Here is a 60,948-nt window from a genome sequence, read left to right on the forward strand (position 1 = left end):
GTCTATTGTAAATTGAATTGGGAAGGTTTTTGCACCTAGCTGAAAAATATACAGTTACATCAAGCAAATGGAAAAAAAAATGATTTAAAAAAAATTTTTTAATTAAACAGCGTGGTGCATTGCTTTTATCTGCATTCTCATTTGTTTGCCATGTAAACTGCTTAAACGTTAATGCATCCTATTTTTTTTTTTTCTTACATTTCTGACAATCTTACATTTATTATTTTATTGGAACTTCATGTGATAGACCAGAACAAGGTACACAAGCCGTACACAAAAATACGGCACTTTGATAAAAAAATATATAATAAAAAATTATCCTGAGCACATTATCCTCAATGTGATGTTGTGGGGTTAGAGATGCTGATCAACCATGCATGATTTGGAAATTCTCGTAACTCCTTTGGCAGCCATTTTGGGTTGCCTAACTGCTTACTCCCATGAAGTGCTGCCTTTTCTGCGTAGCCTCCTCTTTCAAAGCCTCGCTTCTGCCTCATAGAGCAACCCTGCTCTGTTACTCCCCCATTGAGCTCCACTAGAAGCATCAGCAATTAACAAGCCCTTGCTTTAACTGTGACTCTTATCACACAAACTACGTTTGCAAAAGGTGTTAAATTACAAATTCAATTTTCTTTTAGGTCATGTTTGACATACAGAGCAATTTTTTTAAAGGTGAAAGTAACATAGTTACTTGATTGTTATATAAAATGGCACTATGGATTGGTTCTTTATCATGTGAAAACCACCTTTTCTTTTTACTCTGGTTTTACTCTTTGACTTTAATATTTGTTTGATGACCTGAAACATCTGCAAAAGACAGGCGGCAATCTGCTTTTCTGACCCCTGATCATTGGAGAGCCCCCTGTTAGCCTACAGCAATAGTCAAAGATAGCACAAAATGTAAAAACCAAAGAAATTTGGAAGAGGGACAATTACTTTCTGATATCACTGTATATGAAGTGACTATGAGTCAGGATGAGAGCTGCCAAGGTTTTCAGGATGTTGATGACTGTTGACTGGCTGGATAGATCCTCACTGTGTTTTCAGAACAAAGTTTTCACATTTCTTCATCTTGCTCACAATAATGCATATTTTATGGACTGGACTTCACACACCAATCAATGGACTTCATAAACATGAATAAAATCCAAGTTGAAAGAAGTTAAATTTTAACTGCTACCTATAAAGGGGAGAAAAAAAATCAAAACCCTTGTGGAAAAAGAAAATAAATAAATAATTTTAAGAATATCTTTATCTCCCTGTTGCCAGAAGCATGCTTATGGCAAAGCGTGGCACATGTTTACTGTCTGATAAATTGTTCACTTAAACCAGCAGAGTAGAATACACAAAAAAAATATCCATAACGGTTACGTAGACCGTAAAAGCGATATGTACAAAATTTGGAATATGAAGAGGATTTTGTAAAAAAAACATGAAAAGATGAAGAACTGTGTTTCACTTTAGGTTTTACACTGTGCAACATTGAGTGTGTGTATGCATGTGAAGAAACACTAGCAGGCTGTGTTATGTTCCCAGCTCTATGGAGAGGCATGCTCAAATGCTCTCTGATTAACATAATACACTAAAGCAGAGATGAGGAGCAGGTACGCTTCTAGTTCTCTTTGTTTGTCTGTGTGCCAGCAAGATTATGCAAAAACTCTCAGCCTGGGTTTCATCAAGCCTTGCAAAGGCAGCACAGGAAGAGGAAGAACGTTTTTACTTTTTTTAGTGCATCTGGTTAACTGCCTTTCAAATTTTAAGTCATGGGAAAGTATTCATGAGTAGGTGGTGCATTTTAAAAATCCAAGTTTGATACGGATTTATTGTCAGAAAATGGCTTAGAAAACGCTCAGGTAAGATTTGCCTGATTCCAATATTTCTATTGGAAAAAATAGAAACATTTTTTCCAAGAGAATACGAATCTGATCAATAATATGTTCAAACCAGCTAATGACTGAAGAACATTTCTGAGATTTGTATCTTTCCATTGTTAAATCCAATTCAAAATCAATATCAATGAAAGTCATTATACAGTCTTAAAGATTTGTTTGTAATTAGACACTATTTTAGAGTGTCTAATTACAAACAAATCTTTAAGAAAATTCAAACTCTATTGCAAGAGTTGGAAAACGATTTTCACTAAAACCCTCTATTGATTCTGACTTAACCACAGCTATTTTGAAAGGAAAAAATAGGAAATCATCTGAAACTTTTAATGGGCGTAGGTGTAAAAGACAAACATCAAGACACTTGCAGGGAAATGTTCACAGCATTGATTTAATGGGGTCATGGTAGCACAGTCTCATTAAAATAGATGATAGGTTGTGTGACAACATGTGGTAAAAGTTCAGGTTGTATCAATACTTTTACAAGACACTGTATTTTACAAAGGCATACAGTGTGTAAGTACATGCCAATTTTGTATCCCATACCTTGCAGACATTAGTAGCTGAAGGTAAAGGACACAGGGGAAGGATACCACTAATGACATTTGTGGACTTGATTTGCAGCTCATTTGATCAAAAGTGACAAAGACAAATTACATTTTTTCACTTCTCGTTTTCAGCTTTCCATCTATGTCTCTATCTCACCTTTGATTAAAAAGCTGTTTGTGTGGCCAAAAGATGCATATCTTTAGCAGGTTATATCAACTTCCATAGTGAAATAAATGCAGTTATGTGACATTTGAATCTCAAACGAGCAGAACTTTAAGCTAGTCACCTAACCAAAACTCAATTTCTCCAAGCTGTGATTGTTGCATGCCATAATATCTTGAGTCAATTTGTTCTTGATAAATCTGTGCCCTGCTTTCAGCTCCCCATATAAAATGAGTTTATCTTTGCTAAATAGCAGGTAGAAAACCCATGACGTTCCACTTCAGCAGTAACACTGAAGGTCTTTTTCACTTGTGAGCTCTGGCAGAAATAGTAGGTTTAGCAATAAGCAAATGGCAAGTTTGAAAATTAGTTGTGCCTGTTCTTGTAATTGGCTCTCCTATGAGGAAGGACTTGAAGTTTGGGGCTTAACGGTTGATTAAATAACTCAGAAAGGAGAAAAGTAACCCATTTATCTATTCCTTGGCTGGACAACAAAGCCATCTGATTGGCTAATTGATTAAAGGCAGGCAGTGGAACTGGATTTTCACACAGTGCCTGAAAGGTGCGCTAAATCTTAAATAAACACAATTTAACCAGCAACAAGCAGAGGAACAATCAATTTGATATCAATCTGATGATAACTTCTAAGCAGTTCTGTGACCAAAGGAGTGACAGAAAAAAACATTGAAATCCAGTGCAACATATCCTCAGTAATATTTTTGACTCCAGAAAGTCATTACACAGCCTTATGTTTTGTTTAAAGAAAAACACCCTCCACATAACTTGCCAAGTCTTTAGGGACTGTTACCACACTGTCTTCAGGGAGCTTTGTTATCCCAAAAACCGAATGTGTTTTATTGTTTGTGGTTCTGCTGAACAAACACAACTGTTCATATTTCATTCTACAAAAAGCTTATTGTATCTTCTTATACACAATAGTGACAGCTCATCAATTTTACTTTGTACTCCTGCTGTGATAAACTGTTAATGGATGCTTTAGCAAAACTCCACCAAACTCTTACTTTATGTTTATCACTTTGGTACCATGTTGTATTTTTTCAGAAAATGTCTTAGAGTAGAAGAAGCAGTTTTAACAAATCTCTGGCTGTATGAAATATGTATAATTTGTCAGAGGTAACTGCAGAAAATATCAATTCATACTAAGATGTTAATTTTTGCATAAATCCTTTAAAGAAAAACTAGTTGTTTAAAGCAATACAGGAATGCTGAGGGTTTCAAAACAACAACAACAAAATAGAAAAGAAAGAGGCTCCAGGTTTAGGCTCTTAACTCACACAAGACATCTTATTTGTAGTTTGACACAAGTTATGTCAAGGACACAGAAACATGTAGAAGATGGTGCTCTAGTCAGATAAAACCAGAGTTGATGTTCTGAGCTACATGAAAAACTATGTCTGGGAGAAAAGCAGTAGCTTGTGTAGCATTCTGCTATACAAAAAGACTATACAAATAACACTGTGAAGCAAAGTTTCATTTTTTTTTTGTGCAAATAGATAAATATATGTTTAGATTAAAGCAGGAAGTGACTAGGGCTACACAGTAATACAGCTGATAGTACTGTTGCCTGGCTGTAAGAAGGTCCTGGCCTTGAATCCCAGCCTGGGTCTTTCTGCATGGAGCTCTCTGAGTAGACCAGCTTCCTCCTACAGTCCAAAAACCTGACTGTTAGGTTAATTGGTCTCTCTAAATTGTGCTTAGTGTGTGTGCGCAGGGTTGATTGTCCAGTGTGTCTCTCAGTTGCCCTGTGATGCACAGGCTACCTGTCCTGGGGATCTGACCTGGGGATCCTCTGCTGAGGCTAGGAAGAGGAAGTTTACATGGATGTGGAGAAGTACAATCAAGAATCACATGCAGTCATAGTACTCAAATGTAGAGAAGTGTATAGAAAAGTAGAATAGCACTAATTTACAGCAAATGCAAATTGCACAATTTTTGTTATACAGTGCAAAAAATAATCTCAATGTCCATTCATGTCATCTTTCTTGTAACAATGGGTTTCATCTAGTCTTTCTCCCATAAACACTATTATCCACAATTGTACACCCCTTTTTTCAGATTTTTATTTGTAATAGCATCAAATTCCTAAGAAAATGCTATGAAGACTCGTAAAGCTCATTAAGACATAAATTAATAGAAAATACAGAATGTCTTACATATATACTTGAAAGTGGCAAAGGATGAGGGTTATGATGTGCTGCATAACTGAAGCCAAATTAACCTACAATATTTTGATTATGCTGTTTTTGATTTCTCATTGTGTTCAGACTATCTGACTACTACCTCAGTTTTCAGCAAATGGCCCCTTCTGTTCAACTTGGATAACCCCTATCCAAATTTCCATTTTATCAGAGGAGCTGTAATGAACAGATCGCAGATTACTGTTCAATGTTGTCTTTAATCCTTCCAGTCAGGACACTGCGATACCTCCTGGACTGCTTCTGCTGAGCAGATTTAGAGCAGCAGAGCTGAGACTTCCTGTCAATCAGCACCAGTGACTTTTCAGCAAATGAACACTTACTCATTCAGGTTATATTCAAGAAATGCTTTAGAAATCAAAGTAAATGTATCAATTAAAGCATACAAATTGCAGATTCATTAATCAAAACCTGTACACCAGTTGTAGACCATTTTGATTTTGTGCAATTCTTTGGATTAAATTTTAAATCAAAATATGTCTGAAAAAAATCTCAACATTTTGGATGTTCAATGCAAATTGAATGAGGGGAAAAACTTAACTATTCACTCTAATAGCACACACGTGCTGACTGTACTGATGCCAGTTTTGCAAGAAATATATGAAATATGTACCGTAGTACATGAAGTATCAACAATAAAACGGATTACATAATTTCCAGAAATTTCTTGTTAGTGTAAATACATTTGCTACCAACTGAGTAACCTTTCAGGAAATATATATTTTAATTTTGGGATGTGAATCTATAAGTGTTTTTAAATTTTATATAATTTTGGCATAAATAATTTAAAGCCTTAACATCAGTGAAAGTTCACTGCCCATTGTTTCAATGCCACGGATTAGCTAACTATCTAACACTATAATAAGAAAATACACTGGATTACGTTTTTCCTCACGTCTGATATTATTCCAGTAGTACACTATGCATTTTATAAATCCTATCCCAAAACACATAATATGGAAAACCTTATAAGTGACACATATGCTTCATTGGGTGTTTAGCAAATGGACCAAGTAGACATGCCAATGTATAACAGCTCTAATGACAGCTTCAGCTTTAATTTAGTCATATTTAAACATTTTCCTATGTGTAACCAACAAGAAAGTTGCCATTTATTAGTCAAAAGCCTGACTAAGGAGTTGGGATAAAGACCACAATATCGCCACAAAAGTAGAGGTTGCATTATCTTTTCATTCTTGATTAGATCTTTGCTGAAGTTAAAACCAATTACTGCTCTATTAAAACTGTTTTTATGCCACGGGTTAAGTGATGTGTACTTTTCATACTTTTCATACTAATTTTTTTTTCTTCATCATCTTTACTGCAACTTTCAGAGTAAAGTAGTCGAACTGTTCTGGAAACAACTCTAAAATAAACTTTACACACTACATGCTGTGAAAGCCAGTTTGAAGAATAGCTTCCCTAGTTTTACTTATTGAACACAAATTTAACTGCAGCTTGTTGATAACGTAGAATAGTAAATCAGAGCTAGAGTTAACAACACTGTGGTTAATATAGATGTTTCTAATTTCCTAGATACAGTTGGCATTATTAGTTTTGCTCTTTAAAATTAAGTATTCTTGCTTTTTCAGTGTGAACCACAGTGCATAATGTGTCACCATTTAATTTATCAACCATTAAAGTATCTGCAACACCAGCATAATTGGTTTCACTTCCAGCTAAATTGCACCAGTTTGCTGGGTCTAAATGTTCTTTTGTAAAATTTACTGCTAGAGAAATTAATCTGTGAAAAAAGATAAAAAATATAATTTGGGTTTGTATTGATATTTAAATATGAATATAAGCTTAAAACCACACAATATTGATGTAATATAAAGCACACCTGAAATACTCCTTCCTCATGTAACATCAGGTGCAAATTGAAAGAAATCAGCCAGCACATCAGGAAGAGGATTGTGGACTTACACAAGTCTGGTTCATCCTTGGGTGGAATTTCCATATACCTGAAGGCCTTTGTTCATCTGTACAAAGAATTGTGCACAGTTACAAGCAAAATGGGAATGTCCACCTCTCGTACCACTCTAGAAGAAAACGGGTTCTTTATCCCAAAGATGAATGTGAAATGTGCATATCAACCCAATAACAAAATTCAATTTTCTCATTTTCTCTATGTAAACAAAACAATTTAAAAGGATTCCTTCACTTGTCTTTGTCCCATGAACAGATGGGTCTTTGTGGAGCTGTTTTTTCACTGATATTTTTAAACAGATTTCTGAGGAATTCACAATACACACAGATGTTGTTCCATATTTAGGCATGAAATTAATAATAGCAACAAGTTAATGCAAATTGATTTAGCAATGAAACAGTAAAGAACAGAAACAAATAATACAGTCCTAGGGACAAAAAGCTGCGCTGGCTTGTCAGCGGAGGGATTGTTGTGGTTGGCCTAATGAAGACAAGGTGCTGCACAGCCAAGACAGCTTGGCTCTGCAGCAGGTGATATTACTGGCCGAGAACATCATTTGGTACATGTCCCGGGAACACTGGTGATATCTTTTATAAATGAATTGTTTGCTAAGAGCTCTCATAGTAGTTCAAAATAATATCTACCTTGCTTCCGTAACTCCTGAATTCAGAGCACTTTGTTCCCCTCAGACCATGAGACTCTTAAATTCATCTTCAACGAGAAACAGTTTTATTAATTTATGTACACTTTTGTGAATAGCATAAGGGAACCACACTAGTCATATTTAAAATGTTGTTTGATTATAAGAATTTATTTCTTGGCTCGTGATTCGAACACAACATTAAATTTAAAGTGTAATGACATAAAGGGGATTTCAAAAACACATAGCATTAAAAAGACAGTCTTAAAATACGAAATGAGGGGAAATACCTAATCACTGCTGCTAAACACTAGCCAGTCTCAGAGGAGCATGACAAGCTGGCTGCTGTACAGCCAAGTTTCCGTTTGTTTTGGGCAGCTGATGCTGACAGAGCAGGGCCCGGTGTCTGTTCTCATGACAACCACAGGGCCGTAGTAGAGGTCTCAGCAGCTATCAGCTGTCTTCAGGCTCCCATGGTCCTCTGTGAAGAGCAGGCAACTGCTGCCGCATTTTTTTATTTTTATTTTTTTGCAGTTACAAAGAATAGTAATGAAAAGACTGTAAAGTCTGTAAAGTCTTTCCATTACTATGGAAATTTAAAGTGTAATGTGTCTTCCATTACTATGGAAAGACTTTACAGTGATGTCACCGTAGATGATAGAGGCTGACTGGCAGATGGACACAGGCTGTAATCTGGACAGAGCAGCTCAAAGTCAACAGATTTAGATGGATTTTTATGTTGAACAAAACTTGCTCCAAGAAAATATTCTAACTCTGGTTGGAAGGATTACAAAGTCAGTAGTCAAGGATTACTGTATAGAGACATTTGAAAGAAAAAGAAAATGCTTTCCATAATTAAAGTAATTTATAGTTGTGGAAAAAAGGCCATACTTCTGTTTATGGATTTGTTTGTGACAAGAGACTTTCCTTTATGACTGTTTCTTTGTGTGAACCAGATTAAATTTCCACAAAGTGAACCCAGCTTTAGAGTCCAGAGCACACTTTCTGCAATTTCCTGATTTGTTTGCTGGTTTTCTCTACAGCCAACACTGGCAAGTGTATACAATTGCTATGACCTTCCAATCCTAAATGAACCATCTCCAAAATCCAGGTTATTGGTTGTATCATCACTTTGACTAGATTAATTAGTCTATAGAGTTGTTTTTGTTGCCAAGGAAGTATGAAAAATATCTGTGTGCACCAATCAAGTCTTCATGGTTCAAGATTATAATTTTTCACGATTCAAAAGTGCCATTTCCCTGACCGTAGGCAACCATCACATGCAGCACATTTCTTTTTCCTTTTTGTCTCAGGTTGACTCACATTGTCAGTTTCCAATTCAAAACACCCAGGAATGTGTCTGTTTAGTTAGACACACATCTTAGGCCTTGAATTGATATAGGAGCTGCTAGTCTTTGGTAGACAAACAGATAAAACTATTTCTCCTGTTTTCTATTAGAACTGTGAAAAATCTACATCCTTGATAAGTTGGTTGAGGGTTTTATAGAGATTAGGATGTACTTTCATTGTTTTTGTATTACTTCATGCATTTCATAGTTTTATGTTCCAATGGTTCAGTCTGTTTTTGATTTGACTTATTTTAAAAAATACATTTAGAATTTTTGTGTTTTTGTAATCCCAGGATACAACTGAAAAAAACAAAGGATGATTGTAAATTTTCAGTAGTCCTTTCGTGAGGTTTAGAAAGGATTACAATTTCATATCATATCTACACCAATTCTCAACAACTTATAAATCCTTGCCAAAGACTCAGTTTTAAGATCTGCAATAAAAACCATCTTAGATATTTAAATCATAATTTGAATCGTTTTATTTTATTGTCAGATTCTTCTACCTCCCTTGTTCAATTTTTAAGTCGGTGTCCAAAACTCTGAAAACTGTTTTAAAGTAAAACTGAAACACACATCCAGCCACATTCATGGATTTTATCACCTAATTCAAAATAAATATTAGATAGCGTACACAAAAATCAGATACAGAAGCATAAACCATGAATGTACAGTCAGACATACATTCTAACTGTACATGTACAGAAGAGACAGGTACAGGTACATTGATGGCCCCATATCCCTTACTTCATAAGTAAGGGATATGGGGAGATGAGTATTTACAATCCAAGATTAACAATTTCAGTTATCGCTATTTCTACATTAGCTGTTTTACAAGCTGATGCCAAATGTGTCTAGGCTACACAAAGACAGGTAGAAACACAATTTAAGCCGCTATTGTTAGGGTTGAATTGTATAAAAGACCCATGCAGAGCTCCTTTCTCATGCAGCTTACATATAAATTGTAATATTACTGAAAATAAATCCAAAAGTCCTTTGATCCCTTTCCTTTCCAGAGGCCCACTGAGACCTGCACAACAGGCACACTGCTTCTGTCGTAAATGTGAAGGGGTCCATGAGCACAAAAGGGCACACGAGTTGAGAGCACGTGTTTACTCACTGAACTTGAGGGTATTTCCTCCTCAAACTACAGAATGTATCATGGCTGTTTGAGCCTAAAGTGACATATTATCAAGTGACATCTTATCTCAATATTACCAGTGATGATACAGTAACGACTTTAATCAGCTGCCAGTATTTCACTAACCAAAATTTTTTAATATATTATTGTTTAGTTGGATTGACAAAGTACTATAAACTAGAGCGTGTCTGTTAATCCATCCATTAGCCTCCATTAAAAGTCTTTATTGGCACATTGATGACTCATCACAGATCTTCAAAGCAGATCTGGGAAGGAAACTCTTTTCTAATCTATTAAACTTCCTAATAGACAGTGTCGAAAGGGCAAAGTTTTTTTTTGTTGAAGAGCGAATAAGTGGAACCCAATTACGAAACTTTCCCATTAATCACTTGAACATCAGATGACTCTTTAATCCGTGGTAAGCCAACGGTTTCAGGGGCTGCCTTTTAATGAAAAGGGCACATCCTGGAAGCATGCAGCCCATATGCAAACTTCCCAAAAATTACTACGTCATGTGCAGAAAGTCATAAAGAGAGAGAGAGCTGAATGTTAAAACACTGTGTGACTATCTCATACCTTTGAAGAGGCTGATGGGAATGGTGATCTGTGCAGTGAATTTGATGATGTGGATGAGACCCTGCAATTATTCATTATGATCAAGGGGCAACTTCTTTTAACTACTCCCACCATTCTTAATCATAGTCATTGGCTCCCTGGTGCTGAATCACCTTCAGCCACTTGTCACTGTCCTTCCCTCTGCATAAAATCTAATCTGACATTACTTCCACATGTTCTTACAGCTCTGTTGCTTCTCACTCCCAACACTAAAAAAAAGAACAGTCTGATGATTTCTGTCTAGTGCTACATTATTTTTACAACATAGTGCTTATTATGAGACAGATGTTTATTAAAAAAAACTATATAATTCAGAGGTGAATATTTTATCCTGTCTGAAGTGCATTGCACATTCTTTTACATCTCACTTCCCAATTAAATTTTCCAGACAAACATGCATCCCTAATCTCTGTTCACATATTTCATCCCATATGTATGAAAAGCCAGATGTGTGCTTCCTAAAGCAAAGCAGCTGCGCCTGATGGCACTTAATATATGTAACTGCTGGCTGAAGCTTTCCAGCTCATTCAGTGATTTAACTATCATCAGTCAGTGTTTGGAATGTGGGGTTGTAGGTCACACAGTGAAATGTTTTACTTTTCAATAAAAGCAGTAATGCATGTACAGTACTTAGCAAAAGTATTCAAACCTTTGCTTAAAAAAAAAAATCATATTACAATTGCAAAACTTCAGTTTGTTTATGTATTTAAAAACAATTTTGTTTGATAACCTAGCATTAATTAGCTCATAATTGCAAGGTAAAAGAAGCATGTTAAAGACTTTTTACTTCCTGTCTACAAGTTGAAGTCTAAAAAGTGTGGTGCACATTTGTGTTTGGTCCTTTTACACAAAAACTTTAAAATTAAATCTAGTGTAACCAACTTATTTCAAAATTTTGTGCACATTTTAACTTTTGATTAATGTCACTTTCTGATCTCTGTTCATTAAGCTAACAACAGCATCCTATTGATAAATAGAGTCCATCTGTGTGAATTGTTTTACACCTGTGAAGTATTACTGGTTTGCTAGATAATAGTAGAGAACAAATTACCTGATATAAAAAGTTGAACACCAATTTATATCAGCGCTAGGCTATAATAGACAAGATCTTAAGCCTGAAATAAACAGGGGACATTGTTACTAGAGAAAGTCTGTTACATGCTGCAAAAGATTTAAGACTGATGCAGAGGCTTGCTGTCCAGCAGGCCTTAAACAATCAGTCAACGTGAAATAGTTTAGAAAAAACATATTCATGTGTATGAATGGACCTGTCAAAGTTCAGACCAAGACTTGAAAGTGGATCTCTACAGAGACTGGGTTTCAGCTACTTTGCAAATCAGAACAGGCGAAAACTTCATTCTCAGGAATGCAATATTTGCAGCTCTGCAATTCAAAAAATTTGCAGCTAAAAATACTAATCCATGTTGGTCTATCCCTCCCTCTGACTTTCTGGTGTCATTCTGCCAAAGCTATTCTACATTACCTCAGTATTTCATCTCTTTGTCTTTCATTGTTTCTCAATTCTCCAAATCTTATTCTCTTTAATGTTGGGTTTGAAAGTTTTGAAGGTCTTTATAAATTCCTTTTTCCACTATTGTGATATCATTAGGTCCTCACCAACTACATTATATGACACAAATTGTGTGAATGCTTATAATGCATTGTGAAAACTAAAATATATCTATGAAGATGTGCTAAACGCTTGACCAATAAAACCGAACAAAGTAGGATGTACCAATTTTATTTTTTCATGACACTGTTTCTCAGGAAAACTGTACATACAATGTATATCTTTACACTCTCTCACACACAAATAGTTCATTTTATGAGAGTCATTCTGACCACTGACTCTCAAGTGTTGAAATTTTAAATTCCATTACATTCCAGTGTTTTCCCTTTGGTTACTCAGACCCTCCTCTGGGCATCATCCTGGCCTTGTTAGAGAATTCTTGTCGACGGCCAACGGCCGCAAATAACACCAAACGAGCATGTGCATTCACACAGCCTCTGAAATAAAAGAAATGCATCATGACACAGAAAGTCAGGTGACTAAATGCTGAAAATGCAAATTCAGTCAATAGTTTCCAACATTTCAACTTTCTTCTTTATTTTGGTTGTAAAAAGACCTTTTGTAAAATCATTACTCATAAAAGCCATTTATGACATAAAAGTCAGGTTGCCACATTTAATTACTTACATACTGGGCTTAAAGATACCACATCTTTTGGATGGATGTTCGATAACAGCATCAAGTCGATATGAACAAGACATCTTGGCATACATTTCAAGCAGTGCATGCCTAGAAGTTTTCAGGAAAAAATGCTACCTGTGTGCAATGTGCTGCAGACAATTAGGGGGGCAGTGAATGTTAATATTCATCGGCAGAGAAGAGCTTGTGCTTTGCCAATGTTTGAGTCTAGCTTTCATTAATATGGTTGCAGGCCTGAAAAGTGTGCCATGTATTAGTGTCTTGTTTGGAAACACTACAGGAGGTATGGAGCGTTTCAATACTTCACTATTCATGTCACTCCTCTGACGGCAGAGAATTCAATTATGCTTCCAAGGCTTATCATTTTATTTTCATCTTTGCAAAGGTACGTTGCAAATAATTTGATCAGTGTTGCACCCTCCGCTGTTTTCCCTAGTCAGCTGGTGTTGTCATGCTGTTAAATAATCCTTTAATGACACCCCCACACAAACACGCTCTGTCTCTCTCAAGCACACACGCAACAAGGTCCTTTCATTATTAAGATAAAGGACACGAAAAGCAATGGTTCACAACTGACATGTTAATCATTTGCCAGGTATGTGACATATTCAGTTTTGTCATGCCATGCAGTCAATAAAGCACAGAGGTTCCAGTGCTGAAATGTCTCCTCTTTGAAATGGAGTACCTGGCTTGGTGCCTAGTACATAAACTGACTTGCAAAAGTAATACATTTTAAACTTCATTGTATTTTATGATAATTTTATGATAGACCAACACAAACTCATACATAATTCTGAGGTAAAAGTAAAAGGATATGTTGTTTTCTCACCTAATTAGAAAAGATTTGAGTTAACCTCATGTTTAATCTCATGCCCTAAATAGAATCCAGCCCAGCAAGCTGCCTGAATGTATGTAATTTAATCTGAGTATTGGGAATAGATTATATTTATGATAATCTTTGGCCAATCTGGAAAATGGCTGTTCAGACTCTCTCCTTCAAACTGGATTAGTTTGAGCCATTTTGAAAAAGATAAATGGGCAAAAACTTTAGCCTCAAATGCATCAAGCTGGTAGAGACAAATCCTAAAAGACTTGCAGATCTAACTGCAGTGAAATGGTGGCTCTACTAAATACAAAATGTATACAAATGCAAGCCTGTAGCTTAGTCTTGTTTTATTTATGAAAATGAAAATAATATATAATTTTCTTTACACTTCAACAATGATAAAAGCCAGAGTAAGATACACTGGAATTTGTAGTTTTAACTTGAGAAAATGAGAGAAAGATTGAGAGTTTTAATACTTTGCAAAGCACTCTAGCTTTATGGGATTGTGCTATGTCCTGGTTGTCTGAAATTCTGATTACTTCTGTTAGAATATCTGTTGATTCTGTTAAGGGGTATAGGTAAAAAAGTCCAATCTTTTTAGGAGATCAAAACAATGTATTTGTACTGCATGCAGCATCTAGTAAAAGCTTGCCTCAACTGTAATTAAATACAGAATTTAGTAGGCATTCAAGGCATGTATAGCCTCGCAAAGTACGACATTAAAATGAAGTAGCTGTAAACTGAAGAATTACCGTTAATCTTCTTCTTGGAGGCAGAGAAGCATTTACAACCTTCCTAAGTAAATTAAAAATAGCTTTTTCAGTTAACTTAATACAAAAACTAAACTGAGTTTGACACTTTAATCAGCAAGTCAAATGCTTAAATTTTGTGACAGTTACAGTGCAAACATATCAGTTGTTACCAAAAGCAACATTTTCCTGCAGCATTTCACTGGCTTTAAACAAAATGTAGATCTCTAATTAAAGACAAGGAAGTAATTCTTTTTTTATGAAACTGGGACCAAGTATTGTACTTATAGTCCAGCCAGCTCAATTCCAAGACTTGTCGTGCAGTACCTTGCGAAAGTATACGTAGCCTTATGCTATTGTACATTTTGTCACATTAAAACCACAAATTTCCATATATTTCATTGAGATTATAAGTAGCAGATCAACTCAAAGTATCACCTACGGTAATTGTGACGTGGAAGAAAAATACATCTGAGAAACAAAAATCTCAAAATTGTGGCTTGCAAATTTTATTCCCCTCAATACATTGGAAAATAGCCGTTTACTGTAATTATGCATTCTTGCATTTGAGTATTTGATTCAAACCATTTAATTGAAACTATTTTTAGAGTTATTGTCCTATTGAAAGGTGAAACTCTGCACCAATCTCAAGTCCTTCTCAGTTTCTAACAATTTCAGCACTGCCATATACTTAGCTCCCTCCATCCTCCAATAAACTCTGTTCAGCGTGAATTAAAGAATAATAGCATGATGCTGCCAACCATGCTTTCTAATGGGCATAGTGTTGTTCAGGGAGAAATGCAGTGTTAATTTTACACCACACATTGCATTTTGCATGTAGGTTTAGAACAGTGGACTCATATTGTATTTCTCAAGGGTTGTTATTCTGCAACTTTTAGATGTCTCTCTGCTTCAGCACACCTGACTCCAATATAAGTCTATTAGCAGAGCTCTGTAGAGCTTGACTGCATACTAACAATGCAGTTTCACCATTTAATTCAACTCTGCAGGCCAACGGACACATCTAAAAGTTGCAGGATTCTGGTCCTCGAGGAATGCAGTTTAAGACCACTGGTCTAGAGGCTCAACTTTGGTTTCTTCTGACCAGTGTCCCTTTATGGCTTATGCCAAACTGCAAATGGGACTTCTATTGTTTCTATTTGAACAATGCAAGTTTTCCCACAAAAATACGTTGAAGTTTAAGGTTGTAATGTGACACAATGTGGAAAAAATAAAATGGTACGGATACACTTACAAGGCACTGTATCAACAAAAGATGCATTGTTTAACTTTTTGGAATGTAATCATCTATTTCAACTTGCAGCAGAGAAAATGCATTTTAAACAAAAGCTGAGAAAAGCTTGTGCTTTTCTACATGTGGTGAGATACAGCATCTCAGTGTCAACTAGCCAAACAGAACATTGGAGCTGGCAAACCATTTGTTGAGATGACATAGATTCATAGATACATTAATCCAGTAAAGTAAGTGTGCTGACATAGAACGTACTTTAAAGGAACATAAATACAAATACATCATTCTATCAAAGGGCACAGATAGACAATACAGAAGAGAACAGGTAATCGTTGTTCCTCTGGTTCATTAATTGCATCTCATGCCTGTAAGCTCAGCATATAAGTCTCTGCACGAAACTGCAGAGAGAAAAAAACATTTAATAGACAACTGTTTTGAGGGTGTCACAAAAAAGCAGGATGGAGGCAAACCAGGCTTACTAAATTGGTACATACAAGGAACTATGGCACTTGCCATCATATTTTTAACTTTGACACAATTTTATCAATTGTAAGGCAGTATTCTTAAAAAAAAAACAAAAACAAATAAAACAGACATTAGGGGGGAAATTTGTATTTTTTTTTTTTTTCAGATTTCTCCCCATAACGTCTTGACGTAGAGTATGTACATCTTATCTCCATTAACTATACACATTTCTTTGGTTTAGATTGATCTCTTAGCTCCCTAAAAGTGCATCTAAAACATTCTGTAGCTGCTTTAGAGTGTCATTGTAAAGTAGAAACATCACTTTTTCAATGATTTTCTCTTACCTTTGACGTAACTGCTGATGTTGATCTATTCCCGACTTTTCAACACAGCAATGTTTTGTAACAGATTGTTTTTAGCCATTTGTGTATCACTCAAGTCACTGTTTTCATTCATACTACAATTGCTTCACATATTTTCTGCTTCACTAATGCTGTGAGCAGTGTTGTAGTCAAGACCACCTAACCTGAGACTAAGACAAGACTTTTAAGGTTCGAGACCGAGTCAAGACTAAGACTAGCACCCTGCGCTACATGACACAATAAAATGTGAAATATGATCAAAATTGCTAATCAAATTAATCTGAAAGATTCACATTCTCATAGAAACTCCTAGATATTAAATACTTAGAGCTGAAATAAATTGAACCAATATTAAAAGCAGAAAGCATAAAAAGATTATGCTCTGGGCATTTGCCCATATCATTTATGTCATAAATCACCACTATCTGCACCATTAAACATAGAAATTGCGGCAATGCCCTGACGGTAAACAACACTCAACTATGAACGCCGACCAAAGATCAAGCACAAGGCGCTCACCACGACTGTTTTCACCCTCTCTCCCACTACATGAAGCCAGGCAGCACACTGTAATGTCTGCTAAGATGGCAGACTTTGAACGAAAACAATCAAAGAGCAGTGCGCATGCTCTTTCATTCTTGTGTTTTATTTTTTTGCTAATTAAATAAATATCAATGTATATAATTAAATAAAATAATGATAACTACTGTACGCAGAGCATTACAAGAACAAAGAACGGCTCTCAGTGAGGCTCCAGTCTTGTCTTCTTAGTAAAGAGAAGCTCAGAAGACTTGGATCATTCGCGAATGTCACACAGTGGCGTGCAAAGCTGGTGAGGCACTGACTTAATCAAAATCAGATTTACAAATATAGATCCCCTGCATGTTATTGTTTAGGCCTACATAAGGAAATTTTGCGCATGCGGACAACGCTGGAGGGCAAAAAGACTATTCATACATGTCATGCATGCTGCCGCCGTAGAATAATTCCGTTAACTCAATCAAACTTGGAAATGTTTTTATTATTAATTTCGTGCTGAGCTCCACAGCAAAGGGAAAAACCGTTAAAGTACAACTCAAAACTGCTTCTTTTTAGGCTTAATGTTTATTTTGTGATTTTTCATAAATGATTGCGGTGGTACGAGGAGAAAACTATTAATAGCCTATACCACTGCACTTTACTTTACTGTAAGGCTAGCTCTCTGTTACTGTGTCTTACTCTGCAGTCGTGGAGTCACAATGTTTAGGATCATGAGCGCCCCCTGCCATGAGGCAAGAAAACTGCCTGCCTCACCTCCAATCTGTTCTCTGCTGTTAGCCCCGCCCTCTCCCCACTCAGAGCGCTGCGTGGGGAGAGGGCGGGGCTAACAGAAACACGAAATTGGTAAGTCACTAATTGCTTGGATTTTAATCGGTGCATTTTGCATCCAGTGAAAACAAACATGTTAACAAATAAACTGGACAGTATGCTGTAGGTTTAGTGATATTTTCACAGTTGCGGTCTTGACTGGTCTTGAAGTAAAATCCCGAATCCTCAGCGCTCGAGACCGAGACAAGACTGAGACCATCAAAAAATGTGTACTAGAACACTGGCTGTGAGCTCGGCATATATCAAAGTAACATTCTGACCTATGGCTTGCACTTTTTTTAACCTTGTTTAAGAGGATGTATGATGTTCTCAAAAGCAATTTACATATTACAGTACTTTGCCATTCCTTTTCAAATTTTCCAGTTTAAGAGATATATTTTTTTCTATATATATCAATTTACATTGTACAAATAAGATGAATGAGCCCAATGTACAAGACATGTTTTAGATGCACTTAGCAAATGCAGTATAATGGGAGGAGAGATTAAGTAATAATCAAGAACATACATTTAACTGTGTAGGGATTACTGAGCTTATATATATATATATATATATAATTTCTTTTTAGAAAAGCACATTTTAAATACATCTCCGATAACAATATACAACAGTTAAAAACCACACTGACACTAATTTACAAAATATTCCTTTTAAATGTCTTCAGACTCCCTTATACTGCAGCTGATCAACTGCGAATGTTCGGACAAGTGTATATATAACAACAAAATATTCAATAGGCACCCTGAGATGGGAATACAGATATGAGCTGTATGTTCTCCACAATCCAAGTTGTTTGAATCACTCTTTGATAAAGACGTGATAAATATCAGTTGGTCAAATTTAAAAGTACAAAGAGACCAACTCCTTACACTTTTCCTTAAACAGCTGATCATATTTCTTTGTGTTAAATCCACAGTGAAAGGATTGAAGTACTACATCCCTGGTAATATAGTTTGGTTTTGTTTATTTAAAAAAAAAAGGAAAGAAAAATGATCTTAAAAAGGAAAGCCTAATGTTTTGCATATAAGTATTAGAATTAAGAGTAAGAACTCAAACTGCAAGAGACTTGCACATACTGTGCAGCATATGATGTAGAATGCAGAGGAAACCAATATACTGTATGAAACCAATATACATGTTGCTAAGGACAGTTGATTGTTTTGGTACGGAATATATACTAACTTAGTAGACCAGGAGAAATCTTGACCTCTTTTTCATATGAGAGACTGGAAACCAGCAACATCATTCATCTTTTTCATGATAAATCTGTGATTTGCTGTGACATCTGGAAATACAGCTGTCCTAAGCTGATAGACTCTGTTATCAGTTCACTCCGACCGCTGTGAATCCCTTGAACTGTGACAAACACTGCATTTGAGTTGCATAGTGATGTGTTGGTGTGCATAAAGAATCATGCCCATGCAGCTGCACTGGGCTTTTTGGTGAAATTGAAAGATAGTTATTGCATTTAGATTTAGTTGGTGATTGACATCAGTGCACAGAGCTCTTTAATGAGAAGTCTCTGTCCTTCTGTTTGACTTTTCAAATACAAAATGCCAAAAATGTTTTTTCCTATTAAGGAATATCTTTTAACTTATTTATAAATATGGAGGCAGTAAAATTGGTATTTGTTACTTTAAATAAACTCAGATTTGTTAAAACTATAACTATGGTGTACTGTAAAATATGTTGCAGTACACCATAACATATGGTGTTTGCATTGGCAAATTGGAGGAAAATAAGGTCTTGTCCCTGCCAGTGGCTTTCATCCATCCAACATGGAATCTTCTGCAAGTGTTACTAAGGGAAGCAGGGATCTACCAGAGCCATTGCCCCTTGTTTGGGACTGAAAGTTAAAGCTGAGACAGTCAATTCATCAGATACACTTGTTTAATAAATTGCTTGTTAACAGAGATAGAGAATTAGCCAATCACATGGCATCAACTCAATGCATTTAGGAATCTAAACATGGTTTGGGGAGCTTGCTGAATTGTAAACTAAGCATTAGATTGAGGATGAAAACAGTGACCATTTAAGTGACCTGAAATGTGCCATGTGCCATGCTTGACGGACTGTTTTAACTATTTAAAACACTTTTGATTTATTGAGATTTTCACACACAACCATCCCTAAAGCTCAAACAAAATGATTTAAAAAAGACAAAGCACTCAGTAAGTGTTGTGTGGATGATAAAAGGAATAGGATAGGTGGCTCACTGGCACTGAATATGCTGAAGCTTGAAATTGATGGGCCACAACAGCAGAAGGCCCTACCAGATGCTACTGTCAGTTAAGAATTGGAAACTGAGACAACAGTCTAAGCAGATGCATTATCCTTTAAAATTAACATATTGTAAGACAATTTAATGTTTTGTCGAGTCTCTATTTTAGTCTCAACATGTGTTGTTTATGTAACAATCTGGCATAAACAACGGGAAAGCATTGATCCATCCTGACCTGTATCGATGGTCAGGTACCTGACGATGGTGCAAGGGTTTGGTGGTATTTTTTTTGGGACTTTTAGTCCTAATTGAGCATTACTTAAAAGTTACAGCCAACCAGAAAACAACCACAGTTCACCAATATTCAGCTGGATATTACCAATAAGATTTTAAGGATGTTATAAAAACAGAGCTCTAAAACAAAGATCAAGAATTGATGATCATTGCAGAGTACACTGGTTTTGTGTTGCTGTTGTACATTGTTTTGATATTGATTAATAAAAGCAATTATCATAAATGTTTCTCCAAAAACGAGTCATTGTCAAATAGAAATATTCAGACAAGCTAGAGTAACAGAGAGCAATATAGCTTGTATTTTACATGCTTGCTGTCTAAATTATTAAAGCTTATAATTCACTCACAATCCACTTTGGAAAAAAAGTGTTTAATCTCTGCCCTACTTCCCAGGAATGGATAAAAATAATGAGAAAGATAGAGGAGAAGCCAAGAAAACTATCAACTGCCTTCATGAGAACCAAAAGGGTCGCAAAGTTCATTAACCTGCCCATGCATGATAACCTTAGATGTAATCATTTACTTAATTAAGCAGTCTTTCTAGCAATAGAATTCTGCTTTATTTGCAGGTATTTAAATGTTACTTTAACCTGATTGTTAGCTAATTAATCTCTTTGAACAGGTATACTACTCTGTCTGGCCAAAAAAAAAAAAAAATAGGTTACCACCTAGATTTAACTAACCAAATAGATACAAGCCTCCTATTGAATAACTACAGCATGGGAAATCATGTTTCAGCTGACAACAAGTTATTTAATTCGAACCGGTGCAATCAGTAGCTTCTCATTTCTTAACCAACCATTTGGACAAACACATCCTGTGGTCATGGAAAAGATATCAGTCTGTTTGAGAAGGGTCAAATTATTAGCATGCATCATGCAGAGAAAACAGCCAATGGGATTTCAGAAACTATTGAAATTTGGTTACGAGTCCATTGGAATGATAGTGGGGACCCATTGTCTGTGAGGAAGAAATGTGGCACGAAAAAATCCTGAATGATTATGATCAGTGGTTAGTGAAATCAAATTGCAGAAAAACAACAGTAGAACTCAGGGAGCATGAGGAATTTTTACACATGGATTTGCCACCAAACTTCAGATCCTATCACCTTTAAGAATCTTTGGAGAAAGCTTTGCACAGTCGTTGGACTCAACCATCATCAGTGCAAGCTCTTGGTGAAAAATTGATTCAACACTGGATGGAAATACAGCTTGTGATAGTGCAGAAGCTCATTGCTGTAATCAAAGCTAAAGTCGGTCCAACAAAATATTATAGTGTGAGACCTTTTTTCTTTTTGTTGGCCAGGCAGTGTGTTACTTCATTTTATGAAGTAAGACGTTAATAAAAAGTACAATAAAGTCACATGCTTATGTTGATTAACCAAATTATGAAATAAATTATGTTTTACAAAATTATGCCTCTCACTGTATATAGTTTTCTGCTAAGGCTATAGATCAGATTACAATAGCTGAAAACTGTGGGTTTGTGCACTGGAACAGCAACAAGAGTAAGGTTTCCTCCACATGCCACATCACATGCAAAAGATTAAAAAACAATAAAAAATTAAAAACTCCTATGAGGTGACTTGATGATAGATTTAACTTGTCAAACAAACCTTAATTAATATCCTGAATTCATTTACTAAGTTGTTTTTTACTAAGTTCTTTTTCCTGTTATTTTAGTGCAAAAACGATCAAACTAGGCAGTATAAGGTATGCTACTGCAGCATTTATGTTGAGAGAGTAAATCTAACCATATAACATGTAAAATTCTGATAATAAAATCACAGACTTTACTATCTGTCATTCTCCTATCTCTGTTATGAAAAGCTCCTTCTAAAGCTTCCAGGTGAGGCGAGTTTAATTATTTGAGGCGTTTGAAGTTACTAAAAATGTGTTTACTAGTGGTGCTTACCCAGGTCTGTGAAACACGTCTACAGCAGCAGAAGTTAAAGGATATCCCATTTTCATTGTTATCATATAGTACCAATTAGTCTGTCAAGAGTAATAAGTACATAATGAAACTGCAATGCTGGGCTTTTTGCTTTGTGGATGTGATTGACTCTGGCAGAACACACGTTGTCATCTCTTTAAAAGATGAGCTAATTCTAAAAGCACTTCAGAGACCTTCGTAAGCTTTGTGTGTTTTATAAGTGTTCAAATCTCTGCTGTGAATTAGGAAACAAAGCCACAGTTTCCAGTTTCATTAGTTTCTTGTTACTCTTTAGCTGCACAACTGCCTTGATATCACATAAAAACAGGAATTACCACATGAAACCCTCAAGTATCCAAGGTTCATTCTTTGTTTGCACGGTCTCTGACTGACTCATTATTGTTGAGCGGCGGGGGCGGTGATTGCTTGCTCCTCATGCTCCTGCCGTCCGTGGCAGCCCTCGACGTCTCTGTCACAAACAGCCGCGTCACCCAGACAGAGGTGACGATGCGTTTGTACTCGTTCCTGAAATTCCTGTTGAGTAAACCATAGATGATGGCATTCAGGCAGCTGTTGAAGTAGGCCATGAAGTAGCTTACAACAAAAAGCCACTCGGGGATGTGGGGACCCACGCGAGTTGGATCTATAGCCACTGCCAATCCTATCAAGTTGAGTGGGGCCCAGCAGATTGCAAACAAGACAAATACAACAAACATGGTGATAAAATTCCGCAAGTCACTTGGTCTGAGACGAGGGCTGTCTTCAGTCTTTACTTTGCGTCGCACCTGGATATCATAAAAGAATAAATTAGACTGCAAGTTATAGATCACGCATAAAAAAAAGACATGCCTATATAACACATTTCATGAATACATAAGATTATATAACATTGTGTACAGATTTACTGGCATTGGAAATGTAAGTTATAACTTTTAAATGTTTTACAGTTTTTTTTTTTTTTTCATTTTAAAAAGTGATAAACCACAAACTTTGATGTACTATAGTAGGATTTTATGCCATAGACCAAAAGAAAGTAGTGTGTAGCTGAGAAGCAGGACATGATAAACTTTTTTCAAAACAGATAAAAATCACGGTGTAAAATTTGCCTATATTTAGCCATGTAACTCTGATGCTCCTAAAAAATAGCCATGTCACCTTCAAATATCACTTATTCAGTAAATATCTATCTGTGTGCAGTTTGCTCTGTACAGCTGCACTGTAAACCATATCCCAATCTTAGAATATTATTCAGAACATCACAAGAATAGCACAGGATAATCCAAAATGCATTGCAGTAATCTGATTTTACAAAAATAAAATGTTCCAGGGGTATGAATACAATATAATTTTAAGTATTCCAGTTTGAAAATCAAGTGTCAATGCTCCTTCCAGTAGTAATATAGGTATTGTATTGAGTGAGTTTGGACTTTTGGACTCCCACCACAGTCCTAGTGGAACCTTATTGATCAGAGATTGTAATTTCTTGTGTATTTTGGCAGCTAAAAGATGACTCATCAATGAAAGTGTATTTTAATTAAACGCTGCAAAATGTGAAACATAGATATTTTCTCACATTTTGAATTTGGAAAAAAAGGTTTTAGGACTTACCTGAATCACAAGAATCCAAATGCGAAGATAACAAAAGGTAACTACTGCAATGGGAACCAGAAAGTGAACCACTACCACTGCCACCGTGTAGGAACTGCTGACATTCTGGGCAAAGGTGCAGGAGTAGACCCGGGGGTCATAGCGCAGAGAACCAACAAAGAAATTTGGGACGATGGCGACGATAGTGAGCACCCAAATTAAGGCAACAAACAGCAACGTGTTGCGATAGCTGTACAGTCGGCTGTAGGAGAAGGAGTGACAGATATAGCAGTATCTGTTCACTGCAATCCCAGTGATGTTGAAGATGGAGCCAATGACACTCAGCCCCATAAGGAAACCGCTGACCTGAAATAATAGAAAAAAATAGATGTTTTTTTCTATCTTCATCGACAATATTCTTTAAAGTCATTGTCTTTTAATAAAGTGAAGAGATGACTGATGTGGTCCTACCATGCATTGAGTGTTTCCAAGTGCCCAGCCGTCATGGAAGAGAGCATAAAGAACCAGGGGATAGGGGTAGAAGGCTACCACAAGGTCAGCAAATGCCAGACTAACCACGAACACATTACCTGGGGAAGAAAATGTAAAGTGATGAGGTTAGCTCCCAAAACATACGAAAAAGTCTTGTTTTATGCTCCCAGATTATAAAAATACACAATTTTCTCTGCAAATGTTCAAATCTTTCTTTACTTTGCCTCACCGCATCTAAAAAAATGGCACAGCTGGTCAGATTTTATCAGGTGGCAGACCTGTAGACTTTCATCATTGTTTCTGGCTGTTAAAGATAAGCACATACAATCATGGTTCAAACCGATTCGCACTGCTTTGTCTTATACCCTGCACTGTCAAAACAGAGCAAATACTAGATGGTTGCATGGGAAGTGATTTTCAGCAGGCCTATCTCAGGACATTCAGCCTGCCGTGATTGTTGGCAGAGGAGGCTGAGATTACAAAAGGTTTGTAGCTTGTGCCCCACAGCAGATTGCCTCGCCCTAGACAAAGTTTTATCAGGACAGGCAGAGTCAGTGTTTTGACAGAGTGGAGGGAAAAGCATGTGGGCAAAACACCTGGGCCATGCAGTTCTTTTTTCATCTTGCTGCTAACCAGCCTAATCCAAAAAGGACTTGTTCACAGAATTCGGTTTGTGCATCACAAAGAAAGTCAAAGTGTTTTTATTAATACAAGTATAATATGATCACCAAAATATCTGCATATTTCCCATACTTAAATTTACTCTGTTTGTGTCACTTATTTATGAGAAACAGGTTATCAGTAGCCATATGTCATCCATTTTTGACATCATATTTAATCAGTTGTGCATACTAGTGATGTGGCCTTCCTCGCCCTGCTGATATTCTTGTGTCACCTCACCGCCAATGCTGGTAGCTCAATCTATCTGTGTGCGTGTCCTCTTCCTTTTGTTTGTTGGGGGAGGACATATTATGGCAGCACACAGGGACAAGAAAAACAACCTGATCTAACAAAAGAGGAGTCAATGGCTCACTTCCAAGATGTTTAAAGGTTATGTTATAAATTAACCTGAAATATAAAGAAACTGCCTCTTTTCTGTTACTCAGTCTTCCACAGCTGCTCATGCAAGTATAGCTAAAAAACAATAAATATTAATGCTGTAATTATTAATCTTTGGTAAATGGCTTTCTGTCATGTTATCAATAATGGATTTAGTTTTTGGTCTGTTGTTCAAAAAAGAGACATCCCAGCCATTACATTTTGAATCAGCTTGTTTAGTCTAAATTTGTAGAATTAATACTATTCTTTTGCAATGAATGTGACTATTTTATGCCATGGGATTAATTGGACTATCATCCCTATTAAGACTGAAGAAGGGAGTTGGAGTTCTTGTAGAAAACCCATACATACTTTGATAAAACAATCAACACTCGCAGTATGGTATATACTGTTTTACAACTGAATTTGTTTTAGCCAATATTAGCTATATTAGGTATTTCAGGTCCAGCTATTCATCCAATTCCAATTTAAGTTTAATTAAAACTTAACATTGTGCTGTGTTTTGTTTTGCCTCTTCTATATTAGATATTAGTTGATATGAATAGTACTTAAATCACCTTCACCACTTATTGAATGTATACCTGAAAACATTAACCATTTCACTCATACAGTTTTTTGCATTTTGTTTGGTTGCAAAGTATCAGAGCCACTACAGCTGAGAGCTGTCGACTCTCCCGAAAGGTGGAATGCATTATTTGATGCAGTAATTCAGGCTTATTATTTTGGCAGCAGCAACAAATAACTACCAGATGTAACAGAGCTCACCTTGTGTTTCACCTGCCAGTTCATGAAAAGCTCATTTGCTGGGCAGCCGTAGTTCTACAGAAGTGAAACTGATATTCCCAAGCCTCAGACCACATTAATGATCCTGGAGAACAGGGTTCTCTGGTGTGTCACGTTCTCAGAAAAACCCTCCGAGGGACTAAAAGAGCTGTTAGTGTCTGGTATAATCCCCCAACCATGTCAAAAGTGCATGAAGTACACAGGCAATGTATTTTTAGCCTTGCTGTAGTACCGCCATGCTGTTACACGTTTGTTTTTATAATTACAGAGTGTGCCCATGTGCCTTCGATGTGTGACTGTCAGCCTAGAAATGTCACAATGCTCTGTAAATCTTTAAAAGGAGGCATCACTTCAGCACCAGCTGCACAATGCTATCAATGGCAAAGAAATGCACCTTCCATTTTTTTAAATGAAAAATTGTACAGCATCTTGTAGCATTGTTTAAAAGTGGTAAAATATTTATGCTTTAAAAATGAATTAACAATTTCATAAGATAAGGATGAATATTTTGTTAGTTTAATAGTCTAGTATAAAAATGGGCTTTTAACCAGTGTGTTATACACACATTGAACCCATTTGACTTGACTTCTATGAACTTAAAAAATTTTTTTCTAGGTTACAGAGGTTTGGAGGCAATCACCTCTGTTGTTAGATAGATCTAGCAATTTATCCTAAATTCCAGTTTGCTCAAGTATATTTACCTGGCATGAGAACTGACTCTTGAGAGGTAAAAACAAAATGATGTAGAATATTTTAAATGCTACTGAGACCTTAACAGGAACCACTGAGCCCTGACAACAAACACAAGAGGTGGCTTTGATGCATGCATCGTGTGGCCTCTGCAGGAAGGAGGACCTGTGATCCTGCAGGCCGGTTTCTTTTCCAAAAGGCCCTGGGGACCCATTTGGAGTCCACAGCATCAAGAATACTTTAAAATAGCAGGAGATTTTGAAAAAAAGTTTGTTTGGCTCTGCCAGATGGATAGCCAATTTGATGAACTTTAATAACTTTTCAGTGCAATTTAAATGTTCTTGTGGCAAACTTCTAAACATTTTCCTAAATATCTTAGAAAAAATTTAAAAGTCATAGTCTAAATATTAAAGTTTGTTATGTTTAAACTTTGTCATTGATATCAGAGTGATAAGATCATCAAAAATAAAGACGCAAGTGGTCTTGAATTCAGATATTTACATTTTCAGCACTTTTTGCATCCTACTAAGCTAATCAGGCATTCTGATGAATGCAATAACCAGACCCTGCTTTATATGTGTAAGATAAGGGGAAAACACTTGCATAGAATAAAATGCTGATTTTAGATTGAAAGGACTCTATTTACTGTAGAGTTTCACTGCCAGTGAAGAAATCCTTTAGCACAATTACCAGTTCTAACTATGGGCTTGTCTGATTGCATAAATGTACCTGCTGCCACCCACAAATCCATGCTGATAAGGAAAACTGTCTATTGATAAAAGCATATGTATGGATTTGCCAAGATTGCTTTAATTATAGTCTGACAGGACTCTACAAAACCTTTAAAGTGCATTTAAATAGAAATTGAATGTGTGTAGGTGTGTGTAATAGTCATTCAAATGTGATAAAGTATAAATTACCTTTTGGATTGGAAATATTAAAGTTCACTGCACAAGTTTTGTGCTTGTGGGCATGTGTGGCTAACATCTGCAAATGAATTAAGAAAAAAAAAAACACATTTCAACATGAAGTTGAAATTACACACATACAGATATGTGACGTGAGAAACATGAAGAGTAAGAAAATACTGCTTTACATTAATTTTACCTTGAAGCAGAAATAGTTTATTTATTCCAAGGTTTTCAAATTTGACCTTTTAATTTAATTTACTTTATTCATTTTGTAGTAGTGCTTATTGCTTGAATTGTTTTAAAAAGGATTTAAAAGCATTGTGGATATTTGTTAGGATAATCTTTAGAAGGAGAAAATATGTAGAAACTAATATGGTTAGTTAATATTGTCACATAAAGTTTGCGAGCAATATTATGAAAATAGTACATATAATCCTTATGTTGAATAAATGTTACACTACTTTTCAAAATGGAAAATAAGAAGGAAAAAAACAACCTGTCTGATCCCCAAAATTTCTCTAAGCTATCTTTAAAATTATGATACACGACCAGTGTACTGTATAGAGACATGTTATTTGTAAAAACGTTGCACTCTTATAGGTTTCTTGCACTATTTCACATCTGTAAGCACTTCACATGCTTCACAACCATTTATTTCAAAGAAATAAATGGTTGTAAAATGCACATCTTTGACAGAGGAAAAAGCCTTTGGAGCCATGCCTCTTACAAATGGGACATTACCATATTCAATTCATTTCAGTTCAGTTCAAAAATACTATCAGTTCCAAAGGGAAATTAAAAATTGTTGTAACACATATAATATAATTTTCCTCAGAGTTACTGTAGATTTTGACGTTGCATTCAGTATGAATACTTTGCAGTCATTTCTGTCATTTTGACTGGCTACTGTAATAAAAATTGATGCACGGTGTTCCATTTGCGATATCATAAATAAAGCATGAACACAACTAAAAAGGATTGCGTAAAAAAGGATTATAGACGTCATTGAAACAATTCCCTTTATATGGACAATCTGAAACTGCCTAAACCTCTCCATCATTGCTGAAAAATCACTTCTTTAGACACATGCATGCAGATGTCACAAAACCAAATATTCACTTAACAAATCAATATTCACTTATATTCAGTGATAAGTGAATATTTATCACTTATCACTGATAAATATTCAGTGATAAGTGAATATTTATCACTTATCACTGATAAATATTCAGTGATAAGGGATCATCCAAACTAAAATTGTTTCGGGTTTAGAGCAATGGGATCTAGATTTGGATTATGCAATACCAAAAAAAAAAATAATACAAAGGTTTAAATCAAGAAAATAAACTGGTGATATTTTTTAAAAGATGAAAGAAAATGCATAATGCATTTAATCTGCTGTTACAGTTTGTAAAGTAGGGTAGAACCTATATTTTTTGCACAGCTACTTGTTTTTCTTTTTATGCCAAATGAATAGATTGGATGTCCCTGATGCAGAATTTGAACAGCTCTTCACATGGTTATTCATGTGTACTTGATTGCATATGGAACCGCTGGCTAAAACGTAATCTTTTTTGACATAAGTAATGCGTGAATAAGTACTGTAATGAACAATATTCGAACAAAAATGTAGTTTTGTGAATTTTCCCTGCATTCCTGCCAGCCATTACCCATGAGAACTGATTGCAATGATTTTCCTCTCATTAGCTTTTTCTCATGTCTTTCCTGTGGGACGACATTCTAATCAGATTAGACTTGTTTGCATTTATATTTGTGTTTAGGGGAAGTAGAGGAGGCAAAAATAGGCAGCAGGTTTCAGAGGGAGTGAGGTGGAGGGGGAGAAAGTGGTCAGGCAGTACTAAAATATGGATTTTCATGTGGAAATTGTAAAGGTTAAAAGTGTTAAGCCAGTCTCACTTAAGAAGGATAAACAACATAACTCATAACACAGCACGACCTATACATTCAACAGCGTTATTATCTAATAACACTGTCATATTTAGTAATTTCTGTTATTTACGTAAAGTTCTTTGAAGAATAAAACAAAAAGAGCAAAAGAGGCAGCATCTAACTATCTATAGATTTTAATGAACATACTTGTCACAAAGAAAAGTAAACTTAGGAAGATGGCAAAACATAAAAAGAGATTAAAGGTCCCCAGAGAATTGCGTTGTTAGCAGTTAAGGAAGAGACCAAGAGGAGGCTGATGAGAACAAACACAAGATGAAAAGGTAATATTCTCTTTTTTACAGTGTTGTAGACAAGGCAATAAACAATCTTGTCATCAGTGCTATACATCATCCTTTGTGCAGTGCAGGTCTGTCCATGTGAGCAGCTTCCTCCTTCCACAGTCAGCCCACTACCTGACCATACATATCAGTCTCAATCAGACGACTTTCAACCTCCTTCACTTCTTTTTCTGGCAGTTCACTCTAACTGCACTTTACATTCTCAACCGAGGATGCTAAGTTTTAAACAACACAACTCACTGTTTATCTCTAAAAAGCATTTTTTTTCTCCACACCTTTAACACACTTTTTGCCCCACAGAGGTTAAATGCACCCTCCCTTTTTGGCTTCACAGTAGTGTCAGTTAGACATAGATTCAATTCATCAAAGGTTTTTGTCCATATTGTCACGATGCCATGCAGATTTGCTGACTCCACATTAATGATAAAGACTAACTGTGTCCTATTGGACTGAGATGTGGTGACTGCGAAGGCTGCTGGGGTACAGAGAACTCAGTGTCAAATTCAAAAAACCAGGCAGGGCACCTCCTCCTGCTTGAAGTGAGATATCCAGGTATGCTGGGGCATTTAAAAGAGTCTTTGTTGACACTAAAGCCTGCCAGACCATTATTACAAGACATGCTGAATCCAAGCTTTCAGGTTTTTTTATGCCAAACTGTGACTCTGCCTAATGCTCCAATCTGCTATCTTAATAGGAGTGGCACATGGTATGGTCTTCTGCTGCTGTAGCAAATCTACTTCCAGGTTCGCTATGTTGTGTTGTCACACTTGTTATTACATCCACCTTATCTCTAATGAAGTGTTAGTTGAGGTACTGTTCTCCTTCTGTTATCCTAAGTGAGACTGCTTATTCTCCCCTGACCTCTGAAATGAACAAGTGTTTTTGTGCACATAAATGCCCCTCACTGAATGTTTTCTCTTTTTAAGACTGTTCTCTATATATCCAGCAGAAGGTTTGTATAGAAATTCCAGTAGATCTGCAGTTTCTGAAATATTCAATCCAACCTCATGTGGCACCAACAACCTTGCCATATTCAAAGTCTCTTTATCCCTTTTGTTTTTGTCAATCTAATGCATGGTTTGAACATCAGCAAGTTGTCTTCAGCACAACTTGATGCCTAGTGGCATCAAGGGACTGTATTTCTTTGAAGAGACCAAACTCACACATCCTTAGACTACAAGATTAAGGTGGTGGCTGGTTAGGGCATATTTCTCTACTGAAATGGACCTGAGTTGAGTTTCTTCTTTCAACTATGTGACAGAAATTACCATAAAATTGCTCTTTATCACCCTCTTGACATATGAAAAGGGGTTTATAGGAGAAGCGAAGAAAGTTTGAGCATGTCTGCAGAGTTCAGTATATGTCTTCTGTAAGTGAATAGCATTTATCACCTCAGGCAAATATATTGTTAGGGCCTCTGAAGCAGCAAGGGCAAATATACCCTATAGTGCATGAGTCCCGGTGTGTATTTTATCCATTACTCACCACATTTTCTATTCCCAAGCATTAGTTCTGACACAGACATTTGTCTGACCCTCCAGTACTTCCTGTCTAACATCAACCTGGCTTGAGTTAATTGGTACAAACATCCCTGAGGTTACATTTTAATTAAAAAACGTGAAGGAAATCACATTCTTTGAATTTGACCAAGTTAATTTACCTTGAAATTAGTAATTGATACTACCACTTGAAACACATCATAGGAACATGCATTCAAATGAGATGTCAATCACTTACAAGAAGGTACATTTTTGTTTTTGCTTAAAGGCAGAAAACTTTAAAGATGAATACACTAATATTGTAAAAGAATATACATATTATTTGGTAAAAAATTCCAATATTTTAGCAATTATCTAGCAAAGTTCTAACAGAGACTGGTTTCCTTTTTAGAATAGAATCTTTTCCTGCATACACAGGTTTTTGTTATCTTATCTTCACAACAGTATATTAATCTAATCTAGTCTAATCAGGAAACTTTTTAACTAAAGTGGTTAAATTCACTTAGCTGAACTTTAATAACATCATGTCTGCAACTTACTAAACCATCAGATTTGATCTTCTTACTACAATGTTTTGTTTTTTTAGGGCTGTCAATGTTAAGGCATTCCCGCATGTAAAACATGTTAATATTACATAATGCAGGTAGAAAACCTGTCTCCCATGAAGAGTTACCGAGTTCACACCAGCGCATTATAGGCTTGACACATGGGTAGTGACGAATGACAACGAAAGATGACAATTTTGCGACGGCAGGACAGCAACAAAAGTTGAAAAACGTTCAGCTTTCTTGTGTCGCTGCGTGTGCACGTCTACTGGTAGGAGCTCAAAAATTCATGGATGAGGTCAAGCCACTGTCATCTCATCACTCCTGTTTCACAGTAAATGAATGGAGAGGGATATTTCTAAAATAATGGTTAAAACAAAATGACTTGAAGCTTCCTGAATATAAAAACCTGGAAAACTGAGAATCTTCAGACATGTTTGGTTTGAGACAAACATGCTCTAAATAATTTTTGTTTGAAAACATGCATACACTGGCAATTTTAGATATGGGCTAGCAGGGCGGCATGAGAAAAAGGAAAGGGCACCCAAGAACTAGAAAATAAAATATACCTTTCTGTCAGTTATCCCCTGGACAAGTTAGCTTCTTCTTGTATGCATGTGTAGTGAAATAAGTTTCCCTCAGTTGCTGTTGTGTAGTAAGAAACTACATTACCTGCTTTCTGCTAAAAAAAATACAATTGCTTGCATTTTAAGTACTTGGCATGTGGCAAAAAGAAGGGCTGCCCAGGGAATCAATTCTGTAAGAACCACAACTGTCTGTATTTTTATATTACGGGCTAATTAATCGTGATTTATCACACCAGATTAAATTCTTTAATTGATAGTTGTATTTATACCTCTATAAAAAATCATGGATCAGTAATTAAAAGTTCAGATGAACTATTTCTTTTATGTTTTAAAAATTCTCATGGGTCTCAATAATTATGGAAAATTTGATTTGGTAGAAATCAGTTTAATGTGTAAATTATGAACTCTGGGTGGCTCTGGGAGGTCACCAAGTGTTCATCAACCGCTGTTATGTTACTGGAAGTTCTACTGAGTCAGAGAAAGGGAGAGTGCAGGAGAGTGTGTAGGAGCTGCTGGTCGACTGCTGCTTTGAACCCAGCCTTCTAGAGAAGCTCTGCTTTTAGCTGCCTCCTTCAGGTCTTTTTTATTGCCACAGACAATTCTCTTCATAACGTATGATTACGAATTTGGTGTGTAAATGTGTAATTATCAATATGAAGTCTCAAGCATAATTTACATATTATTACTACGGACAGCAAAGGTGTTAAAATGCAATGCCAGTAATGCAAGATGATGAAATAAGTACATGTTTTTACTGTGGGAGAATAAATAATTCCCTATAACTTATGTAAACACAGACACACACACACACACCCCCATACACCAGAAATCCCACTGCACAGGACTAAAGTAGAACAAACCTTCCTATCATTGCTGCTTCTATTGTGAGAACTGTTTTTAATGCAGATTTTACACTCAGAAAATAACACCTTGATGTGCATTTGTATCATTGTACTACTGCTCTTGCACACCTTAAAAGGTTACAAAACACACTGCTGTGAAAACCCAACGCTCGCTGCATGCTGATTAACTGAAAGGCAATTTACTGCCTCGCAACGCAACCTATGTTTCAGGCAAAAATTTGAACCAGTTTTCTCTGCTGAGAAAATCACCTCCATAATGAGAGAGCAACTTAAATCATGGTCAGTCAGGCATATAGACAGAAAGACGATGTGGGGGAAAGAAGTGCACTGAAAGCACACAATGTATGTAGCTCTCATATTCTTGAAGGAAAAAAAGCAAACCAGAAATAACAACAATGTTATCATATTAGTGAATTTGTGAAAAGATACCGTATTTCCAACACTTATAGAACAAGAACCTGTTAAAAATCTAAACATAGTTTCCTTTATTTAGCCTATTTTCTTTAACACAGCTACAGCTCAGTAAATTGGAATAATAAAAAAACTGTATTTGTTTAATTTCAGATCAAGGTGTTAAAAAAGTTTAAGAAAAAGTTAATTGCACACAGAAGAAAGTTAATTTCACGTGTTTATTTTTTTTGTACTGTTAATGCTAATTATTATACCACTATGATGCAGATGAAAACTTCCAAAGATTTAAACGCCACACGCCACCACACAGGCATATTCAGGAAATATGTTAGAACTGCTGCATTCCATGAGTTAATCCTCCTCCACAACACCAAAGGTGTCTTACAATGGCTAAGGAGAAAAATGATTGGAGAGTCACTCAATTGTTCAAACTCATATTTTCAACTCAAAGTTTATTTGAAAATCTAACTTCAAGAACCTGGAAGAATAGTGACGAGAACATTACCTGATGTCCAGTGGGATGTTTTTACAGTCAATAATGACTTTTGGAGCCATGTCATCTGATTCTGTTGGTCCACAGTTTTTCTTTGTCAAGCACTTTATGCTTTCCTCTACAGACAATCTTCATGCAGATTCTTATTTAATTCTTCAGAAGGATTTGGCATTGTCTACTTTAAAGACCACACTATCATTGTGCTTTACAGCAAACTCTCCTGAAATAAACCCCATTCAGAATCCAAAAATCATTGTCAAGGGGAAGATTGAAGACACCAGAATCAACAATGCAGAGAAGCTGAAGGCTCTTGTTAAAATAATCTGTCCGTCTTTAAGCACATGCCATGTGGCATTGATGCAGTAATTCATCCAAACTAAAGACAGACCAAGTATTGAGAGTATTTTCATCAAAAGTAGCAAAAAATAAAATGCCTGGATTTCACCAGTATGTATGGAATAGTTTATTATTGCATATGAGTCTTACATTTTGAACTGAATTGCTGGATAAAATAACTTTTCAGTGATATTCTACTTAATTTGTATAATGCAATTTGCATATCTATGGGTTCTTGTGACATGCCTCAGCTAAGCTGTCATGCAGACACTAACCTTTATCTCTTTTGTGTGAGCATCCCCATGTGCTGCTTGCAATTTATGTTTTGTCTTTCTGATCCTGCTTTCAGCTAAGTGCCAGATCAAAGAATGCTGTGCATCTGTGTGGGCATATGAGCAGATGGGTTAATTTACTCAGATGTGTGCATATAGTGCATGTACCACATAACTGCACATACAATAAATTATTCAACATATTATGTGCGTAATAGGGAAAGGACACCTTCTTGGCATTTGACTGTAGTGTTCTGAGATAATTCTCTACATTCTACACTAAGTAGCAGTTCCATAAAAAAAAAATTGCTTATTTCTGAGCTTAAGAGCTTGGCTCACTTATTACTAACAATATGCATCCAATCTGCATCAAGATGTCACTGAGAAAACAGCTGTGATGTATAGGAGTGCAAATTTAAACATTTAATGTGAAGTGAACCAAATGTTAGTGCAATTTTAGGTGGCTTCTGCAATTTACATAATTAGGTGCACTGAGTGATAGGCAAACAAATTGCATTTTAGAACATATACAAGGAACATAAGGGAAAAACTAAATTAAAAACACAACATTGCTGGTAGGTGTGGTGTAAAACATATTTGTAAAGCATTGAGGTGACAGATGGTTGTGTATCATGTGATGACTGGAAAATGAGGCCCAATTACCATATACATGAGGGCAAGTAAAGTTGGACTAACATCAGAGAAAAATTCTGAATGTGAAGTAAAATCCCTCAGTTTATGAGTCTGGTTCATCTGTACCTTTAATAAATCAAAATTTCTTTTTGTCACAGCACTTTGGCTGAATTGCTCCACCATCTGATGTCACAATGATGAGGGATTGGCCGTCTGCAGACCGTCTAGCTATTGCATAATTAGAGGCTTGTCAGTGCATGTGGCTGTTTCTCGCATAAGCACGTGCTTTGGGATTTGTCGGCATTTGGCTAAGATGAGCCTTGCTCTGCCTGAGAAAGTCGGTATATGGAAAACCTCAGTGGAGTTATGATCCACTGTGGTGGAATGATAAAAAGCTTGTCAGGTGAAGAGGTGAGTCAAGGATTTACAGCCAGTGGTTTTATTCTGTACACAGAGAGCCAAAACCCTCAGGGTCTGTCTTGTGAAGTGTTTTTCTGCGTCATGGCTGTGTTCTGCCATGCAGACTGGGCATCCAACATGGAGATCTATTTAATTAAATTTGCTTTTAAATCTTATTTTGTGTTTTATTAGAAGCAGAGAGCCCAAATTTCACAAACATATGGAGCATCAGTCTTCCCATGTTTACTTCTTAAATCAAATTTTATACAATCATATAGAAAATAAAAGCAAATCATCAAAATGCTTCTTTTTCAGTCAGTACCTCTGATTAAGTCATTTGAAAAGTATCATCATAACAGACATAAAATTAACTTTTATCTTTTATGTTTTTAACGGCGTAAATTTTTACAGTGTGTCACATTACAACCATAAACCTCAATGTATTGTATAAGAAGTGCATTTTTATAACCAGGAAATACTTTTTTTTTTTTTTTTTTTGTTTGACTTAAAATTCTCAAAAGTATAGAATACATTTGCATTCAAACCTCTTTATTCAAAACCCTGAACTAAAATCCAGTGCAATCAATTGCCCCTAGAAGTCCCCTAATTAGTAAATAAGCAGCTGCCTGCTTATTAAATTTTTCAGAAGAACTGAAGAATAAACAGATTAGAAACAGAAGCAACAGGAGCGCAGGGAAACATGGAGGATTACAGGCAATGGAAATGGAGAATCTGGCAAAGAGGTACTGAAACAGAGATGTACAAGTAACTGCTGGAAAGGTGAATAAATGACATGAAAACAAGGTGTGAGTAATTAATGGAATGTGGAGCAGCTTGGAGATAATGTGCAAAGTGGAGACGAGTAAAAATTATATAAACACTGAAATAAACACGGAGGGCCTTAGCGTGAGACATGAAGCTGAAAAACTAAAACATGATACATGATTAAAATCAATCAATCAATCAATCAATTATATTAATAAATCACCTTAAACAGTGCTGCAAGGCAATAAAATAAAAACAAATGCAAGAATAGTAGAACATATAATAATTAAAACACACATTAAAAAACTAAGAAACGTCACTAATAAAAGTCCACAGCTCAAAATAATAAAAATACATTTCCAAGGTGATAAACCAAAAGACTAACACACATGGATCATGGCAGCCAAAATGAAACATTTGGCCATTAAGCCAAACATTGTATGTTGAAAGCTAACACAGTCTAAATAATGAAACATGGTGGTGGCCACATCATGGTGTGTAGACAGACAAGCTGATGTCATTTGGTAGGAAACTAAAGCTTTACAATGCCATTGTTTAAATCAAAGTTAATCATTGTGTTTGCATAGCAGGGACAAACTCCAGGCTAATATACTAACAAATGTTCAGTCCAGTCTGATTGAGCTTGACCTATTTAAAGAAGAATGGCCAGAAAATTTTCTGGATGTGCAAAGCTAATAGAGACAATGGGCCTGAATAGAAATGGACACCACACATTTATTATTTTTTACTCCATTTCACAATTTTTTATTAATTTGTGTTGGTTAATTACATTAAAATCCTGCCAAAATGTATTGCAAATCACAGTAGCTTGCTACATAATGTGAACTATTCATAGGTAAGAAAACAGAATTACCTCTTCAGGACTACTGTGTGCTACACTTTGTATTGAATGACTTCTGAAAGGTGTTATGAAAAACCAATATGTCAAGGCAGCTATCCAGACAGGATCTATATAAAAATCTTCCCAAATCCTTTAAAGCCAATGAGTTCCTCATAATTTGTCAAACGTGGCATAAATTATAGAAAATTGGCTCAATAAGACAGTGGCCAGCTCACAAACAGAATCTTACATAATAGAGCTGGAATTACAAAGGCAATACATGCCAGCAAGAATCATCAATCCAACCTAGAAGAAAAACACGTATCAGATAATAAATCAGAGTAGAAATGAATGACTATTCAAGAATGATAGACAATCAAATGATTTGTTTTTTCAACAGGTTTTTCTCCAGTGCTAAAAAATGTAAAACATCTCACATGCAGTTGTTCTATTAAGTCTGTCATTTGGTTTTAATTTTTTACCAATATTGTGTTCATTATAACTGCAACTGAAAGTGTATTTTTTGTTTTATCCACAGAGTAGGAAAGGTTTGCAAAATAAAAATCAATTATTATAGTTGGAAAAGAGATTGCTGGTAGGACGTGCTGCCAAGGGCATAATCTTTAACCTAAATTGAATATGATTAGAGAGATGGAAAGTGATAATGAAACTAACACAGGCGAGAGATCTGTTTGCAAGATCAGAATACATCTGAGAAAACCCAGCACTTTAAGAGGCTTTATTGAAGTTAAAATGTCTCATTGATCTGGGAAACACTGAAGAAATATCAGAAGTTTTAAAGACTTGGCGACTGATTTGTTCAAGTTCATCCAGCTCACCAGCCATGCACACTGATTTGCAGAGGTCAGATGGGAGGTCGAGGCCTCCCGTAACATTTCCAAACTGCTCTTACCTCAATGACGGTTCTCTGAGTGAAGATATTATCAAAAATTTAAGCGGGTTTTTGGAGTTCAGCACATAGATGAGATAAGCAGCTGGCTTTACGGTGTAGTTAATGATTAATGGGTATTTAATGGTACATCCCATGTAATGTTAATGTGGGAACTCAAAATGAATCCTCCATTTGCATTTGACTGTTCTGTAAAAACTCTGTTAAAGATCCACACAGAGTGGATTTATCAGACTCGCTTGTCCCTAATTTAACATGAACTAAAAGCTTGTGTGCAGCTTCTTAAAAGTTACTCTATTGGAGGCCTGTGAGATGTACAAAGGTCAAATTATACTTCATTCATTCATTCGATCATTCAGTCATTTAGGACTCAGAGAGAGCAGTCCAGGAAGGAAATCCAGACATGCCTTTCCCAATGTAGGATGCAGACGGCATCTGAAAAACCTCCAAGTTGAGACTTCGTATTAGATGCCAAAACCACCTCAACTGATTTTATAGACTCTATGCCAAGCTTCTCCTGGTTGGTGGATTGCATCAATATATCACAAAGTTGTGTGCTGCTACCTTATGGAGGAAGCTCCTATCAGCAGCTTGTAACCAAAATTTTATTCTTTTGGTCGTGATCCATATCTCAAGCAAAGTTGAGGGTTGGAACGTAGATTTCTACCTGAACTGAAAGAACAGACTGGAACAGATTTTACGTTGCTGCAGATGAGGCCTCAATCTGCAGAAGCATACTGCTGAAGAAAATAAGTTTTGAACTCTATCACATTATAACATAATAATTATATTGTATAAATATAATAAAGTCGTCCAGATGGTGGTGGTAATGTGTTTAAAGTGCATACATAATGAGTGGCTAATTTACATGAGTTAGTCAAATTTTACTTCATGCTTGGCCTAAAAGATGGAAATATAATGGTTCTGCTGCACAATGTGGATGAGATCTTTGTTAACTAAAATAGTTATGATTATGCAAAAATAATCATCACGTTTATAGTGAATATATCAATCCTGTTAATGAAGTCTATTAATCATGTTTATGCAATATATTATCATGTTATAAATATTATCTTATATTTGTACAATAGCATATCTGTGCAATAAAATTGTCACATTTCTACAATGTAAGTATTGTGTTCAAACAATTTATTATTATATTTGAACAATATACTATCATGTTTGTGGAATATATTATCACGTTTATACAATTTTCATATTATAATATCATAGTGTTCAAAATCTTGTTTTCCTCTGTCCTTGTGCTTGTTCGACTCCAGCTCTGTGCTAAGATACTTCATCTTCTCCATCATTTGACAAATCAAAATACTCTGACCTACTGGTAGCAATGCCCCTGTCACACATTATTGCATATCTGCATTCTATGTAATGCTATATAAGCATATCTAATTTAATCAACAGTTAAACAAGATTACAGATTTTTTTTTAACAGAATTACACAAAATCAGTGCTCCAGTTCTCACATGGGCATTTACACAACTACTACTCACAAATTGCAACAAAAGCCCAGCTACAATGACATGAAATAACCTAAAAAAATTAAAAAAAAAACACTATGAAATTGTTCTTTCTGTATTTAATGATGAATATTTACACACCTCCTGATAGTGAATGCTTGAACTACATTCTGAATAACTCTGTGCATAATTGGCTGACCTAGTGAGGTCACTGATGGAGCATAGTAATTTAATTTCCATATGTTATGTTATTTGACTCTTAAAATGCATAAAGTGAAGTTTCACTTTGGTAAAAGAAGCCTGGCGATCATTATTGTCCAGATGGCACAAAAGGCAATATAAAACTAAAGAATGGAAGAAAGGATGAAAAGAGAGGAAGATATGAAGAAAAAACTTATTTGAGAGATTTTATTATTAAAATCCTTAAACTTTTCTAAAAAAAAAAAATGCTGTCTTAAATTCTAACTTGTCACAGACTTTCTAGTTACAACTAAATAAGTACTACCAATATCCGCTGTTGATAAATCAAACAAATTAAACCGTTATGCAGTACACCTTTTACAAGTGGGGATTATATTGACTAGATCAGCAAAACAATTATAATACAAAAGAATTCTTCAATTTGAGCATTATTTTTATTAATCACTTCTTGAATTTATCCAAAATGTAATAAACCTCAAACAGGAATATTCAAGAAAGTAAAAATGGGGTTTGGTTTTCTTATGAGAAACACAGCTATTACTGTAGACTTTTTATATAGGTAGAAGGTTTAAAAAATATGCATTAAAACAAAATTACTTTAAAACTATAAAACCAGTCATGCAATATCCATCTGTACCTTCTCTACCTAAAGTTGTCCTACATTGTGAACTTTTATCCTCAGTGATATCTGAGGGTCAATGTCTTTTATTTTACTAAACAAAATTAGTAGAAAAACGAGAAAAGAAATTGTTGCCTTTTATCTTACTTGTAATTGAAAAGGGGAAAGGAAAAAATAACCACACAACGTCATTGGTGGCCTGTGGTTGAAAAGTTGTTTGATTAAATGAGCTAAGCAAACCTTACTTTGAACAGCTTTGTATATGCTAAATTTGATCAAAGTAGGGACCATGACTGGCAGACCTGAAATGGCCTTAAGTTGTCAATAGTGGTCCAGTATCTGAGGGTAAATGTCTCTGTGTTATATGTTGAGGTTTTGTACTCCTTCGTGAAACATGAATCTGGAAATTGTAATTGCAAATTTATTCATGTGAGATTACAATGTCTTCCATGACAAGAGAGAAAAGAACAGAAAAAAGTGGAACAAAACATGATGTTAAAATAAAATAGATTTGCATTTCAAGAACGTTTCTGGCAAAGTAGGTGAGGAATAAATTCTCTTTGTCTTTTTTCTGCTCTGTGTTGCCATGTTGTTGCTGTGAAACCACAAGCAATCATTTGTGCAGGTATGCCCAGGGCTAACTGTGACTGTGGACATTACAAACATGTCATTGGTTTGACTAATGCATGGAAACAAGCTGGAAAATATGAAAGGTTTACATTTTCTTCAAGCGTTCTCCTCTATCATTGTCTAGCAGCTCATATGGATGTTTAATCAGTGTGTAATGTTTTTGATAAGCATTTTGTTACTAAATCAGTGCTATGGTAGTCTGCTAATCATGTCTACATATTTCCTTTTTTGTGCAAATATCATCAAGCAAAGACATTACACTTTAGGGCAATGCATGACATTTTTATTTTTATTTTGGACTTGATCTTAAAAGTAGAAACAAAAGGGCATTATAAAAAAACAGAAATGGAAATGAAGGGTAATGGGTGCAAAACTTTCTGTTTCGTCTTTAAAGCTGCTGTCAAAGATACAAGTGTACTGATTAAAATGTTTAACCCACTGTGAGAAGATTGCACAGTGGGTGCAGCGCTGCTTTGTCTAATTACGTAGCAAGAAGGAAGTAATGTATGTGTTGGGTTAATTGGCTATTCTATTTGGTTGTAGGGGTAAGCGTGCACGGTTGTTTGCCTGGTGTGTCTGTGTACTGGCCCTGTGATGGACTGTTGACATTGCAAGAACGGACCCTGGCTCACTCCCAAATGGGAGCTCAGATGGGAAGCAGCCCACTCTGACCCCAAACAGGACAAAGTGAGCTTAGAAAATGGATGAGTAGCTACTCTGCTTTAGGGGGTGAGTCCAAACTTATCTGCAAAGTTCCATTAAACTCTTTTGTTAGTCATGATGTATACGAAGATAGGATAATATTTTCATACCATATCTACATGCATCACTGAAATATAAAAAGTGTAGCAGCTGAGCACTTCATCAAAAATGATGAATAGAACCGTGCAAAAAAGAGATTTTGTTTCTGTATTACAAAGCCTGGAAATATAATGTGAAAACTGTTAGTCATAAATCCCAAGCTATGGCAGTTTAAGTCAATTCCCCTTTGAGTTAACATGATGCCCTCCAGTCAAATAATGATATATTACACCTATAGAATTTATCATGCTTTTGCTGCATATAGTTGCATGTGTGTGACAGTTTTGTGTAAGTACAAAAAGAAAACAAAATAGAAGGGAACTTTGACTATGAGAATTCAAATCTTATTCCTGACATTCTTTGTATTATAATGCAATATAATGCCCTGGGCAAGTTCATGCACTAAATAACAGATACAAAACATGTTTGGAATTTGCAAATTCAGCACAAGCAATAGTGCACATCATTTCTTACAATTGTTAGGTAAAGGAATATAATTTGCAAAACATTTTATCAACGCATTCTACAACTAATCTGTAAAATGGCACGGTGTGTGCATTCATCGTTATGATCAAAGGAGTGGAACACAGCTTTGGATTGGCAGCCTACACAAGGTACTCATCCAAAAAGACTTGTGGGATATGTAGCGGCACTGGATGTTTTTCAATTCTAATCTCATTTTGCTTTTGGAAATGAGCATTGAAAGACAAAATGATTTAAATTATTTGTCGTTTATTTAATTTAAACATATTAGGAGGCTAGAGAAAAAGTACTTGGATTTCTGTAAAATTATAGCTTCTTAGTCAACTAATATCAGTACAGAAAATCAAAAGTCAAAAGTTTCACAAAAACAAGAAATCAGTATTTTAAAATCGATTTAGATATGGAAAAGGATATTTGCCATTCACAGAAACCTCTGAATACATATAAGAAAAGAGATGGGTAAGAAACTTTTTAGCAAGAGATCTAATAATATTTCACAATGAAAACTGGCTTACATTTTAAGAGAAGCTCCTTTTTTCTAATAACAGTCACCTGCAAAGTGATAATGAGTGTCTTTGGTATAAAATTGTGGAAGAATGTCCAAATGATACAAGTAAGCCCCCGCTTTCACTCCAAAATCTCATCAGATTACAGAAATAAAATATTCAAATTGACTTTTATGCTCTTACTCATATCATACATTCTCTATTTGAAAATTAAACAGACCAACTGCAGTTTTAAATTTTAATATCATCCTTGAATCCCTTGTTACTGACAGTGCCTTGGTATTTTTCACCTTTTGTCAAACTGCGACTACAATCTTCAGCATATTTCGTTGGAATCAGCCAAGAGATCCATGGTAACTGAAGGAGCTGTCAAGGTATACAGCCCAGAGGGGACTAGTTGTGAACTCCAAAAATCTGGCCTTTATGAAAGAGTAGCAAGAACAAAGGCACTGTTGGAGGAAATTATATATATATATATATATATATATATATATATATATATATATATATATATATATATATATATATATATATATATATATATATATATATGTACATATACTGTCTAAAGTTTGTCAGAAGCCGTGTAGATGATACTGCCAACATATGGATATAGGTGTTGTGGTAAGATGAGATTAAAACTGAACTGCCAGACCTACATTGAAAATGCTATGTCTGAAAAAAACACTGCACTAGAAAACATCCCTACAGTGAAAATACATAGAGAGAAATAAAAACAATACCGACAAAGTGAAATGAAATAGTGGTGACTACACTACAAGACAAATGAATAAGACAATGTAAAACAAATAAATATTTAAGATTTTGTCATGAGGTGCGGGTGAGGAGGTGGTGAGGCAAACACTTGAGACCCAGGTAAAGATGGAAATGATGATGGTTTTAATAAAGTCATCCAAAAAACTCCAACTACAAGAATAGTACTACAACCAGGCGGCAGGGCTGAGCGGAAGCCAGGGCTCAACACCAGTAACAACTGGTGATAAGAAAGGACAACAGAAGCAACACAACAACAGACGAGATGCCAAAAGAGACAAGGACCAGACAAGGAACAAAGAACACAGGTGGGGTTAAATACACAGAGGGTAATCATGGAAACAAGACACACCTGGGAACAATCAAGGGGAGACAGGACAAGACGGAGACTAAGAGACACAGAAACTCAAAATAAAAACAGAGAAAAACACAGATCCTGACAGATTTTAATGAGTCTAGATGAGGATAAATATGTAAAAAAAAGATTTTCTTTTCTTTTTGAATTTCTTTTTGAATTTCATTGATAACTTAAAAATTCAATGAACAAAAGATACTTTTGCAGATGTATCATTCTACTGATGCCTTTTCTTCAGTTTCACCCTAAGATTGGGTCAACATGAATTAAAACACAACAAAATACTTAGGACTATTGGTACATTCCATAGTATTTCAATTTCCAAATACAAGTTTGTTTTTCTGTGTTCTTTAATTAAACTTCCTGTCTTGGAAACATGTAGCAGAGCTACATATAGAAAAGTGTGTGACTGGTGGGAGCAGCTTCCTTGTTGTTGTAATTGATGTGTTTTCAAACAGAACAGCAGTCTGCTGAGTTGGAGTGGGATGTTTCAAGAAAAGAAATTAAGATTTTCTCACCTTTGCTTGGAGGTTCATATTATCTAAACCACAAACACTTAACTTACAAATTATCACTTTGCATTAGGCCAGTTTGGACTGTTCCAGTAACAATTAGATGTATGTTTACTTTTGCCATGATTAATAGCTTTGTTGCTCAGTTTCATGTTTGTGTTCTTGTCTTGCTTCCAGATCAATGCGTTGTTTATCAGTGGCTTGTATGTTACTTCACTTTCAGTTCTGGATCTTTTAGTAGCTTCCCGCTTCGGCGGGATCTATCACAGTGGCAACTTATGATGAAAACCTAAAATGCTTGAGGGCAGGTTAGGTTTTAAAATAAGAGGATCTGACATGTGAAAAGGATAGGAAAGGCAGAGGTGTGTGAGCACTGACACATATTCATCTAGTTTCTGTTTCTTTCAGGGCAAGGCTTTTGGCTTTTACCAAGAAACCTTTTTTATTGCAGAAGAATTGAGACCCTTATGTAAGAGTCAAATTTGCCTATATATCCCAACCAAAATCAACAAAATTGAATGTGACATATAGTAAATTAATTTTAGAACAAAAGATTGAGTAAACATAAGTAAATGAAAAATAAAAAGGCAAAACATTTTAAATCAATTAAATCCACATCTGATGTGGCAGACTCTGCTGAAGGGGAAACTATAAAAACCTGGCCTTTATAGTATAACTAACTGTGCATAAAGTCTAAAATGTTTCTAAAAACTAATACTGAACATCGCCCTGAACACACCATTACCTCTGTGAAATTTGGTGGTGACTTTAGGTAGAGGGGATGAAATACCAGCCAATCCTGGAAGAAAAGCTGTTAGAGGTTACACAAGATTTGAGACAGGAGTAGAGAGTCATCTTGCTTTTCTAAACATACAACCAGAAATATAATGGAATGGTTTTGACCAAACCACATCCACGTGTTATAAAAATTAAAGGAAATAAACATCATACTTGTATGACCCTTTTCAGGACCAGCAAAGACAATTTCCATTCATGATCACATTCACACATAAACTGATGGTGGCACGGTGTGTAGCCACAGCTGCCCTGGGGCAGTCTGACAGAAGCAAGGCTGCTATATCGCACCCCTGGCCCTTCTGACCACCACCAGCAGGCAAGGTGGGTGAAGTGTCTTGCCCAAGGACACAAAGACAAAGGCGAAGGAGCGGATGCCTCTGCCACACCTAATTAGCCCAATATGCATGAAAACCTTCAGAAGACAACAAAGGTCTTCTCCATTTAAAAAATTTTTAACAAGCATTTTGGCAGATTTTTGTATTAATTGGTGGAAAAAGACATAAATATTGATTCAATAATGAGCTCTAACAATGTTACCCACATAATACAATCCCAAACAATTCCTCTGTGAGTTTCATAATGAGAAAATCGTTCTCAGACTTTACAAAAATTATAGAAATCACACTCCACAAAGCATTAAGATTCCAATAACAAAAAGTCGCATTAAAAAAAGACACCCCATGAAATCTCAAATTATTTTCTAATGGATATTTACTATAAATGTTAGCACTAGTATTTCTTCATGGAATTCAGGACATATCCACATTTATTCTGACTAAAAATTTCAATGGCTGAGATCATTATTGCTGTTCTCAGCCAGCAACAATGAGATCATAATTGCTCAACATTTTGAGGGAGTTTTTCTCTGTTTAAATCATCAACGTTTAGCTTGCAGTGCTCCTGATTTATGAATTGGGAGTTCAAAAGAGCTGCCTGAGACCTTCAGAAAGAGGATTTAGCGGCTCATGAGTCTGGTAAGGGATTGGAAGTTGTATAAAAAAGACATTCGATCATTCTTCCGCATAGAAAATAATCTTCTAGTGGAGGATATTTAAAGCAAACTGGCCACATGTCCAGGCCTGACCATCCGACTAAGTTCAAGTAGTTTTCATGGGAGGGGTGAAAGGAAGAAACCTCAGCACTCTATGAAAATAAGAACACATTGATGTTTGCAAAAGTGAACATAGACATTGATCAGGACCTCTGGAACAAGTTTCTTTAGAGAAATTTGTCTAAAATCTAAAATTTTTGGAGACCAGAACTGAAGACATGTTTGATGTAAAGAAAACACAGCATTCAAAGAAAGTGAATTTATCCGACTCAGAAGATATTTTCACCAAAATGAGTAAAACTGGATATTTTTACTGAGTAAATCTAAGTCAATTTTTCACCTGTTCCCAGATATATAAAAAAGTGAATAAACATTAGCATTTCTATATGACGACAAATTACATTAGCTATGTTTTCTATTTCTACGTTTATATGCTTGACCTCAAATGAAAAGGTTTCTCTCTACTTACTAAGTATTTGATGAGGCAAGTAAAAAATCCATTATTGGTCAGATTTTCAGATGCTAGGATAACAGAGATATTGCTGCCAACTGTTCTTCTTTTGCAAAGCTTTTAATCCAGCTCAAGCTCCCTCTGAAAGCCAGATGAAATCTATTGAACATCTTCCACAACAAATAACATACAAAGAACTGTTTCTGCTCGTCACAGGATGAGAGGGAAGACGCACGTTTTTGAGAATGCCGTCACCTTTTGCAAAGCTTTTGTTAGAGCATGGAGATGAACTCAAGTCAGGGCAGTTCAAATTCAAAATGCACTCCATGGATGTTTTGCCCCAGGCAAGCAAAAACCTTACCTCACACCACACTCCCATCCCCGCCCCCGGCATCCAAACCCCAACATTTACGATGCACCGCAAGAGAGCTGATTTTCTCCTCTATTCCTTTCGCATCAAAACTGCCATTGATTCACCTCGTTCTGTTGTCCCAGATATTTGTTGTAGTTTAACATCTTGCTAGGAAGTGTGCTGCAAATTAACAGCAGTGCTATGCACAACTCTTTTGTATAGCAAACTGTGACTTTTTAAAAAAACATAAATGTAGGTTAGGTTCAAAATGCTTGGATACTTGAGCTTACTGGCATCTCCACTGAGGACAGCAATAAAATATTAAGTCTGGTCAGTGCTAGGAGATTGACCTTTGAAGTGCATGCTGAACCAAAAAGCAAAGCAGATGATTAAATCAGAAAGCTGTCTTAACTCATCATTTTAACTGTGAATACAGATAAAATAAAAAATCTGATTAATATTGCCTACATCTCTGCACACACTTGCAGAATTACTTCAAATTGACTGACCATGCATTTAATTTATCTGGGCATTCTGTGCTTGAACAAAATAAAAAAGCGTAGGAATTTTAGTTGACCCTAATTTAGGGACTAAGTGTTACAGTTGCCTGTTATGCTAGGGATCCAAAAACATGCTCCGATCATGAGTTGTGAAAAGGATTAACAAGACCTGAAGGATGTGTAACCCTCAGAGGAAGAGGACCGACTTTATTTTATTTTTTTTGTCATTTAAAAATATCCCTTCTGCCTAATTAATTGTAATCCTAATGAGTCCTAGTGCAATGAATATGCCCTGAGAGCAGTTTGATGAGCCTCAGCGAGCACATTTTCTAAACCAACTAATGCTTTCAGGACAAATTTGAATGGGTTCATTCATATTCTGAACCCATTCACCTGCAAAATTATTAGAAGTTAAAAAAAAGGCCAAATAACTTTTTCAAAATGTGGAATTTGGGGGAATGAATCCATGCATGAAATTATGTAATTCAGATTTTGCATGTGAAACCTTGAACAACTTCAACTGCAGTTTTAAAACAGGACAGCACAAGAATTGACAAACAATAAGTTTGAAGCAAGTTTTAGGTTCAAGGTGTTCGGAATAAATCAAAGAACTATTCAGATTTATTTTCAAACATCTTATTCTATTAATTTTTTCTTGGAAGAGGCTGATTATGCCAACTTTAATGAGATGTGCTACTGCAATGTATTTAACATGACTTCAGGGTCCACAAATGGAAAGCTGGTTGAATAAAACTTGTTCCATTTTTAATTTTCTTTGAGGCTAAGGATGCTCCCATTAATACTAACAGGTTTCAATGACTTGCTTTGCACTAGGATGTAGCTTAGCCTGGGATAACCTCAGCTGGTTTGCCGATAAAGCATTGTGAAGCTTTTTGTTCCTAGAAAAAAAGAGCTATGTTGTTTTAATAATCTGACAAGAGTCAGATTATTAAAATACAAATATCTTGTCAAAAACATGTTAACAGTATTTTTCAGTCCTTGACGCAGATCCTCGATTAGATTTAGATTTGAACTTTGACTAGACCATTTCAAAGCATTGTAGTTCTGGCAGTATGTAATTGTTTAGCCAGAAGGTGAACTTCAATTGCAGTCTTACTGCAAACTAGCCTCAGCAAACTATCAATCAACTTTTCAAAAGCATTTAGCTTCATCACACGTTGCCATATTCTTTTTAAAGTAACCCTGCTTAAACTGTCTCTTATGTTGGTCTTTATGATAGGCCTTTATGGAGCAGTTGTGTGAGCATTGCCTCTGTGCAATCTAATATACTGACATGAAATTGTGTAGACAGGCAGACAGATTTTTATTGCAAATTGTCCAAGCACACTGTTTTGCCCTAAAACATTCAAACCTCAATCTGAAGTTATAAATTTGTATTAAGAAATGAAAAAAAAAATGAGACAACCACTCAGAGAGATGAGTCTGTGGTCAAGATCAGTGTTCTGTTTCACAGAAACTGGCCCAAACTTTCACCTAAATTGTAACAGTCCAAGACAATGAAAACATTATTCTGTCCTCTCACTCACACACACACACATACACACCCACGCACACACACACAGAAACAGTTTGTCTCTGTGCCCTAACTTAATCATCCTGGGTGACAGTTTTGTCTATGGATTCATTTGCAAGGATACAGTTGTGTGCATCCTTGCAACACCTAACCTCCTCTCTTCCTTATTCCAGTCTCATTTTCTCTTCCTACGTTGCCCTTGATTTCAAACATCTTCTCCATTTCACCTCCCTCCTTCTTCTTTCATTCTCTTTCTCCTCCTTCTCCTGCAGCAAATCCCTCGCTTCCTTCCACCTCTTCACCCACTGCTGCCGGAAGGTTTTCAGAAGCTGTTACATAACACACTTCAAATTATCACAGCGTATGCATTATGGATACGGGCAGATATGGCAGACGTTGTAGGATGTGATAAGAAAGACGGGGGAGTAAAATTTCTGATCACTTGCTTTGCAGATTAAATGGGTCAATCTATCAATTCCATGGTTATTGAGATTAACAGAAATGGTTCTGTCAGCTGCTGTGTGTGTGCATGTGTGTGTGTGTGTGTGTGGCACATCTGTGAACTTGTGCTACTGAATCATCTCCCATCTCAGCACCAAAGCAGTGATAACAACTGGGTGATTCTGATGACACATGACAGAAGTTCCTCCATTCTCCCACTTTTTAAGAGTAGTCATGTCCCCCCCCTCTTTTCTGAATCTTGCACTGTCATTCTGTATTTCATCCCTTTTAGCTGTTTCCAAATAATTCCTTCTTCTTTTTACCCCTTTCATCATCCCCTTGTTGTTCTTCCTGCATTCTAGCCGGTTTCATCCCCGATTCCCTTTTCCCAGCTGTCTGTGTTTGAGGGAATTACAGAAGTCATGCTTCACCCAGAAGATACAGGACAGTGCCTGGGCACACAGCTCAGGCAGAAGTCAGCTCCCAGAGCTCTTAATGCTGCTGAAAACATCACCAGCAGTCATGTTCAACCTTCACTTCAGCCTAAATACTCCCCGAGACAAAAAAGAAAGGAAGAAAAAAGATACAGTAATGCCAGATGATAAAAGAATTATATAGCGAAGCCTAACACACTCGGAAAATCCCCCCCAAAACCTAGAGATACTCTTCCCCCATGCATTATAGATCAGTGGTAACTCAGCTCCCCTATGGATCCTACACAGAGTGACATGATGAAACCAGACTGAGTGGCTAATATTTGTCACATTGTATGTATAATGGGATGTCAAATACAATTTTCACGCGTGAGTCCAGATTACCCAATATCAAGTAAATGGATTAATTCAAATCAAAATATCAACAGAGGCCCTGCATCTAATCCCTTCTTCCTTCTTCTTTCTGAGCTACAGCTTAGTATTCCTCTGTTTTCACTTCATCTGCTCTGCAAATTCTCTGACTGTGCACTGACTGTGCCTGGTTTCCTTTGACTCTCCTGGTATGAACATAAAATAAAGGTTCCAGCAGGGGCTTTGGGTTGGATGCTATGAGACTACATTCAGCTCTCTGATTTGGAGAAGTTAACTGTTCAGCAGGAAGCTGAAAAAAATCTCCTCAGGATTAAAGGGAGTCTGATTGATCTGACAGTTAAGTGTGCCTACCTCCTATTTTGATTGAATTAAAATCAAATATCAGAGCACCCAATGGCAAAAAAGGCCTTGGTCAGGAGCATAAATATTAGTGGAAACTATTACTGGGTCATGGTGGAAACTGAGGTGATTGTAAAAATTTTTTAAATGAATAACAGAATATTAACAATCATTCCTGTCTGAAAAGTGGAAAAGATAAAGTTTATCAAGGTCGGAAGATCAATATGTAAGTTAATTCTGTATAAATACAGCTGTTCTGTGAAGGTAATGTGTGAATCTTTAACGCACCCCATTCACTCAGTGAGCCCTTGTGGCAGAATCATGCTGTGCAGATAGTTTTCCTCAGGAATGACAAGGATGTGGGTCAAATTTCTGAGGTAACAAATGCAGGAAAACCTGTAAGTAGTCAGAAAAAACTTGACATCTAAGACAAAAGTTCATCTTCCAGCAGGACAACAAAAATAAACATAAAATAAGAGCAACAACTAAATAGTACATACCTGTGCTAAAATGTCCCATTCAAAGTCCAGGCATCAGTCCAATTACGAATGTATGACAAGACTTGAAAATCAGTTTTCACAGACAGTCTCCATCCAATCTGACTGAGCTTGAGATATTTTGCAAAGAAAAATGGGGAAAACTGCTGGTTGTACAAGGGTGGTGGAGACATGCAGCTGTCAATGCTTCGATGTAACAGCAAGGAAATCTTGACTCACATGGATTGAATACAAATGCATGTCAGACATCTAGTTAAACCCGTACATCCCTTTTCCTCAGCTTTTTTACGTATTAATTTGCTTTGGTCTATCATAAAAAAATCCCAGTTAAACACTAAACTTTGCAGTTATAATGTGACAAAAAGTATTAACACTTTTATAAGGTGCTGAATCCGTCTTCCCTTCCTGTCATTTTGAAATGTGTATTTGATATGAAGTCACATTTCTGGATCATTAAATTAAACATCAAACTCAGAATAAGCAATTTATTATTAAGGTAAAAGTCAAATGGAAGAACAGTTTGTCAAGTCAAAAGTTCTACCGCAAAAATTATACGATAGGTGGATGGAGGTCACCCGGGCCTAATTCCCTCTGACGTTTATTACACAAATCGCTCATGAATGTGCAATAGCAAGAGGTTTTTTTTTCTTTCTTCTCTGTGTGTAGTGTAGATGTGTCATCCCTAATTCACTTTAAATCACTGTGTGGAATAGCCGCTAATAGCCCATTGATGTGACTGACAGTTAACGTACATCTAGTAACAATTATCTGTAAAGACAGGGGCAGTGGGCTGGTGTTAGTATTCAGAGAGGTAGCTCGATATAGTCTGCCAACAGCTGTATGTCCTGTCAAAATGTCTTTGAGCAAGACACAGAAATCCCCCATGCTTATTCCTACGGAGACGCTCTGGATTAATGCTGTCGGCTGAATGCCTAAAATTTAAAGACGTGGAATACAGACTTAGGAACTGTCCAATAAAACTGAAAAGACGAGGCTGTCCATTACAAACACTACACAAATCGTCTCGCTGTCAAAGTTTTTTAATAATTCCTCTGTCAATCAAGGGAATGCGCACACAAATTTCCCAACTGTTAAACCACAAAACATTTCAGACGTCAAACATACTTGTAGAGAAAAATGTAACTTTAGCCAAATGTGAACTCTCTTCAAACCATCACATTTCCCTTTTTGAATGAGTTACTTCTCTAAAGCAGTATCCTGCCATGCACTTGTGCATAATGTCTCTCTCTCTGTCTGTCTCTCTCTCTCATTTTTTTCTCTGCTGTTTATAATTTAAACACTTTGTCATGTTTTATCAGTGTAGAAACAGCCAACTGATGCACAGCTGGGACAGAGCAATGGTGAAATTAAGAGTAGCAAGAGATAACCCAGAGGCTTGCTGGCTGAAACAGAACGCTTCAGATGGAGACAGAAATGGTACAAAGAGTGCTACAGAGAAACTGGCTCTCCCTTTCTCTCTCTAAATATGCTGTATGCCAAATTCACAATGGCACTTTGGCAGTTCAAACTTGTCTGAGCATCCAAAATCCCCAAAACATATGGATGGGGCACTCTATATGCTGTTGAAGCAGAAGAAGTGTTTCTCACTGACATTCCTGCCTGAAGTTGCAGACTACACTTCAAACTCAACTGTGCAGCTACGTTACTTCATGTCAAAGCTCACAAACAGGATTCAGCAGGTACATATATAACATTTTATAGGAGTTGTTAACTGTTGGATGGACTCAAATGTGAGAGGATATTTCATATTAAAGAAAAAGGAAGAGAGTTACAGGAACAGATTGACACAGCTCAAGGAAATACTCCTCTTTGCTGCATCCTATATCCGTTTCCAGAATTTATTTTATTATCATTTTCTGGTTTTATTTTTTTCTATGTCCAGTTTTATTCTTGGTGACACATTTAGTCCTCCTGGGCATGAGTGATACAAGTCTTTCATATATCCCAATAGCAATGGTTCTGCCATTCCTTAAAAAATATTCTATTCTAGTCATTTTTTTCAAGGTAAGGGTTTGGTCTCTTCTAATGGAAAAAAAATCAAGGGCAACACTCAAAGGACATTTGAAATAGCATTTTTTATTATTATCTCCCTTTAAAAATTCTCACATGGTTGTTGGGATCATCCTAACAAACCTTTAGGGCATTTTATTTGTTACATGTCTGGTACTCTAGATTAGCCTCGACTTCTGCACCTTTTAGTGCATGTAGATTAAAAGCCTTTAGAAGCAAAACTGTGCTTTAAAGAGTGTGATCAGTGTAGAATAATTTATGCCACATTTGACTGATTATTGTTTTTTTGTGTTTTTCCTGCTTTTCTCAATCTCACTTGATTCCATTGGAAAAAAGGCCCAATTTTATGTTTTGCATAAAGAGTCGGGCTTTTCATGATATGTTCAGTGATATTTAAAGGATCATACAGATCAGGTCTAACCGTTGTAAATGGTTTATGTTTGATATTTTAAACAAAAGGGCTTTTAATTATCACTCCAGATAGCCTATAAAAGAAAGAGAGAGAGAAGACTTTCCCCTTAATTTATCATCAAAAGCAATAGTGTATGGCCATATTTTCTTGCAATGCTTACAACGTAACAGCACTGTATAACATTTTCATTGAGTAATCTGGTAGTAATGGAAACTACAGCAACCTTTTTCTCTTTTTTTCTTTTTAGAGTCCTTGTGCCACATGCTAATGTAATGTCGCCATGAGCTGCGTGCCACACTGTCTATATGAAAAACAACCACTGCTCATAACTCTGGGAAGTTGCTTTTCATTCACTTTTTAGTTACACACAGAGCTCCATAAATGTAAATCCCTAACACTTAAGAGTCATTACATTCATATCATCACTGAGCATTCATTGCAATTCAGTTATGTGGGCCAGGATTATGCTGAATACGCCAGATCATCTTATCCAAATATTTCTTGGTATTTTACTTAACATAGAGCTGCCATGACAGATACAAGGTCTTTCTGTGCCCAGTTTTCTCACCGGTGTTTTTATTTTCTTGGACTCTGCCTGTAGTTGTTGACTCTATGCCATCTCCTTTGCAATTCTTTAAAGAGTCACAGCAACACAGAAGATCCTTGTGCCAAATAATTATGCATCTACTTTTTTGTGCAGGGCTACCTAAAGAGAAGCTAACAGTACATGACATGATTTACCAAATGGCCTCCCTGGACACAGCATGTCTTACTTTGTGTGCCTGTAGTCAATTCAGACACTCATTTAAGGAGCTTTTCATGAGCCAACTGGGCTCAGATGGTCGAAACGTACTTGAACCCTGACTCAATTTAATGCCACATTATGTTGTGAATGGAAAACAAAAAGTAGTTTTGACTCTGCCAAAGAATTTTGGAAATTTCTGCTGCCTTACTATTTTTAAAGCTTTTATACTAGCACAAGTATGTGACTTCCAAATTATCCTGAAATATTAAGAATAGAAGTTATGTTGTTGATCAAGTCTACACAAGTATGCAAATAGACAATTATATGAAGAAGACAGATTTATGTTTTGAGTGTTTCAGCACCACAGAGACTGATGGAAAAACTGACGCTCAAAGTTTCAGCACCATGGACAGAGGCACGGAAGATGGAAAGTAAGCAAGGGAACATATGAGTGGAGGGACATTTTTACACAGTGTTAAATAAGGAATACCTCAAGAGTTATGTTTGCAGAGGATGAGAAAAACAGCAATGAAGAAAAAAGGGGGAGAAAGAAGAAAAGAGAGGTAGGTGTATGAATGATGTAAATAAAGTCTCTTTGAAGAATGGTTCAGCAAAGTCTAACTCTCTTTGAGGTTTGCAACACCCAAGCATCTTCAAAGACAAATCTCTGGGGACAAAAGACCGTGTCCAACACAAGCGTACACTCAGCTTTTCATATGTTCATTCACAAATTTGTACAACAGAGTCCAATACAAAAAAAAACAAAAAACGTCAATATTTGCAGATTACCCTCCCGACACTGTACCTTTTTGCACAAACACACAAAGTTTAAAGTGCCTTTGAGTGGATTTTGTTTCAAATAACACATTTCAAAGGTAATATTTGCTCCAATGTTTATAGTATACTCAGACGTCTTGACAATGAGTCAGTATTATACTATTTACTATAGGGGCGGCACGCACAATCAGATCGAGTAGGTGAGAGAGTAGCAAGGCCACTCATCAGTCGCCAACCTTGTGTCTGTTATAATGCTGCACTGTGCGGAAGGCTTGCTCCTCTAGCTCAGTGGTGCATAATCACACAGCAGCCTCAGATCTAGCTGTGACTATTAATACGCCCCCCGTCAGGTGCTTTCCCATTATATTTGTTTAAATGGTTTGTTTCAGTCCACAGAAGTCATCTTATCCTGTGACTTCCGTGAGCTCAGTTACAGAACTGCTGAGTGGACTGTTAGGGTTGAGAGAGACCAGCTTTAAGGAAGAAATATACTGTCAGAGCTTAAAACTCAAGCACATTTATTTTGGTTATGCTCTCACTTAGGAGATATATGACGAAAAAGCAAAATAGGAGCTTTTCATTAAGGCAGGAAAAAAAAAAACGGGAAATTGAAGTGAAGTCGTGCAATTAAACAAAAACAAGTCTTCCAGGAAGGAGAGATTAAAGCGAGTATGATCTGTCCAAGGAAGCAAAACGTGTTGTTTAGCCCATTGGCATTGTAGTTGTTCTAATTCAGCAGAAACCCCAACAGGATCCTAAGTTCTTTTTCAAACATGCAAAGCCAGGAGCGCTTCCTCTTAAAGGTCTGTGTGAGATTTGCACACTGCCGTTGATGTTTCATTGGTTACAGCACTCGACGGAAGAAGGCAAAAAATGTTTGAAAACACATTAGGAAAAAACAGAGGCTCTGTAGGTCAAGCTTCTCAAATAAAATTGTATCTAACAGCTAAGTGAGCTTTAGACACATAATTTTTTAACTTTTTCGCAAAGCTTCAAATACTGAAACCTCTTTTGTCAAGGTAATTCGGAGCTATAAATTCCATCTAGCATACCTATACTGGAGATTTTTTTTATGCATGCTTTAGTGCTCAATGTGGGAGTCAGGGTTACATTCAAATACTCCAGTGATGGTTGTGCTCATCTGACTGAAGGAAAACAAGCTCAAACAAAATGTTCTCTCATGTGAACAAATACAAAGACAGAATTTATTTCATCTTCAAATAAAAGGTTTTACCTGCTTTGACATGCATGAGGCAAAGCAAGAATCCCTGTTGCACCCTCCTTGATATAAAATAGTTGCTGATTTGTGGGATATGCAAATACATGCATATAACATGAACCCTTAATTGTTGCTCGCTAAACCAAAATCTGGTCAGTCAGCACACTGTGTTTCAGAAAATATTGGTGTTGACAAGTTTTAGGTCTCACCTTTGTACCAGGCATCTTTATCTAACATCTGCTACTTTGGCTGAAATACTTGCAACAAAACATTATTAGGCTGTAGCCCATAATAATTATGCAAGACTTAATAAAACAGTCTGAAATACAAAGATTCCACTAATAAGGGAAATGCATATATTTACTAAAGCCTATTTTATCCTTAAGCTGATATGCACTCAGAGTTGCATGTTCCACGCTTTGTGATGTTGTAGCTGCATGAAGTCAAGTATAAATATCAGTTTATCAAGGCAATTACATAGAGACAGTCTCAGATATTTTCTTGTGACCAGAATTGAACAATTTTATGAAAACTAAAACAATTCTGTCTTTTTCCAATCAGTCAACACAGCCCCAAGTCAAACTGATGACACTCTTCACTGTGGAACTTATTTCTTACAGAACCCAACAGGAGCTTTTCTAATAATCAGGAGAAAACAAAAAAAGCTAAATCTTGATTAACTCCAGACGTATGCAGCAGACTCGAATCTCCTTCACACATTGTGAGATGTTGTCTCTAATATAAATAATAATACCAACATTAAGTGCGTCTGTATAATAAACAAATGAACACTTTAATAATTTCACACATATAGTAATAGCAATATGTGCCTTATTTGCTGTCAAATATTGAGTTAGACATTTTAATGTATTTTGATTAGGAGGATTTAACTGGACTCTGTAGATTTTCAGTTGTACAGGAAAGCAGTTATTTGGCTTAGAGCTGTTCAGCAAGAAAATCTTTTTACTCTTATTACTATTTTATTATAAACATATAAAGTTGTCCAATAATTTTATTATTATTTATATTAGGAGCAGAGACAACATCACCCAGTGTGAGAGGGATATTTGATTATTAATGAGGAATCAGAATAATCTAAAATTGCTGTCAACACGTTTGCAAAATATGTGCATCTCCACTATTATATTTAGCTTTTCCAAGAATGCATTGTGTTTTATTGTTGCCCATGTCCACAGACATTAATCATAAAATAATGCATATGAAGAAAAAGGAATGCAGGGGAAGCTGAAGTCTGTAGTAGGCTCAATACAGCAACTCGTAATGTAGTGTGAATTCTACTACATCAGCACCATGTGCCCAGTTCATGTGCCTGTCAGGAAAATAGGAATCCTTTGGAGATTTGGATAATGTTGTCAACTCCTGGAGGTTAAAGGCATCTGTGCATGCTGGCATTTACAGACTTACAGACAGATATACTGCCCAATCAGGCTGCATACGATTATTTTAGTTTATTGTAACCTCCTTGTCGTTATGAAAAATATTACCACTTTCTGTTATACCTTACTCCTTACGACTGTTGTTATTAACAGTGTTGAAATTTAATGTTCAAGAAAAACTAGCTTGTTATTAGATGTGGAGATTGAGCAACTAATGATAATACACATTTCACAACTGAGTAAAATTATTATAAATATCAATAAGATTATTAACATTTAATTACTAAATAGTCACATAACAAGAAGTTATTGTTTACATAGTGACATTTGTCTCTCATATTCATAATTAGGGAATACTAATCAAATACTAACTGCAAAGGCAAAATTATGCTTTTATCTCCAACAATACTATGGCTCTGCCCTAGTGCTCACCTAGCTAACCAATGAACCCCAGTTCAGACATATTGCAAAACTCCAAATAGAGTCCTTGTGATTCCAAACAATTTTCATGTTTAGGCAGTGGATACTAGGCTGATTCTGGCTGTGTTTAGTTGTGAAAAAGTATTTTTGCATACTTATCCAGATTTGTGCCCTGAAACAAACAGGTCCCAGAGGTCTAGAGACATACATTTAACTTTATTGCTTGGTTGCTTCTTTGATGTGCTCCGTCAACCGTGAGACCTTGTTTTCCAATCCAAATCATATTCAGTCAACTGGATTTGCCACAGGTGGATTGCGTTCAAGTTGCAGAAGCATCTCAAGGATGATTGGTGGAAGTTGGAGAAACCTGAGCTCAATTTTGAGTTGGACAGCAAAAACGGGCGAATGTATGAGTACCTGTTATGTTTCAAGGATTATATTGTTATACATTTATAAAGACTTTTGTGCAGACTTTTAAAAGAAAACAAAACCTAAATCTACTTTAGAAGTGAAAGGTTGTGGATACCTACTGTGGGCACTTTATGCAAAAGTTTTAGATGTTGAAAGTCAGTTTCTTTAAAATTATTGTAGCTGTGTTGACTCATCATCCAGATCATCTTTGTGTGACCTCTGCTGAATAGTCTGGAAGAAAAAGAAAAAATAAGAAACAAACAAAAAAATAAATAAACACCTCACCTGCGTTCCTCAGCTTGCGGTTCCTGAACACCGAGATGATGACCAGCAGGTTTCCTAGCACATCAACCACCGTGGTGAAGATCAAGACACTGGCGAGGATAGCAATGACCCAGGCAGGGCGAGCGGTCCCCTCCGCGGGCAGGCTGCGCTCCAGCTGCCCCAGCCGTGGCTCTGTCCGGTTCTTCAGGAGCATCAACGTGTCCGGCATCACTCGGTCCACAGCGCGAAGCTGCCCGCCTCAAGTCCCCCGCTAAAATGCTGATTGTTTTCTTCTCTTTTTATTATTATAAGTGTATTTTTATTATTATTTCAACGTCCCGCCGGCACCGTCGGTACCGGTGTGTCCTAGATGAAACATGGAGCGCACCCTTCCCCAAGTTCCACGAGAGCGCAGGTAAAGTCCCCTACTTAAAGGCGACAATTAGTTGCTGTGGTGATCACGTGTGACGTATGAAGTTGCACGGACTCTTGGTTTCCTTTTTTCCCTCACATCTTCAGAAGCAAAGTGACCGGTCCACGTCGCACAACAAACGACACACGGCCACGGTGCCACACCTCCTGCCGGGAGAAAGGAATGTGAAATATTTCTCTTTCAGAAAATAATTTTCTAAGAACACGGCTCTTGTTTCTAAACTTTTAATGTGACGCCTTACCTGGCTTGCTGGTTGGCATTTGTAAATCTCCTTCTTCTGCGTGTGCTGACAAAAAATAAATAAAGGGTAAATAAAAATGGGAAAACGAGCGATTTCCTCGCAAGCGGCCAAATGGCTGGGTATATTTCTGTGTTCAACGTACAGCTTAGTTTATCTTCTTTAGCGATGTGTGACGTCCTGTCCATGTACAGGACCATGCAGCTTAAACGACGCAACTGTAGCTGAACGTAGCGAAATGTCACAGAGTAGCAGCCAGCGGTGAGACACTGATGATGATGATGATGATGGTGATGATGATGATGTGGAGACATTCACAGAGTGAGGATGGAGCGAAGACTCGCCTCTTTCGGTGTGTATGCGTGTGTATGTGTGTGTCCCTCTCTCTCTTTCTCCTTCATCCCCTACTCTGCGTGCAAACAAAAATATTTTCCATTTTTGCCCCGCTGTATTTTATTCCTACTCTATCCCAGCGTGACCTCCCAGAATCTGCCTTTGATCTCGGCACAATTGCTCGGAGGTGCTCCGACTGTAAGGACACAAAGTCGGGTCGGTTCGGGAAATCCAATGATCACGCTGTGACTTCGCGTAATCTTTTCTTTTTCTTTTTTCTTTTTTTTTCCATCGGGGTGAACGGGGAGGACATTTTGAAAGTATAAAAGATTAAATCAGACATGTTACCGCTCTGTATGTTTCTCAAAATCTAATTTTAGACGTGAAATAAATAACAGAAACGCTAAATCACATGGAGGTATATAGATTATATAAATTGTAAACACAACTGTGTAATTTATCGATCGGATGAATGCTTGAACAGTGCACACACGTTTCTGGACTCTGGAGTATTTGTGAGCAGCAGAGTCACGGCAAGAGGAGGTGGCAGCTTAATCCCATTCATGCTCAACATGGGTGACTGAAAAGGGTGGGGGACCGGGGGCAACAGTGCAGTCAGGCTATCTGGATTCAAAAGTTATCAATTATC

The 60,948-nt window shown here is 36.4% G+C and overlaps 1 protein-coding gene across 2 annotated transcripts; it reads right to left on the minus strand.

The window, feature by feature from the left end:
• Positions 1–17,715: 17,715 nt before the first annotated feature.
• Positions 17,716–60,547, minus strand: mtnr1bb (melatonin receptor 1Bb). Of its 2 annotated transcripts, XM_044141245.1 has the most exons (6): positions 60,112–60,547; positions 59,970–60,014; positions 59,317–59,874; positions 24,225–24,343; positions 23,775–24,119; positions 17,716–22,951 (listed from the first exon to the last, which is right to left on the minus strand). In XM_044141245.1, exons 3-6 carry the CDS (start codon positions 59,522–59,524, stop codon positions 22,529–22,531), a joined length of 1,095 nt encoding a protein of 364 aa, XP_043997180.1. In that variant the 5' UTR covers positions 59,525–59,874; positions 59,970–60,014; positions 60,112–60,547; the 3' UTR covers positions 17,716–22,528. The 2 variants fall into 2 exon arrangements, with proteins under 2 accessions (XP_043997180.1, XP_043997179.1); XM_044141244.1 differs by having other exon boundaries at positions 59,970–60,547.
• Positions 60,548–60,948: the final 401 nt, after the last annotated feature.

This window comes from Gambusia affinis, linkage group LG15 (genome assembly GCF_019740435.1).
Source record: "Gambusia affinis linkage group LG15, SWU_Gaff_1.0, whole genome shotgun sequence".
In the NCBI taxonomy this organism is placed as follows: domain Eukaryota; kingdom Metazoa; phylum Chordata; class Actinopteri; order Cyprinodontiformes; family Poeciliidae; genus Gambusia; species Gambusia affinis.

What these genes read in the sequence shown, in the direction of transcription:
- mtnr1bb (XM_044141245.1), bottom strand. Translation starts at nt 59,524, where the DNA reads ATGCCGGACACGTTGATGCTCCTGAAGAACCGGACAGAGCCACGGCTG. An exon ending in TTGGAAACACTCAATGCATG is followed by an intron (nt 24,120 to 24,224) that starts GTAGGACCACAT and finishes CTATTATTTCAG; the next exon opens with GTCAGCGGTTTCCTTATGGG. An exon ending in TTTGGATTCTTGTGATTCAG is followed by an intron (nt 22,952 to 23,774) that starts GTAAGTCCTAAA and finishes TATGATATCCAG; the next exon opens with GTGCGACGCAAAGTAAAGAC.